The following is a 72089-nucleotide window of genomic DNA, read 5'->3' as shown; positions in this document are numbered from 1 at the left end:
GCAAATGAATATTATACTTTCGGGTCGGATGAATCAAATAATAGACACTTGTTACCATTTTAATCTTCCTTGTCTTTTTAAAAGATAATTCAATACTTTTCGGTGGTGAATATCTGAATGGGATAAAATGTCTTGTGAAACTCTTAATTAGCATTAGAATAAAACTATTACAGTTCAGCCTGGTCAACCAAAATATATCTTATTTATATAGGAATCTTTCAACTGAGAATATCCATAAACTTAAAATGCAGAGAAAGAAAAATTTGACATGTATAAAATGAAAACTTTATTCTTGGTCTACAAGAACTTTTATGAAAGTCTTTCATTTACTTCTTTTCTATGAAAGTTTTATTTTCCATAACATATCCTATTTTTCTTGGCCTAATTATTTTTTTATGATATATTCATACTCTAGTTCTATATTTTATCTTTTCAACAAGTTTTTTTTTTCTTTTTGTTACGAAGATCTTTTCAACAACTTTAATAACGGATATAACGACTTTATTGTTTCAATTGAGGGAAGAACCTATAATTAACTTTTTTGAGAAATTTCCAATTGAAGAATTTCAATGAAACATTTTACGATAATATGTCGACCTTTTAAATGAAATATCCATGAGATTAATTTCCGATAAGTTTTAATTTCCAATTGAAAAATTTCAACGAAATGTCGATAAAATTAATTTTATAATTAACCTACAAAATGTAAACCTTTTAATTTTAAGGTAATGTCATTGAAAAATGTTTACATTATTTTATATGCATTAATAGTACATCAAAATTAAATTCATAATTTTTTTTAAAATTTTCTCATTATTACTAGTGTTATTGTTTTTTTTAAAATAGAGGAAAGGGATCGAAGGAAAATGTGATTGTTCAATAATGAAGTTTCTTTTAGGTGGACGGGCCACATAAACATTGCTGTTTCGGATATGTTTATATTTGGACAAATTAGAAAATTCCTAACACGTAATATGCAATTCTGAGACCGACAGATTAATATATTATACAAAGTGATTTTTTTTATTCGCACAAAATGACTTTAATTAATCTAAAATTAGACTAAAAAATAAGAAAAGTTTGATCAATAATTATTTTTAATAAAAATTAAATTTAAATATTAAAAAAATTTAATTTTAACTTTAATACATTAATCCAATAAAATTAAGCGTGTCAATGAAATGAAAACTTTCGAAAAGTATGAGCTGGAAAACCTAAATCCTATGAAATTAGCAACGAATCATGAAAACCTGTATACTTGTGTAAATAGGCACGGCATTGCCTAGTTGGCATTTTAGCATGGATTGATTAGAGGCAAAATCTTGCGTTGTCGTGATTGAAGGGAGTTGAGATAAATGTGGTGCAATCAGATACGAGATCTGTATAATGTGAGGCCAAAAAACATGGTCTCAAGCTCATAATCTATAAATTGTCAACCTTGATATCATTATCCCACGATACTGACGTTCATATAATAGTGACATCTGGCCAATGGGATAAAAGATTTAGAAAGCTCACCTTTTAAACCAAACTTTTCAACTTAATTTGAATAATTAATGGCCAAGGTAAGAATCAATGCAACTGGATAAGTTTCAACATGAACTGAAGTTGAGTTTTTTTTTTCTTTTTCATTGAAAGCTATTAATTAGTAACAATTTAAGAAAAATATTGAAAATTAATTTTCAATAATTATTCGTCATAATTAGTCTTTCAATAAAAGGAGCAACGCCAGGTGTACTTGACGGAAATTTTTCTTAGAATATGTACTCTTTCTTTAAGACAGCCCCGGCCCTTCTTATATATGATTTTTTTCAAACTATCTTTTCTAAAATAAAAATGAAAATTGAGAAATGAAAACAACTATAAACAAATCGACGGTACAAGAATACTGAAAATTTGCTCGTATACTTAAGAAACATTCAGGTACAAATGAGCTGGTAAGCAAAAGGCACACCGCACACCGCATAACACAACACAACTCATCTCATCTCATTAAGGAACATTGTAGGACACATCAGGCTAAGGGGCCAGGGGCTGCAACTGAAGTAGAGTATGCGTTTGGTGTGAAAAAATAAGAGAAAAAAAAAGAGTAATTTTTAAAATTATGTGCGAGTTTCATACTTTTTTTTTCAAATATTTAATTACAATTGTTTTTTCATTTTCTACTCTCTACTTTAATGTTCGAATGATGTGTACTAAATGTCTATTGATTTTTTTTAAAAAAAAATATTAAAAAATTGATTAGAATATGCTGACATCATTTAGTTATATATTCTCATATACGGTAAGATAATTATTTTATATAATAACGGTTTTCCTATCTCGTTTAATTAACCTTGTACATGTTAAGCTCTATTATTATGCTAATTAAACTAATTAATTTATTATCTTCTTCAAGCATTATATTTACATCATGCATTTGGAGTTCCCTTTTTTTCTTCTTCACATCTTAACTTTAAAAGTGGTTTTCTTCTATGTTGCAAGAAGCCATTGATCATACTCTCTTTTTTAACAAAGCCAGCTTCTGCAATGATATTTACTGGTCCAATCACATGTCCTTCAAAACAGATGATAAGTAAATCTTAAAGTTAGTGGTACGTGGTTAAGTAATTTTTGTTTTACTTTTTCTTGTCCTTTTTTTCTACCTCAAATAATTACTTGCCCAAACCCTATATATATTCATGTACTACTATTTATATAGTCTTATGTAAATGACTGTACAACACGTGTGCAGTTTGGAAAATTTATTTTTTGGTAAATTTCACTACGTAGTTAATTGTAAACATGTTAAGTTGTTAACAAATACTTGTATTGCTAGGATTCGTTTGCATTTGGAAAATCTCTTTATCGGCTCGAGGTTTTGTTCGGTAGAGGAAAAAGAAATAAAAAAGAAGATAATTTTTTTTAATAAAACAAAATATAAAAATATCAATCTCACATCATTTTATTATTATTTATTTTATCCGTTCTTATTTTCTGCAAGGAGCCTATGAAAGTATTCATAATCATATTCACAGGAGTGAAAGAGGAATAACTCACGCGCAGCTTGCAGGTGCATGATTGTGATGATTGGCCATCATGTATTTTGACTGAGACACGTGTGCAATTTGTCTTCCTCTCGTGCACCCAATTTGAATGGCACGTGCATAACTAAAGGTTTGAATTACTCATGAATATGTTTACTCACGTGCCGAGCTGGGTTGCTTAAAGAACTGTGATTAGTTATCCGACCAGACAGAGACCACTTGCCAGCTGCACTCAACACTCAATCATATGCAACGCGGGAAATGAGAATTATTCCCCGTTCTCACAGCTTTTGTTCATTGAACATATATATTCCATTACCTGAACATAAATTTAAATGTAGTATATTAATATGATCAGTGTACGTCACTATTTATTGCTAGCTGTTGAATATATATATATATATATATATATATATATATATATATATATATGTATGGGTGCAGACGACTCAGATTCACTCGATATATAAATATTGAATGTGTTATATCTTTTTATAATATGTTTTAATTCTTTAGAAAAAATATTAAATATGTATAAATAGATATTATATTAGAATAAAATAGTAAAAATATACGTGGAGTATATAATATAGTAGTTTCTATTTATAAATATAATGCTTTAATTATAGAATTAATTTGGATATACACTAAAGTTTAATGGAGGGGTATGTACGTAGCTCTAGCTAGATTATGATGGGTGCATGTTTTATATAGATTATTACATTTATGTGGAGTGTAAAGTAGCTAGTAGTAGTACTTAGGAAATTGAGCTACAGTTCCCAAAAGAGTGGGAAATGGGTTTGAGAGATATGGTTGAGCGAGTGAGTGTTTTCTTGGACATTCTCTACCACTTCAAAAGGACGAAGACAATATTCATGATATCCCCCTCTGGACGTCCCATTCATCCGTTTTTATATAAAAAACCGTATCCTGAAAAGCAGATCAAAGGGCTTCCATTTTCAAGTTTTGGGATTGGAGGAATCTTTTTGCATTCCTCACATCACTTTATTGATGAGCAAAAAGCTTTGAAAGAGAGCGAGCCAAAGAGGCCACCGAAAAGCATGGATACCTTATCATGAAAGCAAGAAAAAAAAGACCCGATTTGACGGGCCAACACACACGCACAAGCGCATACGTCCATCATCCTTCCACACACACCCACCCTTGTCCACACGCGCTCATTTCATCCCTGCCTAAGGAACTATAATTTCTAACTAACAAAAATGATTCTTAAACACCCACATAACCTACTTTGACACCACCTACGAAAAAGAAAAAGAGGAAAACTACATATATATAGATATAATAGGTATCAATATAATGTGATAAAAAAAGAGAGATGAAATATAATTTTTTTAATAGGTTGTTTAGAATGATAGGATGTGCAATTATTATTATATGTTTTGCTTGAATCTGTGGTATCATTTTATAAATTTTAATACAAAATATGTTACAAATAGTATGTTAAAAATTGTTATAATTGTTACTACCTAGCTAGCTATAGTGATATGATAATATAATTGTATGCTAATAATGTTTATTATGCACTTAGTCAGAGATTGGACCCTAAATAAATCTTTGCATCTTGATAAATTAATCACTAATTTTGGACTGGGATACGGTGGGCACCCGAAACAAAGCACTACTTATAGTAATAATTTACTCTCTGTACGGTGCGATTTTGCTTTTCTTTTAAAATCTAGTTGCATTGCCTTTTACTTTAATTTATGGGTGGAAATTCATAAGTCAACTACATCTCATCATTTGGTCTTGGTTGTTGCAGGCAACACCTCATTTCCCACTTTGTCCACTTTAGCATAGCGATCCTCTCATCCTCCTCTATATAATCACTGATCTCCCTATCATCCTCTTCTCTCCACCATGGGCAGCATGAAGGTGCATCAGTTCACACGTGGATTAATCTGGGAGCACGAACCTTTCCTCACACTTGGCTGCAAGAGATTACGCCCTCTTGCTCCCAAGCTTCCCAACACCAAAACTATCACTACCCCTTTCGATCTCAAGAGCTTCATCAGGCCCGAAAGTGGCCCCAGAAAACCCGTTTCCTCTGACGACACTAAGAAGGATCCACCTTCACCCCAAGGCCAGGTCCGTATTATCATTACTATTATTATTGTTGTTTGATATCTTAATTATTCACTTTTTTTCTTTAATTAATTTAATTTTCTCCCTGCCCATCATCCATGCATTAATATAATTCACGTCACTTATTAAGAGAATCTAACTTATTTGGTGGAATTAATAGAGTGTTGAATCATTGGAAACCCTGTTGATAAGAAAATCACGTGCACATACGTACAGCATTTATATACTATATATCCACACATGCATTTGCTTTTAAATTATTTGAGTGACGAACAAAGTGAACGATTTTTCGTTATTAGTTGATTAATTATTGTTGTTGTTATAATACACAGATTGAAACGCACCCAGGAGGGACACGGTGGAATCCTACGCAAGAACAGATAGGCATATTGGAGATGTTGTACAAAGGAGGGATGCGAACTCCGAATGCTCAACAGATAGAGCAGATCACTGTCCAGCTTGGAAAGTACGGCAAGATCGAAGGGAAGAACGTGTTCTATTGGTTTCAGAATCACAAAGCACGCGAGAGACAAAAGCAGAAGCGCAGCAGCCTTGCATCTTCTCATAGTCCTCGAACTCCCACAATTCACAGTGTTGTTACTTTGGAGACAACAAGGGTATGTATATAGTATGTTGTACACTAACCTAGGATGGTGGTAGTAGTATAAGAAGAATAACTATGAGATCTTGTTTGAAAAAAAATAAAAAAGTTAAAGTACTTTAACGGATTATTGCAGGGGGAAGTGGTAGAGAGAGATCACGAGGAAGATAGTCCGTACAAGAAGAAGTGCAGGAGATGGGTATTTGACTGCTTGGAAGAACAAAACATGTCATCACCTTGTGAACAAGAGGAACATAGAACTCTGGAGCTTTTTCCATTGCACCCGGAAGGCAGATGAAGGGGTTTGAGTTTGATTGACCATTTATCTATCATTTTTCACTTTGCTTTAGTTCCGAATCGCAGCTGATTATTGAATGAATGTGGTTTAATTAATTTGCTTTACTTTTCTTTTTTCTTTGTATTGGGAAAGAAGAAAGACAAAGTTGTCTCTGATCTGTACTCTTCCACTTAATGCTATTCCTGACTTTGGAACCAAACCAAAGCGATTTGTCTCCCTTTATTTGTTGATTTCAGCTACATCGGTGTGTGGCTTTGAAAACGATGGATCCTTTTGACTACAGGAACACAAATAAATCAAACGAAGCTTTTAGGTTAAAAGGAGAAACTACGGACGCACAAGTCCACGCACCTACTCCTTCTTAATTCTTCTTCTTCTTCTTAAGCCTATCCTTTTACGCCTTTTACTTTCAAATTGAAAAAGCATAAGTGTCCTCTAGCTGAAATCTTATAAAATAATCATGTTAGATATTCCACTCACCCATCATAAATCAGACTTTCATAAAGTAAGGCACATCAAGTATCAAGGGTGCATTCATATATTTATTTTTTCACCATTGACATGCAAATTTCTTTTTACCGCATAGTGTCTCGTAGGGCAATGAGAATCAGACCTGGGAGGGAAAGGAAGACCAACGATTTGAAAAAAGAAGTCCTGACCAGTTTCATCTCGTTTACTGTGTATGCATAGTGAGAAAAAGAGTAACCTTATTCTCACAATCATTTTTTACAATTTAAGGTAGAGAGATTTAAAAAAAAAGTATAGTAATAAAATGGGTGATACACGGAAACAGGACTGTGTTAAATGAAAGACTAATAATAAGATATTTGTCTTAAATTATTTAAAACTTACAAAAAAGTATTTGTTAAAAACTTATTATTAATTTAAATCACCATATGATAAATTTTATTATCACATGATATATTATTTTTATAGTAGGTAGTTTTAAGATTAGTGTATAAGTGTTGTTGTAAATAATTTAAGTGTATCATGCATATTGTTATTTATTTAAAAAAAACATTAAAAAAATTGCATCTATATACACTCTACCTCTCGCCTAAAAAAAAGAGTTAGTAAAAATGCACTCTAGATTTCAAGAACAATGTATCATAGAGAGCGGTTTGCTAAAAAAACACTCATTTCTTATTATAGAAGAAATAGGTTAATAAATTATAATTACAACTAATTAATCTTTAAAATACATTTAAGTGTAGCTTGTTAACGTACGCATTCTAGAAAATAAATGGCTAAACATTAACAAATGTTTTGTAAAATTTGTTAAGAGACACTCACTTTATTTTTTGGAAAAAGAATGTTAGCAAATTATAACTACAATTGATCTTAAAATGCACTTAGGTGTAGAGTGTTAGTGTATTCCTTCTAAAAAAAAAGAAGTTATTGTATGTTACCAATTTTTATATAGGTTAAAATATGTTTTTAATTTCTATAAATATAGAAAAGTTTAGAATCCGTCTTTGCAAAATTTTGGATACGTTTTTCGTTCTTGCCTTCTCCTTTGCCTGAATGAGTATACATGTTTAGAATACAAATCAGTAAGAAGTAGAACATAGTGTAGCAATTTTTAGCTTTTATTTCGATTTTGGTTGCTTTTTTTTAGACTTTACTCCCACTTGGGTTGGATGTCCCAACTTGAGATGCTTGCGTTGGAATATCAAATTCAAAAGTTGTTGCAAGAGTGTTTTCTATTGGAATTACATATCCAAGTCCTCCCATCATAGATCCAGCATCTCCAACATTGTTTTCTATTGTTGGAATTTTAGATCCAACAGCTTGTGCCTCAGATCCACCAATTTTAGAAGTGTTTCCTACTATTGGAATTTCAGATCCAATAACTAGTGCCTTAGATCCATCAGCTTAACAGTGTTTCCTATTGTCGGAATTTCAAATCCAACAACTTGTGCCTCAAATCCACTAGTTGCCACAGGTCGCTCTTTGCAGGTTCGAGTGTTGTGTCCATATTGAAGGCATCTCGTGCATTTGTTTTTAGTATTTTCTCTTCTCAGTTTAGTTGGTATTGTCTCTTCATCTGACTCTCTTCTTAATTTGTTTGGTCTTCTAGGTCCAACCTTGTAGATTAGAGGCGGAATTAGATCAGCAATATCCTTTTGGTCATCTGTCTTCGCCATTTTATAGGACTCATTTTGTGTCTGTAGCACTTAGCATAAGTCTCTCCATGGTAGTAGGCATGAACTTAGTCTTTTGGTTTCTCTCTGTTTTGTTGTATAACATAAACAACATGCCTACGAATACCTCCAAATAAGATGCTTTTCAAGTAGCCATGTTGTTGATCTCTTTGATATGATTCATTTTCTCTTGTTGTCATAAGCCTTGTTGTTGATCTCTTTGATTTGATTCATTTTCTCTTTATATGCCTCCAAATAAGTTGCTTTTGAAGCAGCTATCACTAAGTCCCTTAGCAGAGCTCCTCCTCCATTTTTTTTTTTAAATTAGTATACATATGCCTTACATGAATCTATGTTCAATTCTATCATCCAGCTCATGAAATGAAATTACAAGTCCCTACACCAAAAAGTATTTTGTTTGTCATGAATTATACAAATTACATAATATAACATTGCATAATAACATATTAAACTTAATTACCTTTTGCCTGTCAGAAATTAAAACCCATTTGTAGGTTTCAGGATCTCCAATGTTAGTCAACAACCCATTTAAGAACCATTTCCAACTCTCTTTGTTCTCAGTCTCAACAACAACAAATGCTAAAGGATAGTATTGGTCATTAGCATCTCTGATCACAACTACAAGACTCTGCCCTCCATATCGTGTCTTAAGGTGACAATCATCTACTCCAATAAAAGGTTTGCAACTATCTACAAAATCACTTTTGCAAGCATCCATACACATGTAAAAAGACCCAAACCGTGGTGGCAAAGTAGGAACATGTCTGTTCACATGGATCTTAAAGGTGTTGTTTGCATTTATGGATATGAGTTCACTATTGTAGCATCTAAGCAATGTGTATTGTTTAATTGCATCACCTTCAATTTTATGCAGTGCTAGCTTCCTAGCAAAAATTGCACAAGATCTGGTAATTCCCACAACATAAGTGGATTTCATCTCCTGCACGATCTGTGGCAATGTGAATCTTTTAGATGTTCTGAACTTGTCAAGTAGCACTTTTGCAACCCACTTTGGGATTGACATTTTTATTGTAAAAAACTTTGGCACATGTGTGATCAATTCTAGTGTTTTCAGTTGAAAGGTAGTGGTCTCACCAACCTTAGATACATATGCTGTGAATGGACGCTTATTTGTCTTACACACAACCTTAACCCTTCAATGGTCATTTTTTGGGAAATACACTTAATAACCATTCAATACAGGACACTCCATCATGCCTTCCTTAAAATCTTGCAAACATGTAAATTGCATTCCTAATGTCCGCTTGAAAGCCTTGGACATAGTTTCTTTCCTAAACATCCAAAATTTTTTTCCAGGCTTCGTAATGTCATCCTCATATTCAACATCACTATACAACTCCTCAGTTTCATAGCCAATCTCCAAATCATGCATCTCTTTAAAATTTGTATAAGGTTCTTCATGGGGTGGGTTAGACATATTGTCATCATCCATCCTATTTGGGTCTTCATCACACTGACCAGGATTTTCAACAAAAGGATCTTCATATCCAGAAGCCTTCTGTTTTCCTTTGTTGCTGACTTTGCTTTTCACTCTAGGCTCATTTTACTTCCTGGATGACTCACCATTGTCATCAAATGCCATAGCACTGTCCTAATCAAACAAATAATTCACACCATCGTCAAACACTACAATTTGTTGGTCATTGAACAACTCCTTACCCCTAGTAAGTTCACCCCTAACTTTATCCTCAGTAACTTCTTCATAATCACTCACCCCAAACGCCACATAAATATCAACTGCACACTTATGACTCAAAGCATACCTTGCAAAATCCATAATGTCTTGATCATAGGACAAATCCGTTAAGGTTTCATAATCAACATCAGACCTTTTTCACCACATTTTAAGCCCACCAGTAACAAAATACTCAAGATCGTGTATCAAGTTGACAACTTCAAGGAATGATCATGTGTCAATATCCAAGTCATGATATGCATTCTCCTTTTTCCCCTCCCATTTCAATGTTGGGTTCATAACCCACGAGCCCATGGAATGAATAGCAATTGAAAACCTCATACCTAATGAAAAATCAAACACAAATCAGTCACTAATGACCAAAATCCCTAATCCAGTTTGAAAATATAATATCCCCAACTACCATAACCCAAATTGCACCCATAAAAAATGTAACCCAATTCGTATTCGCGTCAACACACCCATGAACACAAATCAAACTCACTTCGAACCCAAATGAAATCAAACCACAAATAACGCAATCGAATAACCCAACCCCAAACAGAATGAAAAAGTCAAAGAGTTAAATAAAATTACCTTTCTATTCGAACTACCACTTACTTTGAGTTTCGACCGCCAACACCTTGAAGTACTCCAATAATGAACGATGTGCCCTCTCCTAGTGTCTCTCACAGTGTCTTTCTATGAATAATTACTGAAATTTCGAATGGGGTAACAAACCACTGAACAAATAGTAGGTTCATAGACAAAACCACATCATTGAAGACTATAAGCCACTAAAAATGACACCAACCTTGTCTTTTGTGACACCCTTTACCCCAACATGCATATAAATGAGAAAAACGTATAAAACACAAAATCTAATTAAGTCAATTTTATTCAATAAAATCGTAAGTAAATCAACATGGATAAAAAGTCCACATTCGCTTCACTGTTACCAAATAAAACTTTTCAGAAACATTTTCGGCTCAAAATAAGATCGTTCAAGTTTACGAAAGAACTCAAGTTTAGCAGCAGAATAAAATAAAATAAAATACATGTTTAGAACATCATGCAATTAAAATAGAAACTTATGCCTCAATGTCATATCTTATCAGAGTATTGTGCCCAACATCCTTTAGCACGAGGTTCGTTAAAATAATCTACCTAGCTATTTATTCTCACAAACACAAGATTAATTTGTTCCCACAAAGACAAGATTCGAGATCATCACAAGATCCAAATACAAACAACACATGGGAGTAAGTAGTTATGCTTGGATATAATCTTATAAAATTTGTAACAAACATAAAAATGTAATATTCCTATGTTAATATATAGGATGTATTAATTACAATGATAAAACTTTTTAACGACTCATTAAACCATAAATTATAAATGGTGAAAAATACCAATTTGAAATAGACACCAAATAATTAAATATCAGAAACAAATATCATAATTACAATGCTGAAGACCTTATCTTTCAAAGCTCAACGATCCATTAAAAAACAAAGTTAATTTTTCTTTTTATATAATATAAAAATATAAAATATCACGGATTAAATACATTTTTGGTTATTCCTAAAAAAATACAATTTTTATTTTACTATTTAAATAAGAGAAATTTTATTTTCCTAATTTACAAAATCGACAATTTTAGTTCAATATTCAATTTTGTCTATTATTATTTTTTTGGCTTAATTACACTTTTTAATTATCCTCAATTTTTTTTAATTTTTGATGAATTTTACTCATAGTATATTAATTTGAAGTATTTTATGCTCAATTTTTAAGAAACTTGTGTTATCCTTGGATATTTATCCATTAATAAGCATGGAAATTAGGAGTAAAATTTATAAAAAAATAAAAGTTAAGAATAAAATTGGTCAAAAAATAAAAATATTAAGCACAAAATTTGTCAAAAAATAAAAAAGTTGGGGTACAAAGATGTAATTAAGCCTTATTTCTTATATTTTAAATAATTAAATTATTTATTGATAATATTTTAAATGAATACTTTAGATTTAAAATTTAATTGGACCAAAATGAAAAATAAAATATAGACAAAATCGAAAATTGAATCAAAATTTCTAAAATATGAAAACTAAATATTTCTATTTTAAAATAAATGGACTAAAATTATGGATTAAACAAAATAAGGAGATGAAAATTATATTTAAGTCAAATATTATTTTAATTATTTTAAAATTTTATAATATGAAATGAAATGGAAAACTCTATTTTATTGTTTGCATATTGTATTTAATTTAAGAAAATTACATCCAGAAACCTAATAAATTCCTTTATTATATTCATGAATTTTATTTTTTAAATAAGATATGACATGTAAAAAATAAAATATATCGTATGCATATTTTTTTTTTTGCATTTATAATAACCAGTAAATGACCGAACTAATTTAAATACTCATATAGTGAGTTAATTAAAATTTAAGTTAAGTTTTTTTTGTCGTCTAAAAATTAAATAAATTTGTTTTTAGTCCTTTTGAATTTTTTTCCTTAATTTTAGTCCCTCAAATATTTAAAATAGCCGAATGTAATCCTTCATCATCCCGACTCCTTGTTTCATAAGGAGCAGATGCTCATCTCCATCTTGTTCAAAGCATCTTTCTTTTGAATTTTCACAAATATTCTGAACATCATTGACTACCCTCTTTCTATTGGGTTTTCTTTTCTTCTTATTCACTACAGATTTTATTTCAAGATCAAACCCTTTGTTACCCTCAACTTATGCACATTAATTCAGTGGTATCAAAATCCGTTGTGATATAATTTCAGAACAATTGTCCTTCATGCAACCATTCGAGACAAAAGTAGATTATACAGGATCAGAAATGAACAAAAGTAAAATACAATTTTGTTTTCTTTTTTCTTCTTAACATTCAACTTTAATTTTATGGTATCTGAAAATCAAAATGAAAAGGGAAACCCAAGTAAATGACGCACCATAGTGTCGGGAAAAAAACTATCAAATTTTTATTAAAATTATGATTTTTATTTAAAATTTATATAAATAAAAAATTACTTCATTATATCAAAATTAATTATTATAAAATTTATTATCTAAATTTATATGTGTATTAAATATATATTAAAATTTTTAGTGTTATATATAATAATATTAATTATTTTATAATATAATTGACTTATTAACTTAATTGGTTAGAGTGTTTAATTAATAACATAACACTAAAGTTAGAAATTCGAGTCTTTCATATATCAATAATTTTAAATTAATTGGTAATAAAAATTTCCTTTAAATTTTAAAGTTCAAATAAAAGATATATGTGTTACTATATATTTGATTTAGTTCACCAATCTTTTGTGATTTGGTTTCCTTCGATTTGATAATCCTAACTTTTAACATATTATTATAATTTAAAATTTATCAACTAAACTTTATGTTATATTGTTTTAAAAATAAATTTATTTATTTTATTAAATTTTGTTTAACACATTTGGGTTGAAAATTATAAAATAATATTATCAATTTTTTTAAATATAATAGTAATTTGTGCATTATTTAATATTTAACACTATTAATATATCATTTTTTAAAATATGAAAATAAAATATGTATCTTGATTATAAAATAAAAAAATTAATAAATGATTTAATACTAATTACTAATAACCACGAAAAAAATAATATAATTACACCATGTGTTTTGTTGGATTTGATTTGTTTTTTATAACAAGTTTGAAAATCGAATCAAATCTTAAAAATATGTGATTTTTAAAAATTTTGGTTTTGGCCGTGAGTTTAAGCAGTTTTTGGTTTTTTTAATCATTTAATGGTTTAAAAACCATTTGGTTTGATCTTGAATAACCATAAAAATGTAATTAAGTTAGCATCAAGATTGGAATTTGGTATTTTTAATATTTGAAGGGCTAAAAAAAAGGTTTTTTTTTTCAAATGACTAAAAATAAATTTGATCAAAAATACATATTTAATCCTAAAACTTATTTTCATAACTAATAATTTTTTTTCTATACACAAAAATATTATAAAAAAGTAAAAATATTTTTTAAAGTGCGCATTAAAACTCAATCTCTATTAATTATCCTAGCAATTAATATAATTTATCAAATAAAAAATAATAAAAATGAAATGTTCCTGGTTTCAGATTTTTTTTACCAAAAAAAAAACTAGATTTCGTGTCTTTATTATATAATAATATTAATAATAAATATACAAAGATGGGATAAATAATAAATATTCTTTTCTAAAATAAAAAAATCTGCCAATTTAAGTTCAGGATTCTACTATATAGGTCATACCCTTCAGGAGAGTCCAGTGCGGTGCTACTATCCTTCTTTTTCGTTACTGCACCGATCGCCTCTCTCTCCGGCGTAATTTACCCTAAAAGAAAAGGAAAAAAAAATTATTACGAACCCAAAAAGTTTTCAGTTTCTACAATATCTTTCTCCGAACAGAAATTCCTTATTAAATACTTAGTTAGGGTTTAACACTTCTGATACTTAATCTACGTCAAGTTGTGCTTCAACCTATTACCGCATTCAATTTACCAGAAAAAAAAAAAAAAGAAATGGCTCAAGTTCTTGAGAACCCCACCATTGACGCGGCGGCTTCCGGCGCGAACCCCTCGCTGACGACCATCTCGTTGTACGTCGGGGATCTTCACCACGACGTCAACGATCCGCAGCTGTATGATCTCTTCAACCAGGTTGCCCAAGTCGTTTCCGTTCGAATTTGCAGGGACGTGGCCACCCAACAATCCCTTGGTTACGGCTACGTCAATTTCAGCAACGCTCACGATGGTCTATTTCTTCTTCTGAATCGCATTTGTTCTTGCATTCATAGGATTAATCGCATTTGTGTTTGCATTGTGATAGGATTAATTGCATTTGTTCTTGCATTGGTAGGGTTAATCGCGTTTGTTCTTCCATTGATAGGGTTAATCGCTTTTATTCTTGCATTGTTAGGATTAATTGCATCTGTTCTTGCATTGATAGGGTTAAATGGCTTTTATGCTTGCATTGATATGATTATTACTCGCATCTATTCTTGCATTGATAGGATTAGTAGCTTTTGTTCTTGAATTGATAGGATTAATATCGCGTTTGTTCTTGCATTGATGGGATTAATCGCTTTTGTTCCTGCATTGATAGGATTAAGCACTTTTGTTCCTGCATTGATAGGATTAATCACTTATGTTCTTGCTTAGTACTATTTTAACCTTGATTACAAACTGTAACTATCATGCAGCCGCAAAAGCAATTGATGTGCTGAATTTCACTCCACTGAACGGCAAAATCATTAGGATAATGTACTCTATTCGGGACCCTAGTGCTCGGAAGAGTGGTGCAGCTAATGTTTTCATAAAGGTGACTTTTGCTGATTCTCAAACCCTTTTTCTCTATGATGAATATTAATTTTTTTTCTGGTTGCTTATTAATCTTGTTATTTCTTGATTGATGGTGCAGAATTTGGACAAGGCGATTGATCACAAGGCTTTGTACGATACATTTTCGGCTTTTGGGAATATTCTATCTTGCAAGGTTGCGACAGATGCTTCTGGCCAGTCTAAAGGCCATGGTTTTGTGCAGTTTGAGAGTGAAGAATCTGCACAAAATGCAATTGACAAGTTAAACGGCATGCTGATCAATGATAAGCAGGTCTTTGTGGGTCCTTTCCTGCGGAAGCAGGATAGAGAGAGTGCTCTCAGTGGCACAAAGTTTAATAACGTTTTCGTGAAAAACCTGTTGGATTCAATGACTGAGGCTGACTTGGAGAGAATTTTTGGAGAATATGGAGCTATTACTAGCGCTGTAGTGATGAGAGATGTAGATGGTAAATCAAAAGGTTTTGGTTTTGTCAATTTTGCAAATGTAGACGATGCTGCTAAAGCTGTGGAGGCTCTTAATGGAAAGAATTTTGATGGTAAGGAGTGGTATGTTGGAAAAGCCCAGAAAAAGTCTGAAAGGGAGCTTGAACTGAAAGGGCAACATGAACAGATTACAAAGGAGACTGTTGATAAATATCATGGTACAAACTTGTATATCAAGAACTTGGATGATAGTGTTGGTGATGAAGAACTCATGGAACTGTTCTCTGAGTTTGGTACGATAACCTCATGCAAGGTGTGTGAGTATGGTTCTTCGTTTTGTTCATATCTGCAATTGTCAAATCTACATCTTCGTAAAATGTGTTTCTTTTTATCTTCGTAAAATGTGTTTCCTTTTGCCTAACATGCAGGTTATGCGAGATCCAAATGGAATTAGTAGAGGATCTGGATTTGTTTCATTTTCAATTGCTGAGGGAGCAACTCGGGCTGTAAGTATGAAAAAAATGTTAGGGACTATCCTTAAATAACTGATGAGGAACTTTATTGCTCATATACAAAATCTGTTGATACTTGTAGCTTGGTGAGATGAATGGTAAAATGGTTGCTGGCAAACCTCTCTATGTTGCCCTTGCACAGAGAAAAGAAGATAGAAGAGCAAGGTTACAGGTAATATACAGTGCAACAACAGATCACCAGTTAACTATATGCTTTATAATTACATTATGGTCATCTTTAGGAATAAAAATTCCTGCATTAAGTCCATTGCTACTTGTAGTTATTTTGTGTATTTTCATGCCTGACTCTGCTTTTAGTTAAAATTTTACATAAACTTCTTTTTTGTAGCAATCTTTTCAGTAGCAGAAATCATCCATTGTTTTTAGACTAGCAAAAGATGCTTTTGTCGCATAAGATTTCATTCCTATGGATCACAAATATGAATTGCACTATGTCAATAGTACAAACATGATATATAGAATACATAAGACAATTTCAAAATGATAGAGGAATTGGCTAGGATTTGCTTCCAGAAATGTGGAACGGTTACTGTTTATACATAGATGCATCAATATTTGCAACTACAGGAAGAATTTGGACAAGTAGGTTGAGTTCATAAATTCCAATAATACTTGTGGTGCATACATTGAATTGGAAGCTATGGTATTGTTTCATTGAGAAAAATCACACCAAATGGAAAGATTAGAGGTGAAGTGAAACACAGAGGAGGTCAAGCTGTCTTGTCCTATTAGATGATATGTTGGAAGGAAAAAAAGTTAAAAACAAGTTTCTCTCAGAATCAGGAGAAAGATATAGTTTTTTTTTTTATTTGAAGCAAAGAGAATGATATAGTTTTCTGGTCTAATGATTTCAGATTTTGTAGGTTGTGAATTGTTGAAATTATCGGGATTTACATAGGGGAGGAAAAGAAATATAAAAAAAAGACCGAGTGATATTCTCTTATATTGGTGTTGAAGTGAAGACAAAGCACTACAGTTTTGTACTAATAGACTGTTAATCCTAATTAAATAAGGAAATAAACGAATTATTTTAAGATATGGAAACCACTCCTGAGACATTACCTCAGATACATTGTAAACATTCTATGATACAATCTTGATATTTTGAGATATTTTCTATTTGTACTGATATGAATGGTTAACATAACTGAGAAGGGTCTTAACTTATTCTTGTATTTATACATGCAGCTGTTAATTTTCTGACCTAGCATAATTGCTTTATTTTTTTGGGCATATTATTTCATGCAGGCACAATTTTCACAATCGAGGCCTGCTGCAATAACCCCTAATGTTTCACCTCGAATGCCTCTATACCCTCTAGGGGCTCCTGCGATAGGACAACAATTTTTGTATGGGCAAGCAGCTCCAGCCACGATACCTCAAGTAATTAAAGATTCAGTTGGTTTTAAGTTTTTACTCATGCATAATGTGGCCTACAGCCTACCTACCTTTTAAGTTTTAATGTTTCAGTTGGTTGTGTTGTATTCTGTATTTCTGTTCCTCCTGCATTACTTCTGTGTTGCAATATTCGATGAACATTTGATCTTCATAACAGGCTGCATTTGGTTACCAGCAGCATTTTGTTCCTGGAATGAGGCCAGGTGGTGCTCCAAACTTCTATGTTCCACTGGTTCAGCAGGGTCAACAGGGACAGCGCCCAGGAGGACACCGAGGATCAGGTCCTATGCAACAGCTCCAGCAGCCATTGCCATTGATGCACCAACAGGTCTTATTCTGCACACCTTTGGCGATTTCTGTTCTGTTTTCCTTTTTTAACCCCTTGTATTTGATATTCTCTATGCCTGATGTTGGTATACTTATTGTTGCGGTTTTCAGATGCTTCCAAGGGGACATGTCTATCGATATCCTTCTGGCTCCAATATGCAAAATATTCAACTGGCAGGAGTACCTGGAGGAATGGTCACTTATGGCATTGGTCAACAAATGCCCACGCAGGCCCTGGCCTCGGCCCTTGCCAATGCTACTCCTGAACAGCAGAGGACTGTAAGACCTGTTTCTGGCTTTAATTTCAACACATTTGGGTTTAGCACTCATTGATTCATGCGCACTAGAAAATTGACATACGACTCTATTTTGAATGGTTTTGTAGATGCTTGGTGAAGCTTTATACCCGTTAGTAGATAAGCTGGAGCATGAAGCAGCAGCAAAGGTTACTGGTATGCTCTTAGAGATGGATCAGCCTGAGGTATTACATCTGATTGAGTCACCGGATGCTCTCAAGGCTAAAGTTGTTGAGGCCATGGATGTGTTGAAGAAAGTTACACAGCAGCAATCAAACAGCCCAGCCGATCAACTGGCTTCACTCTCTCTGAATGATAATGTCGAGTCTTAAGATTATGTATGCCAGTTTACAGGAATACACATGTTCTTAAAACAGTCACAGTTGTGTTTCTGGTTTTTTTGTAGGATTAGCAAACACTCCTTGGAGTAACTTATTGATTTGCATTTTGATTTGGTTTCTCTTCACTACTGCTTAGTTTGACATGGCCGTCCTATTTTGGCCCCAGTTTTCTTTAAAAAAATAATGGCTTCCAGCTTTTAACCGTGTTTCGTGCTAACTTTAATTTCCCATGGTTCGTTTGTTTATATGCTATGCTTAACAAAAAAAGAGAGGGGAGGAACAAGGCAAGATTAAAGCCAAAATTTGTTCAGGTAGATCCCTCTTTTTTATTTGAAATTCTTTCTTTAATTTTAAGCAATTCACTCCTTTTGGGAGCTTTTCTGGAATCCTAATGATATTCAAGTTTGCAACCTAAAACAATAACAAAATCAATTGAAAATCTTTTTATGAAAATATGTGAACAAATGAAGTTATTTTCTACACTAATGTGATTCAAATGAAGTAATCTTTTTATAAATCATTTACTAAGTTATACCACATGTATACGAATTGCCTTAATCCATATAGAAGTTCGTTCAAATTGATCTAGTAGACTATTTAAGAAAATAAACTAGTTTCAAAATTGTTCAATTCATCAAACGTTCACATAAATATCATCAAGTCATCATATAAATTGGTTGTAACATCTAACAAAAATTAAGTCCTTCATGTATCGTCAAACTAATAAGTAATAAAAAAATCCCCTTACTGCAGAAGAAAAAGTTGCATCTATCAGATTATTACATATGAATATATCTATTGAAAATCAATATCTAATTTGTTACCTATTTAATTTTATATATTCATCCCATCATAATTCATGATAAGTTTATTGATATTTGTGATATTATCCTAGAAGTTATATTAAAAGTGATTTATGATTGAATGGCAACGTAAAATAACTGTTTTATAAATTATTAGAAAAAATAAAACAAAAAACATTTATTCAATTTAAACAAATTTTAATTAATTAACTCTTAATTAAGATTGGATACCGGAAAATATCATGAATGACATTAATAAACTTTTGATTGTAATATTTATTAGTTACGTATAATAATATATAATATAATGCCTAGATATAGTTTTGGTTCTTAATACTTAAATGGATAAAAGTTTGACCGACTTTTATTATAGAATGTTGAACGTATTAACAAGTTTGTAGATTTTTATTAATAATTTTTTTAATAAAATTTAATTTAAAATATGAAAAGAAAGTATAACTTTTTTAATGAAATATTATTTGAGTGAAAATAGTAAAAATTGATCAAATTCATACTGTAATTTAAATTTGATATTAAATTAAAATCAAATTAAATCACATAATTTTTATTTGATTAAAAGGCCTTTTTAATAATAAAAATCGAATCAAATCAGACTGCCGAAACGGTCTCAGTCTCTCTATTCTTTCTTTGTTTTCTCATCATGATTTTTTTCTCCGTCGTTTTGCTTTTTCTTTTTATTGCATTCAAATAGGGGTGGTTTGGTCGTCATAACTATTTAGTAGATAACTAAAGAAGGTGGTTACGTTTCAATAATCCATTGTCGTCCAGCGGTTAGGATATCTGGCTTTCACCCAGGAGACCCGGGTTCGATTCCCGGCAATGGAACACATTAATTTAAGTATGGTTTTTTAATTAATTTTTGTTAATGGATTTATAATTTATTCGCGAAAGTGCAACTATAATCCAATACGCCCAATAATAAAAGATAGTGCACACCAAACTTGCAAATTAACATAGGTCCACCTATGACTTTAAATGCCCATTACTGTCATGCATGCTAATCGTCCATGAAAAGTCTGAATAATTCTATTTGTACTCCCTTCTATTTTTCTTCCTTTAAGGAATGTAAAAGAAGAATTTTTGTTTTTTTTTTTTTTGTTTTTAGGAAATCAAAAAATATTTTCTTGAATAAATGAAGTATGGAGAGAAAATAAATAAATAGAGAAATAAAAGATTTGAATGATATATATAGGGCCAAAGGATCGTGCTTGATTTCTATAGACAGAATTATAGCCAATTATTGAAATTCAGTATTAATGTCCATTAAATGTTTATATTACTCCATCTGTATTTATATGTAAATAAAAAGAACTATTTTTATACTGTTTAAGAAAGTTAATTAAAATAATTTAATTTTATTAATATAAAACTATTTCTAAAATATCTTTGATTGAAATTTGATATCATCAATAAAATAGAATTTTTGAAAATAAAGTTACAATTAAATATAGAATGTTTTAAAAATAATATTATTAAGTATGAGTAAAATTAGTTAGATTTATTTATATTTTCAAGATACAAAATAATACCTTTTGCATATGAGAGTTAATATTTCGGGACATCTAGTATTTTGGTAACCAAAATATGTCATGGGCATTTATGGCAGCTGAAAACAAGCGAGGATCTAAACCGAATACTATTCTGTTACTCCTATGTGACTATGTACATTTTCGGTTTCCTTGGTTAGTGGATATTTATATCCAAGTGTGGGGTATAAAACTATAAATAGCACTTAACTGTAGGAAAGTTTGGATTTATGTTTCTTTGTAATTCTGTTCTGTATTCCGTTTCTGGGACCTCTGGTACTCATTTAGTACATATATCTTTTGCTTTTCACAATATTTTTTGAGATAAACTTAAATTTAAAAGAAAAATACAATAAACTATCATTAAGAAACAAAGATTGAATTTAGATAATTTGTATTGCATGAGTTCAATAAGTTTAGATCCGTCAAGATTTAATTCGGTTGATGGAACAAAATACATAAATTATTATAAATTTCTTAATAATAATTTCAACTCCCCTATATAAAAAAATATAAGTTTAGATTTCATTTATGGCTATTGTACTAAAAAAAAAGATTAAGTGACAGTATAAAAGGTCCTGTAAAAAAAAAAGTGACAGCATTAAAGGCAATGATAATATCATAGTTATATGACATCAATAAATCCTGTTAGACGAAACTGGAAAGAATAAAAAGGGTTATTGTTAATACAAAATTTTACTAACACATTATGCTTCCTTCATTTAGAAACTAAAACACGACAATAAATAATGAAAAAAATATTAGTATATCGGTTTGCTCATATGTATGTCAATTTAACAAATAATTTGTTGCAATTATATTCTATCATAAAATCTTATAAATTAATACATGTGTTAAAAATGATACAAATAAAATAAAAGTGTAGACAAGAAAGACATTAAAGAAATGTGTCTTATTTCATTTACATAGAGAATATTTATATATATAAATAAAAGATAACACTGATAACCTATATTCTTATAATTATTTATAATATTCTCTCAAAATTTTATGTTTATCAAAGAAAATTAATCACATTATAGCTTTGTCAGGAGTGATCAAATCAAATCAAACAAAGCATTATGTGAAAGAAGAAAACCAAGCTGCGGATAAACTTGCTAGCTATGGTTTGTTTGTCCATGCTTGACCCGTTTAAAGATTTTGATATTGTCCCCGATTTCTATCATATTTCCTCGCGATTTCTAATGTTAGCTTCTAGGGGCTCTTCCCCTCACATTAAAAAAAAAAAAATCTAACTAATGATGGATATCCATGAAATAATTGTATTCATAACACTCCTCATTTAAATGTTACTGACTTTTGTTATTATACTAACAAAAATATGTTTCCTCTACAATTTTTTGGAAAGTCCTTATTTTTGGAAAGTCCTTATCTAACCGGCCGGTAGAGTTTTAAATTAAAAGATAAGGTATATATATGTTGAAAATTGGATTTTTATTATAAAATTTAGGTGACTTAAATATAAAGTAGAATATTTATTTTATAAGATGAAGATTATTTGATTGGATGCATTGAAAGTTATTTTTTTTTCAATTTTTAAGAAAGTTTATTTATTATAATTGGTGGTAATCTTCACTATAAATAGAGAAGAAAATTAGTGAAAAAATAACACATGAGAGAATGTGTGAGAAGAGAGATTGTGAACAAAGTTACTTTTTTAAGATAAAAGTGTTTGTGTATGAGAATGTTATCATTTCTTATAACTATTGAGTGGGGTACTCGGGTTTGGAGAGTGATACACTATTGGTGAGTTACAATTTTGGAATCATTTTTGTGATAGTGAAATAACTTTGAGACGGTTTTGTGAACGTATGCAAGAGGTATCGAATCACGCTAAATTTCTTGTATTTGTTATTATTTTTTTTACAGTATAATCTTTGTTGTGTTCTCACGATCCTTTGTGGGTATAAATAATTTTATTTGTAGTAGCATTGATTATCCCATACAACATACTTTGAGAGTAGGTAATATTGCAGATTTTATGGCTAGAACAGAGCTAAATCTCAGGTTCCTTTTCCGCTGCTGCATAATTGTCCAACTTAGAGCTCGTGTTAATTGCTAGCAGATGTAATTGGTATCCATTCTGTTAGATTGTAGTTTTCTTTCTCAGTTTTTGTAGTTTCTTTCATATGCATAAAAAGCATACTAACAAAAATCTTATGGGACAAGATCTCAGTGAAAGGAGAAAAGTATATCATTCTTTAATTCATTATAAAATAAAAAAATAGACTATACATTAATAATTTAATATAATTTTACATTGTCATTTTACTATAAAACTACCTTCATTATGTCTGATAATTAAGTTTGTTGATTTTTATTATATTTATCTCAAATATTATATCAATGATAATGTCTAATTGATTGAAAGTTTAAAATTACTTTACATTGTGCGTGCATAACAACTATACTCTTATAAAATATTGTATCCATAATAATCTTATTCTCCAAAAATCTTGTTGGATTTCTAGACAAAAATTATAGTGACCAAATGACAAACACACATGAACCTGATCAAAGAAAATTACCAACATCATTGCATAAATGTTGCTTAGATTTCAAGGTACATCATTCAGATTTGTCTGAAATATTTAAGTAATCATTAACATATAATCAACTGAGTTATATCGAAACCGAAGTGAAAGCTGAACACATAGCATCAAAACTGAGATGGCAAAGAATATGGTGCAGCTATAAAGTGAAGTACTGATACTTCTACAATGAATATATCAGAGGGAAAAGATATTATTTATTTACTTGAACAAAAAGTGACAAGAGTACTACACACTTTTTTTTAACACAATCTCTATTACTAGTTGAAATTTGTTAAAAAACTGCAAAATTATGAGTGGACTCATTAAATAAGAAGTAAAATCCACTTAATTTATAGTTTTTAATAAATTTTAACTAATAATAAAAAATGTGTTCAACAAAGTATCATTGTGTTACTAGAATTTCTCAAAGGAACAAAGGGGACCACATCACCGGTCTGGGAAATGTTATCTATAGAAAACTTCCACTTCTGTATGTACCTAAGATTAATGGCAGATATTTGCAAATCCCATATACTCATTATTTTCCATCTTCTCAACCATGTTCTCAATTCCCACTCCACCTGTGATACCCAAAAAGAGAAAATAAGTATGTTTGAATAAACCAATCAACAAAAAAAGAATATATTGATGGAAACTTCCAACTAAAATCATGGAGAGTACCTAAACTGATCGCGCTCAAAAAAATGGTGAATGCTAGTACAAAGATGATGATGGATGCTCGACCGAAGATAGCAATTATCTTTCTCACCACATGCTGGCCAGTTAATGCAGCTATGGTTGCAACCAAAATAAAGTAAGAAGCTGCATATCCAGAGTACATTGGCTTTAATTAGTATAAGTTTCTCTTATCTTTCAAGAAACCTGCTGCACACTCACTACACAGGAGTGATTTTAATTAGTTTTATTTATTGTGTCATACCATAGGGTACTGGGAAGCGTTCTAGAAGGTAATATTGCACCACTGACATGGAGGAAGAGAAAACCATAGCAAAAGTTGATGTAGCACTAGCAACCTGCCACAGAGAACACATGCATCAAGGCTATTTTTTTCTCATGTTTGATTATTTTAGAAAACCTAAAGGCTAGTAAATGCTCAAGAATGGATGAGTCTGTACCTGAGGAGGAATTCCCAACTCTAGAAAGAGTGGTCCCAAAATGAAGCCACCACCTAGACCTAGCAATCCACTAACTATACCAGCTATTATTCCACAGGAACAGTAAAGGCAGATCTTGTGAAGCTTCATCCAATCTGTATTTTCCTTTCCCTTTGATGCAATCACTCTAGTTCCATTGCACAAGCATATGGCTTCATAAAGCGTAACCGAGATTGCAATAGGCACCTTAAAGTGACAAATAGGGAAACCAAATTTCGTTTAGATCATTTGAGGAAATGATGTTATGCAAGTCGCAGCAAAGATGTGCACTTCAGTTCAAAACTAATACATTGACTAGATAACACTTGTGTGTGTGTGTTGATATGTACTTAGAATCTTTACCTGCAAGGAATTAAGAACCCAGTACAGTATGGAGCAAGTTTTAGTGTATGTCTGCATTGAAACAATTAAGAGGTGCGTATTTGTTAGATCTAGGGGCAGCGTATTTCCTTTGCTTCAGATTGTGTACACAAATTTCAAAACCCACAACTTCATGCCTGTGACTGAAGCAGAAAAACTAACCAAATATAATAACTTAACTACCTTAATAATCTGAACAATGAGAAAAGCCACCCAGACATACGCTAGGACTAATAATTCTTTCCAATAGATGTTCTTTAGTAAAGGGACCTGCACACCAGAATTTACCACAACATGTAAGGCTAAAAAAACTTCAATGAAGTTGCTATAAGGAATGCCTTGAATGGCCATTGGAATTACCTCCTCATCTCGTGGATCAGCTGAACCAGCTGGTAGAGACTTATAGTCTTCTTCAGAAACATCTGCATTAAGGGGTAAGTGCAATAGTGTTTTAACAGTAATATTAGAGATTTTCTACTAGATCTTTCAAATGTTCATTAAGACAAAGGTTTGATATTATCTAAAAGTAGCTAGCTCTTATTTGTGTTAATGAATATCAAGTTGACATAAGTGTTCAACCATTTGTTCTACCGGATGATTGTTTGAATAAGTTCTTTTTTCTATTTAACTTCTAATTACTAGTGCACTTGAACATATTCATCAACATGAAACTAAAATTCCTCAATTTGTTGGCATAGTATATATATGAAGTTCTAAATATCATTTTTCTCTTCTCTTTTATAATTCTTTATAGCAGTCATAGCATTTCTTTTCCCATTATTCAGGGTCTACACAACTAAATGCCTGGTGAAGAAAATGCTTTTCTTTTCTCGCCCTTATATTTCCTTAAGTTGTACAGAATCAAAAAACTAAGTTGTAAAGAAACTAAAATGTAGTTCTACATATGATGGCAAAAAAGTTGTGACAATGAATGGGGGAAGTCAATGCTCTCAGTAATTATGCATTAACTCTATCCATTTAAATCCTGCCAGGGTAAAACAAAAAAGAAAATAAACCAAATTTCACACTTATTACAAATTTGAAACTCTGATTCATGCCTAAAGTAGGAGAAAGTGAATATGTTCATAAATTCTTATCTGATAAATCTTATTATTCCTCTATATTTTCAGCAGTATACTTATTTTGTTTCTTGTAGTTTTCAGATTTTGCATTAATCTTTTATGTATTAGCTGAATGTTTCTCTATATTTTATAGGAAGGTTTGCAGGGACTTACAACCAGGAGAAGAATCTGATTCCAACATCTTAGCTGCTTCCTGAAATTTCAGTAGCATAATCCTCTTGATATTCAAGTAGAAAACAATATACAGATTCAACTTTAGATTTTTAAAAATGCACAAAGGTAAGTTTACCTTTTTCATAATTGTTTCCTTTTTCCATGTATCTATGCCTTTGAATAAAGCTTTTGTGGATGTAGCTACAACCGATTAGTTTCATTAAAAGTTAAACAAATTATAATAAGGTATCAGAATAGAACGGCAAATAAATCATGTCATATGTGCTATGTAGCATAAACTGGTCACTAAATATTAAAAAAAAACAGCAAAGTGTAATATGTTGGCTACAGAAGATAGAATAATAATATTTCCTTCTCTAGAAAATTTAATTTAAGATCAATGAAAATATCAAAATCTTAAATGAAGAAAACATATCCTTTCTTCGAAAAACAGACACAAAAGAGAGCACTTTCAGAAGAAAGACTCACCCACACAGACTATGAGACTGCCCCAGGAAAATTTAATTAATTTAAAAGGTTGAGCTTATGCTAAGTAAATAATGATTACCAATAAATAAGATGATAAGCAAAACCGTCACCATCCAATCAGCAAACATGACATTAAATGCAACACCAATGCTTATTCCTAGCATTAGCATAGGCTGGAAGAGCAAAGCCAGATCATAATCTATAACTGGCAAGTCTAGTGTTGGGTGTCTAAACCTCAGGTTGTAGTATACAGTTGATACCGCTGCTCCCATAATCATACCTACAATTATGAAATAACAGTTAAATGTGGAAAGAAAATATAAAAATCACTTACTTTCCCTATTTTTTTTTTCACCTTGTTATCTTTCTTTCTCATCACATCCTTTGTCACATCTGTCTTTTTTTTTCTTTCTCTTCCTTTTATTTATTTTTTTATCTCTCTTCTTTTCCATCCCGTTTTGGTGTTAATGTTTATAACTACTCATAGGGGAAATTAAAAAATTCAAATGAATTTTCCTTAAACCAACCTAATTTATCCCCGTACATATTAAAGAAAACTGAGTTCAGATGTAATGAGAAACTCTCTTTTTTATGGTCAGGACTAGGACTCAGGTGTAATAGGCTAATAGCATTTAAAATTTAACATGTGACACTCTATGCACGTTAATTCTGCATGCAAGCCAGTAAGTAAAGATTTTCATTCTATCTGGAAGTCAAAAAAGATGATAAAGTACAAATATACGTGCACCCTTGGTTTTGTAGATCAACAAGAAATGGTTTAAGACCCCTTATGAATGTCTATGTTTTACTTGCATATCATGAAAGAATAACATAACAGAACAATATACTAACACTTAGAAAGGGCTGTGGAAGACTTGGCATCAAAACCAATGACCAAAGTGAGCATAGGGATGAAAATTCCTCCACCTCCAACCCCGCCTACACTACCCAACGCAGCTCCAAAAAATCCAACAATCGACCCTACTACAATTCTCCAACCAAACTTCATTTCCTGTATTTCAGAGCGACATGCCATTATCATGAAACAAATAAATAATAAGTGACTAAAAAATAACCAAAGTAACACAAAGTGACTCATGACATGCAAACGTGTTTGATAAACTCACAGGCCAAACACGGTCATTGGTAGGCTCTCCATCGTTCCAAAAGAAATCAATTATACTATTCATAACTCCTTGCCTTTCTTTGACAACAAAACTCTCAGGTTTTTGGTCTTTCAAAACTCTTTCTGCTAAACAGACATTGTAGGCCATAATAAGGCTCCACGAGGCCAGCCATATTACTGTTGTGGCTCCTCTTGAAGTCTTCTTTCTCACTTCGGTAGCCATATGTGATGTAAAAGGAGTACAGGACCAATGCTATATATGCTAACTCTCTCTCTGTTTTTTCTTTCTCTGCCGATTATTTTTGTATGCTGGTTAGTTCTACAAGTATGGTTGAGGGAGGAAACTATGAAAGTTAAGGACTAAGGAGGCATTCTTTAGTACCATCATCCTCTCTTATATAACAAAGCCACACTTTCTCTCTCCCTCTTTCAACCCACTGAACGTCACTATTTATTTCCTATATTTCCTATATGAAATCCTTACCTAATGATAAATTTATTGATTTTTATAATAATTATTTAAAAAATTATATATTTTTTATTAGTTAACAAACTTTTTATACCAACATTACATAAAAATTAAATTCAAAGTTTTTATAAACTTTTTAATAATTATTTTAAGATCATATTTAGCATTATTATTGTGTAAAAATCTTTACACATGTATTAAAAATTAAACCCTTTATTTATTTCAAATTCTACGCTTTTGGTTCATTAGAACTTTGAAGACCCCAGATCTTTGACTGTGAACAGGGGAAAGTGACATTGAAATTTGAACATATAACCTTATTTTATTTGTTTAAATTCATGCTATTACCCCAAATTGACGGCTTACACATATATTAGTCACACACTAATTAATTTTTTTTTACCATTAGCTTTTCTTTATAGAATTGTAGTTTCTACGTGTCTATACCAAAATTTTGAAAAACATTGAAGTTAAGCTTTTGGATTGGGGTAGATTATCTCTCATCAACCCAACATCATGCTCTGTTATCACTGCTCTGCTCCTGCTCCTGCTCCAATATTACACTGTTTTCTTTTCATCTCAAGCAAATTCATGAAAAAAAGATATGAAAATGCTATTAAAGGCAATTTCAAAAATGGTGAATTGCCACGCAATGGCAATGATAAGCAAAATGAGTCTCCCATTTCCAGAGTAAGGACAACTTACAAACACCCAATAGTAGAACTAGAGCGAAGAACAAGCCAAGGCGCTCTAGGAAGCTTCATGAAAGAAGGTAGCATTAAACAATTTTAAGCAAACTTAATGTTCAAGCATTAACTCAATCGTAGAGATGACTGTGCGTCCTTGCTAATCCAATATCACAGCAAAACTATGAAGCTTCATGGTAATTTCATTTGTTTAACTTGCGTTGCAAAGCACCAACATAAGCAAATGTACAGTAGGACCCATCGTGCTTTCTCTTTCCTCTGATTGGGTGGGTGAGGAGGATCATTAAAATGGCCTTTTCTTTCTACAGATAAATCCTGCAAACAAGTTGCAAGATGAAATAACCAAAGCCAAGCTCCTTCCAGTAGCACTTTCTTTCAAAATTATTATATATGTTGAGTCCCCACTATCTCCGCAGAACATGCAAACCACTCCACCCCTTCCCATCAAATTTCCATTTTAAGTACGAGAAGGTGATAAATTGATCCAGATAAAAAATTTAAATTTAATATTTGAATGCCTACTAATAATTTAATGATAATTGATTCCTTAAATTTTACAACTTATCATTAGTCTTTAAAAAATATAGATTAATCGAGTATTATTTATTGCCAGATGGAATTACATCAATATATATAAAATAAAATAGTATAAATATCACCCCGTATACCATTTGCCTATAGAAATAGAATGTCAAATACAACAATATAACCAAACTTTTTTTTAGGGTAACAATGGCCAAACTTATTTTTTAAAAAAGCATGTTCATGCATCCGCATCGAGTGGATTAAATTTTTTTATAGAAATTAAAATGAGTTAAAAGAAACATGTGTAAAAATTAAAATAAATAATTTTTATATAAGTGTAGAGATTAAATTGTAAAAATTGAGTAGGTATAGAAAAATGAGTAATTAACCTAAAAAAAATACACAAACAAGATTAATTTTGTTCATTTTCTCCTGTCCGTTCCGTATGTTAACTATATATTCTGGTTTCTCAATCTTTATTTTTGTACGATGCTTGTCAAATAAGGGTGGCTTTAATATGGACAAACTTTGTCTGTAAATATGCATGGTCCATATGTTAAACTTTTTTTTTTGACAGGTCCATATGTCTAACTTGTTATCGTGGGTTATCTGATTATATTAATTTTGAAATTTTGTTATAAGTAAATATATTATTTCGAATCCCAAATTTTTGTAAATATCTTATTTTTATCCCGCATACTTTTTATGAGTATTTTACACGTCAGTTCTTGACCCATACTTTTTGCCTTTTTGTCCTTCATCATCAATATCATCCATGCATGTACCCCATCTCTCTCGAGAGTGCAGACCAAAAGCAAGTTGTTAATTACATGAAATCCATCTCTTGCATGTTTAAAATTATCAGTAGCTGGTAAGATAACAATGAAAGCCAATACTTGCTGAGAATTTGGTTCATTTTCTTCCATGTGACTTCTTGGTATCACTGGTGGAGGAACTGGTTCTACTGTTGTTTCCTATCTGTGTGAGTATCTTGATCACCGTCTATACCCATCTCTGAGTTTTGGTGCGTTTCAATGTGTTTTGCTCTTCTTTAAAATCATCCCCTTAATTTATAAATTATTATGAGAATATTGTAAATAAAACCTTTTTAGTGTTTAAAAATAATTAAATTCAATTGAAATTTAATTCCCTTTTACAATTGTTTCCACTTTCCACGTTGCTGCACCAGGATTTTTATATGAAAAGACAGCTTATATCAAGAAAAAAGAAAAACTAAAAACAAAACCCAAGGCACTGGCACTGGCAGAATAATAGGAAGAGGAGGCGTTTTTTGCGGGATTCACCACGTCTTGAATATTTTTTTCCTATTCTATTGTCAAATCTCAAAATCATCACACTTTTTTCCTCACCCTTTCTCTTCTTTTCTGCATCAAAGATCTGATTCTGAATTCTGTTCCTGATTATTTGAACGATGAGTACCCAAGCCGTTCGCCTCGTTTCAGAATGCTTCGTCAAGCCACATCGTCCAATCCAAGACGAGTCAAATCAAATTTGTTATTTAACACCTTGGGATATTAAACTGTCGTCTTATCACTATATCCAGAAGGGTTTACTCTTCAAAAGCCTCCAACACTTGTTGATCACCATCATCATTTCATAGAGAATCTTGTGAAGAAGCTCAAACACTCTCTTTCTCTCACCCTCTTTCATATCTATTTGGCTTGTCACCTTGTAACCCAAAAAACCCAAGACCCTCTTTCATATAAAACAGTGATGGAGCCATATTCATCTATGCAACTCTAGATATGACCATATCTGACATCCTCTCTCCCGTTGACGTCCCACTCGTTGTTCAGTCATTGTTTGACCACCACAAAGCAGTCAACCATGATGGTCACACCATGCTCCTGTTGTCCATCCAAGTCACTGAACTAGTTGATGGTGTTTTCTTAGGTTGTTCCATGAATCACGCTGTCGGTGATGTCACTTCTTATTGGAATTTCTTCAATACATGGTCTCAGATCTTTCAGTATCATGGCCATGAAACTGATATTCCAATTTTACACCAACCCATTCATCATCGTTGGTTTCCAGAGGGTTGTGGTCCATTAATCAATCTTCCTTTCAAACATCATGACGAGTTTATCAACAGATATGAAGCACGTACCCCTTGCTGAGAGAGAGAGACTTCCACTTTTTCAGCAGAGTCTATTGCCAAACTGAAAGCAGAGGCCAACATGGAGTCCAAAACCACACAAATCTCTTCGTTCCAATCCCTATCAGCACTTATCCATAACTCGCGCGCGCCGGGCGTCACATGATCGGAGAACAAGTTGCAACTTGGTCATAGACAACCGATCAAGAATGGAACCGCCTTTGCCGCAAGAGTACTTTGGAAACTCAGTTCATGCAGTGAGTGGTGAAGCCACGGCAAGGGAGCTGCTTGAGAATGATCTAGGATGGGCAGCATGGAAGCTGCCCCTTGCTGTGCAAACTATAACCACAGAGTGGTGCAACACATGCTCAAAGAGTGGTTACAGTGTCCTTTCATCTTTCAAGTTGGTTAGTTCATTGACCCGTACGTTGTGTTGATGGGTAGTTTCCCTGGTTTAACATGAATGGGAGTGAGTTTGGAATGGGGAAAGCGGTGGCTGTTAGAAGTGGTTATGCCAACAAATTTGATGGGAAAGTGAAATATCATACCCAGGCCGTGGAAGCATTGATTTGTAAGTGTGTCTTTCACCGGATACAATGAGCACATTGGAATTAGATGAGAGTTCATGAATGCAGTTTGCTAATAATTCGCTCCGTAAGTGACAGTGTTAAACACCAACTGAAGCAACATACTGAAAGTTGAAGTGAAATAAGGTAGGCTCCAATTAACTCTAATTATTTGCCAGTATATTTTTTTAATGACTTTTGAAGGAAATTAAAAAAGGGTTTACGGGAAGAATCGGCACCTATTGATGATGGTAAGATTGATGAACTCAACCGCGGGGAAGTCAGCCTTCCAAATTATTACTCTGATTGATGGCTTGTTATTTTGTTTGCTAGAGTAAAAACTGCTCTTCCTAGCTATATGGTATACTGTTACTACAACATGAAATGTTCGGTTAATTATCACTTCGTGCTCTTAATCTTCTGATGAATGTAAAGGGTAACTACAAACTATTAAGATATGATGCAAAATTCTGAGTTACTTGATAAAAACATCCTATAAAAGAATAAACTATACTAAAAAATACCTGTACTATATAGTTAACTTGAAATTGCTGGAAGTGCTTAATAGTTTTAAAAAACAGAAACTGAGATTATACGGAGGTGAATGCTTGTATGTATTTAGGAAAGACGGACTCTTACAACACTAGACACTATATAGAATTATAGATTCAGATATTTTGATATAGTAAGTGTTAAAATATAATACACTGACATCGATCCCTCACTCTCAAAAAAAATTAAAAATTATATAACAGATAACAAAAAGATTTTTATGCCTTTTGCTAATGGTGTAAAATAGTTTTATACCATTATTTAATTATAAATTATTATTGAAATTATTTTAAAATAATTATTTTAAAAATTAATAAATTTATTATATATAATAAGTTGTGACTTATGATTAAATGATTATATAAAACTTTTTACACTAGTATATAATTTTTTTTTTTTGGAAGGAAAATGATTCTTGGATACTTAATAGGTATCTATACCTTCACTTAAGTCATTGATTTGATTAATGATATAATATGATAAAAAAAATATAAATATTAATGAGCTATTTATTATTTGTGGGAATCCTAATATCATTACCTTTTAAGAAATACAGGTAGAGAGAAGATTAGTAATAAGTCAACTTGAAAATGCTAGGAAGTATTGTATAGTAAAAAAGCATAAACTAACATTATGCCATTAGTGACTCGATTCATATTTTACAAAGAGGTGAGTTCAAATTTTTTAGCACCATCTATTAGAAAATATCTTTTATAAGAATGAAATGATTAAATCTGAACCACCTAATTTATATAAAAGGTTAAGATTTAATATCAAAAATCACGTGATATTAAATCTTGATCATCCACGTTTAATTATATCATTTAAATTTAATCATCTTACTTGATTATAAGATATTTTTCTCTCATATATATATATATATATATATATATTGGTGGATTTACAAGTGCATCAATTCGTCTTAAGTAATAAAGTTAAAATGAACGTCAGAGTATCGAATCCACATGGGTATTTAGATAGATGAATATTTTATTAAAAGAGGTTAAATAAAATTGATTTAAAAAGGTAATGAGAAAATAGTAATTTAAATTGGCAAAAAATTAAATCAAACAAAAGGAGAAATTAAACAAGAATTTAAATTAATTAATTAAAAACAGAAAGGAAAAGAAAATCCAATTATTATAGAATAGTTAAATTTAGAACATGAGAATGTTGAGAATTAAGCCTAACAAAGTTACTCCTGATATAATGTTAATGATTTTTCTCTATTTATAATCACTCTAGTTTACACCACTTGCATTTACTATTATACTTTAACTTTGGTACCCGCATGAAAGAGCTTTATTTATCTATTTTTTCTCCCAAATCTCTTTTTGTAGAGCTAAAATAATAAATTGTATTAAGAATAGAGATCTATAACAAACTAAACAAATATCAACTTATCTCTAGTGATGACTTTATTTAAATACCCTTTCTCATTACTATTAGAAAAATAACTCTCCTAACATTATTCCTAAAACTTATAATGCAAATAAGTGATTAAACCACAAACAATAATATTAAACACAAGAAAGATAATGCAAATGTAATATTCATAAATAGATAGGAAGATAAATTACATTAAAAATAATTGACTGTCAAGTTTTTAACAAAGGAGGTTTATCTTTTCATAATATAGGTGGTTTTACAATTACAAGAAAAAAATATTTAGTGAAAGAGAATAAGATAAGAAAAAGGGATAAAAAGAAGAAATGAATCTTTATGATTACTTCTTCTTCTAGCATTTGTCTTCCATAAGAAATTATATTTTTTTAAAATTTTTGTGTTTTTTTCTTTTTCTCTATTTTTTTATAGGTGCATATTGAACTTTAATCCCTTTAATAAGTTACATATTTGAATGTTCACTCATTTCCTTGAAGTGAGGTAAATATAATATCTCTATTATTTTTTGAATCTAAAGACTTTTTCTACTGTGGATTAGAATATTGGAATATCATCATCCCTAAGTTTTTATGTAACAAAAAATACAATTATATTTTTTCCGTATGATCAAAAGATTACAATTGATTGTAACACAAAAGACTCATTAAAAAAATTCTAATACATTACATTTTAAAAGACATAGGTATGTTTTTTTATCCTTTAAAATGTGACATTTTTAAAATTAATTTCTATTTTTTAATTTTTTTTAAGTTAGAAAATCATGTATTTTTATTCTCGATTATATGTATAAGTTAAAATAATAAAAATCAATTAAAACCAAAATAAAAAAACTCACTGGATAAAAAACATATTTAAATTTAAGTAAAATATAATATCAGTCAAAAGTTGTGACTCAAATTATGTTTCATTTATTTATTTCTCTAGTTAAGAAAGATTATATGTTTTATAAAAAATAAAATAAAAAGATTATATGTCTATAAGATAGAAAAAAGTTTAAGTGCTTGTATAGATTGTATAGTTAATAAAGTACATCCTAAATTATAGTTCAGTCAAAAACTTATTATTTATTACTTTTATTCAAATCATGATTTAGAGATTTCCTACTGAAATCTAAACTTGTTAGAAGTAGAAAGAGAGGGAGGGTCACTACTTACTAAAGTGAGATTTTTTATTTTACCGATATGTGTTTCTTTTTAAAGGAAGAGAATAAGAAAAACAGAAATTTTCAGAGAAACTCGTGTATGTGAAATTTTTGTAGTCTATTGAGGCGGTGCAGGACTGACTCTCCAATTGGTGTGCTTTGTGGATTTGGTGGATTATAAGCATTAATTTGTGTATTATTAACGTTTTGTTACAATATATAGCAGTGACATTATGACATAATAGTTAAATTAAATAGAAGAACAGTGTATCTTAAAAAAAAGAAAAGAAAAAAAGATAGAAGAACAGTGATTGTACCCCACCGATATATTCCATGTAATATGATGGAGAAATGCCATAATAAATTTATAACTTTGATGGTCCTTTACTTTGTGATGACAAATCGGAGAATGGTTTTTCTTTATTAAACAAATCGGACAATGTTGACATACGTACCTAATGTATCATTTAATATTTATTACTTTTATTGACATCTTGGGGAGAAGAGTATACCACTCAGTTTTGAGTTTGAATGGTTAAAAAATAAATATTAAAAATTCATAAAAACTTTCAAGAAGTTAATAATATTTAATGTATTCAAAATTCTTGAACAAATAATTTATCTCCCGTTGTATAACAAATTTAAATATTTTTTTAAAAAGGATAAGTTTTTAAACTATTTTTCCCACTTAAACGTGTGTATTTTCATTTTATGAGATTTTTTTAAGTTCTTTTTTTTTTTTGCTGATTTTTTTTTAAGTTCTTACGCAAAAGATATCATTACTAAATTTTCAATAAATAAATAATAGAAAATATTATATTTTCTTTAATTTATCTTCATCAAAACGAAGACCCCTTTTAATTATTTAATTAGCGAAACCCAAACTATAAAGAGGGAAGATGCTAAAAGACGATCGAACACTCGGACGAATTTGCTATTTTCAATTAATTTTTTTCTCATTTTAAATGTTTTAATAATTTAATTAAAATGAATTTATTATATAATTATTCAATCATAGATTAATATATATGGCAGAATTATTAATTTTTTATAATTATTTTAAAAACCATATTTAGAATAGTTTTTAATGTGTACGAAAACTTTTATTTTAATGAATACAAGTCTATAGTTTTGTTATCTAAATGTAAAAAAATTATAATACATAAAATATTATACATATATTTTGTTTTTTCAAATGTGTATTTTAAAAATACATTTCAAGATTAAAACGATACCTTTACTCTACTCCAACTTAATGTTAACGCCACATTTTCCAAGAATTTACTAGTAAATCTCAAAATAATAAACTAAACTCAATAAGAAACATTAGTTCTTCCAAAAAAAAAAAACAATATTAGTAGTATTACGTAATCTGGATAACTTTTTTTAGGGTGTAATTTGGATAACTTTTTTTTTATGCATATGATTGCAAAAGAGTATTTTGGTCGGCCACTAAAATTTTAAAATTCTTTTAAAAAATCTATTGACATTCATAAATAGGCGATATATCTCCTCTTAACAATTATTTTTTTTTATACTTTTATGAGGCCTATAATTGTAACTTTTAATATTATTTAACATAAAGCTGATCAAAACAACCTTATTAAAAAATAACTCCTTAAAAGCTTGCCTTTAAATGTGAAAGCAAAATATTCTAAATTATATTCATTTTTTGGTGTTATTCTAATGGGCAGAGTTCTGTAGCAATGCAAATCTCCAAAACGCATTTGCTTTCTTCTCCTGAAATTATATTTTAAATATGACCTTTAAAATAATAATTATAAAAATATATCATAATTTATGATAACAAATCGGACAATGTTAACATACGTACGTAACGCATCATTTAATATTTGTTACTTCTATTAGCATCTTACCAAGAAGATTAGATCAATCAGTTTTTGAGTTTGAATGGATAAAATACAAATATTCCTAGTCAATGTATCATTTTTTATATGTGACAAAAATTTCATAAAAAATGTCAAGAAGTTAATAACACTGAATGTATTCAAAATTCTTGAACAAATAACTAATCTACCGTTGTGTAACAGATTTAACTATTTTTTTAAGAGATAATTTTTAAAACTATTTTTTTTCGCTTAAACATGTGTATTTTCATTTTATGACGTCTGTTTTTTTTTTTAGTTCTCTTTTTTGCTGAATTTTTTTGAAGTTCTTACAACGAAAGATATCATTACTCAATTCTTAATAAATACTGTAACTAAAACAATTAGTAATAGAAAATATTATATTCTCTTTAATTTATCTTCATTAAAACGAAGACCGCTTTTAATTATTTAATTAGCGAAACCCAAACTATAAAGAAGGAAGATGCTAAAAGACGGGGGTGCGTTTGAACACTCGACGAATTTGCTATTTTCAATTGATTTTTTTCTCATTTAAAAATGTTTTAATAATTTAACTAAAATGAATTTATTGTATAATTATTCAATCATAGATTAATATATATGGTAGAATTATCAATTTTTAATAATTATTTTAAAATCATATTTAGAATAGTTTTTAATGTGTATAAAACTTACACTTTATTTTAATGGATACAAGTTTATAGTTTTGTTATCTAAATGTAAAAAAAAAATATAATACATATGATATTATATATATCTATATATAAATTATAGTTTTTCATATGTGTATTTTAAAAATACATTTCAAGATTAAAAAGATACCTTTACTCTGTTCCACCTTAATGTTAATCAACGTCACATTTTCCAAGAGTTTACTAGTAAATCTCAAAATAATAAACTAAACTCAATGAGAAACATTAGTAGTTCTTCCAAAAAAAAAAACATTAGTAGTTCTTCCAAAAAAAAAACATTAGTAGTATTATATAATCTTGGATAATTTTATGAGGCCTATAATTGTAACTTTTAATAATATTTTAACATAAAAGCACCCTCGATCAATAAAAATAAAACTCCTTAAAAAGCACGACTTTAAATGTGAAAGCAAAAGATTCTAAATTATATTGTAATGGGCAGAGTTTTGTAGCAAACTCAAAAACGCATTTGCTTTCTCCTCCCCCGGTCATTCTCTAAGACCTTTCCGGTTTCCGCTATTTTAATGAGTAGAAGTTTCCAAGTAAATCTCAAAAAGGCGTTTGCTTTTTTCTATTTTCCGCCTCCTTAAGACTTTGCATATGTACATCCATACTATTTATATACAGATAGTAACGATTTCTTGGAAATTGTGTGTGCACCCATTTGCCTCATGACTACTACCCCTGTTGTTCAACGCATTTCAGAATGCTTCGTCAAACCACATGGTTTAACCCAAGTGTCAAACCAAATATGTCATTTAACACAATGGGATATTGTTATGTTGTCTATGCACTATATCCAGAAGGGTCTACTCTTCAAGAAACCCACACCTCTTGTTGATCAACATGATTTCATAGAGAATCTCTTGGAGAAGCTCAAACACTCTCTTTCTCTCACTCTCTCCCATTTCTATCCTTTGGCTGGCCGATTTGTCACCCACAAAACACAAGACCCTCCTTCTTATGCTGTTTCTGTTGATTCCAAAAACAGTGATGGAGCCAGATTCATCTATGCAACTCTGGATATGACCATATCTGACATCCTCTCTCCCGTTGACGTCCCACTCGTTGTTCAGTCATTGTTTGACCACCACAAAGCAGTCAACCATGATGGTCACTCCATGCCCCTGTTGTCCATCCAAGTCACTGAACTAGTTGATGGTGTTTTCTTAGGTTGTTCCATGAACCACGCTGTCGGTGATGGCACCTCTTATTGGAATTTCTTCAATACATGGTCTCAGATCTTTCAATCTCAAGCTAAAGGGCACGAAACTGATGTTCCCATTTCACACCAACCTATTCTCAGCCGCTGGTTTCCGAATGATTGTGCTCCACCAATAAATCTTCCTTTCAAACATCATGACGAGTTTATCAGCAGATTTGAAGCACCCTTGATGAGGGAGAGAGTCTTCCACTTCTCAGCAGAGTCTATTGCAAAACTGAAAGCAAAGGCCAACATGGAATCCGATACCACAAAAATCTCTTCATTCCAGTCACTATCAGCACTTGTTTGGAGATCCATAACTCGTGCATGCTCCCTACCATATGAGCAAAGAACAAGTTGCAGGTTAACCGCAAACAATCGAACAAGAATGGAACCACCTCTGCCTCAGGAATACTTTGGAAACTCAGTGAGTAGGGTGAGTGCAGAAACAACAGTAGGGGAATTACTTGAGAACAATCTAGGATGGGCTGCATGGAAGTTGCACCTGGCTGTTACAAACCATAACGACAGAGTAGTTCTGCAATCACTCAAAGAGTGGTTACAGTCTCCTTTAATCTATCAACTTGGTCAGCCCATGGACCCGTACGTTGTGTTGATAAGTAGCTCGCCCAGGTTCAACATGTATGGGAACGAGTTTGGAATGGGGAAAGCTGTAGCAGTTAGAAGTGGTTATGCCAACAAATTTGATGGGAAAGTGACATCATACCCAGGTCGTGAAGGAGGGGGAAGCATCGATTTGGAAGTGGGCCTTTTACCTCATATAATGAGCGCTCTGGAATCTGATGAGGAGTTTATGAATGTTGTCTCGGTTTCCAATCCCTTATGCTAGTTTGCTATTGTTCCCACTGTTAGTAAAAAAAAAAAATCGTCTATTTTAATATTGTGAGTGTTAGAGAATTTAGAATTAATGGAGTTGTATGGTACAAATATCCAACCATTTGATTCTGTAAAATTAAAGTAATGAAAATGATAGAATAAGGAGTTTGATGTATGGTATATCTTCAAGCATTCTTCAACATGGTGTATCTCTAAGCTTTTATGCTTAAAATAATTCAACAAGTGCGCAACACATATCATGATAGCATAGCCCTAAAATCTTATTGGGGGACTTGGGTCAGATTGGTCCAATTGAGACTTGATATTTTAACTGAATTAGTTTTACTATTGGATCGATCATATAATTAATTTAGAATGACCTGATTAGTTAGATCACTGAATCTCGGTTGGATCAATCTGATCCGTTCGATTTTAAAAAAAATAGATCATCTTTACGACGTCATTTTGATGTCTTATTATTATTATTCATTACTATTTTAAATTTTAGAGTATAGATAAATTTTTCTTACTAAATTACTGTTAATTTTATATTTATGTATAATATATACATATATAATTTTGAATTTTAATATATATCGGATCAAACGGAGTCAATTACTGACTCACCAATTGGACTACTGACTCACTATTTTGATCAAGTCCATGACCAGACCAAATTTCACAATGCATGATAGTCATTGCTATTTACATGAACAATTAATGACAAAGACAAAAAAAAACATTTAAAATTATTTTATAAGGACTAAAACAAATAGTTTCTAGTGTAAAGATTAAAAAATAAAATTTATACAAGGATACAAATCAAATAAGTAATTAAGTCATATTAATTCTAACATAATTTCAATACTTAGAGTGAGAATATATGCTCAAAGGAAATGTTTGCATGGGATATTTATAGAAAAATAGGGATGTCAACATAAGTGGAAGGATGATAAGACTTTGTGTATATCCTAATTGTTTTTTGGAAAATATTTGATAGATATCTCGTATGTTATCTTACCGTTAGAAAAAATATAACTATAATAGAATTTATAATATGATAAAAAGAGAGATAAAAAAATAAAAAGTAATAATAAAATATTTAAAATGAAAAATAATTCATGTATCATTATTATTTTTTTTAAAACAAAAATCTGCTAATTGGTTGTGTTAGAAAGCAAATAATAACTTGCTGCCTTAAAAAAAGAAAAGGCAAATAACTTGCCACATAGAATATGCTATTAGGAATATGTAATCTCTATGATTTGTCATGTAGGTTGGTGATCGATGTGTATTTCATGGGTGTATCTTAGTTGCCAGGGTACCAAAGTGCGGAATTTCGACCTGCCCTTTGTGGACTAGGTTGAAGCTTTGGACTTTTGTTGGACCGAATATAAATCCAAAACAAAGATATTATCTCTTAATATTTCTTTGTATCATCTAGAGTATCATATTTTAATTCACTCTTTCAAATGTAGGAGTGCTGCACAAACTCTATGTTTATCTTGGAATCTCCAAAAATTGAGTGTGACAATGATTTTGTGAGTGCATCTGCATTTGGGTTTTTAGAATCTAGTCTTAAATAAAATGCGATCAATTTTTATATGAGAAATGTTAATTATACTTTCTTTAATATATTTTTTTTAATATATTTTGAACATATTTTTTTATATTTTTGTTATTGGTTAATGTTATTGAAATTTAAAGGTTAAATAAGTGAGAACTACTAACATTTATAATTTTTAATAAATTTTAACAAATAATAAACAACATATTAAAAAAAAGTGTTATTAGTCTTTCTTCTAATATACTGTTACTAACATTGAACACTATATTACATGCCAATAGCACTATATTGTAATTACATAGACATTGGTACAATACTCAACATTTTAATCGGTTTGTTTTACAAAGTTTAATTTTGATATATTGTGAATATAAAAGTTTTTATAGGGTTAACCAATTAAAAATTATTTTATTTATATCTTTTACATAATTATTATAAAAATTAATGATGAATCGTGACTGAATAATAACAGGGAAAAAATTATATTACCAATAAATTTAATTTTTATTTTGTATTTTTAACATATAATTAAATTTCAAAAAATTCTAGTGATATTCTTTTTGGTCCTCTCTTGTCGTCACTTTTTTAAATTTAGTATGATTATTTTTACAAACAACAATGCTATTTCATAGGAGTCTTGCTTGCACAAATCGGTTATATGAGATTATTTTCTTTTCAAAATAAATATTAATTAAGATAATCTTAAAATAAAAAACAAAAATTCGTACTAATCAGTATTTCCCTTTTACAAATTATTGATTTATCAACTTATAATTAATGGGCTCGTTTGGTCTAAATGGGGGGTGATTATATGATTGCAATTTTAAAACCTAAAGGTTCATTTGGGGTGATTATTTATTTTTTAAATTTTTTTTTGATATTTAAAATCAATTTTAAATTTTTTATTTCTCAATTATTCAACTTTAATAATTTGTTTTAAAATCAAACTACACAAAACTGAAAACTCAATTTTTTCGTCGCTCATTTGATTATTACGGTAGTTAAATAGTGATAATGACCACATGGGATGACAATAATAGTAATAACCAGTGGTGCTAATGTTCTATGACGGCATGACTGTAGCTAATTAACGATAGTGTTTATATGTAACATGGCCATTTCAAGAAAAATAAATAAAAGAATTGAATTTTTTTTCTAACATGTAAAAACAAAATGTCCTTTTTCTGAAAAAAAGTTAAAAAACTTAAAGATTAAATTAAAAATTTATTTAACTCTAATTTACTCAAATATATTTTATTTTAAAATTTATCTTTAAAAATCAATTCATATATATTATTTGATTGTGAAAAAAAGTCATTGACGATCCGTCATCCTTTACTTGTCTTATAAGTTATATAAAGATATGAGAAGCTACATGGCAGACACATTTGACCAAAAAGATATTAAATCAATTTGTCATTTTCTTTTCTTTATACGACTAAAAAGACACGCTTTTCACCTTAAATTATCTATTAATATTCAAACACCTTTGTCAAGGATAGAAACAAATTATGTCACTGCTACAAAAAAAAAAAATAATAATTCACTCGTTCATGTTATTTATTTTTTTATCAAAAAGCTCACGTTAAATTTAAGCTAGATAGAATTATTTTATTAAATAAAACGGGTTAATGATTTTCGAAATCTATTTAATTGAGATTAGCAAGTTTTAAATTAATGAATACGGCTTATAAAAATTTGGTCTTACTATATTATTTTTATTATAATATTTTTATAAAAAAAATATCCCAGTGACAGCATGGTACGCGTCACTAGAGTAATGGATTTTTTTTCCAATAATAATATATCCGCACCTTTAATTTTTTAAACTGACCCTATTATTATCTTTGGCATGATAAAGGGAGCACCATCTTTATTTTATTGTTAGAAACTACAGTATATTTCATCAGAGTTAATCCTTATATGAATAAAGTAAAACTACTTGTATTTAAGTAGAGTAAGATCACTAATTATTTCAAACATTTAAGCGTAACTGAATGAACTGTTTGATTCACGCATCCTGTAGTATAATTAAATGAATTATTATTATTTTTTAACTCCCCCCTCCTTCTCTAAGACCTTTAGATTCCGATGGGCCAAAGTTTCCTAGCAAATCTCAAAAACGCGTTTGCCTTATTTTTCCCCCATCGACTTTTCAATCTAAGACCTTTCAGTTACTTATGAACAGAAGTTTCCTAGCAAATAGAAAAGTGCAGGAACGATGACATGCTTCAGTGTTCACAAAATAAATACTACACCTCTGCAGCACAAATCTAATTTGTGTGTGACCAGCATCTGCATTATGAGTACCCCTGTCGTTCGACGCATTTCCGAATGCTTCATCAAGCCACATCGTCCAATCGAAGAGTCTAACCAAATATGTTATTTAGCACCTTGGGATATTATTCTATTGTCTTATCACTATATCCAGAAGGGTCTACTCTTCAAGAAGCCTCCAACACTTGTCGATCAACAGAATTTCATAGAAAATCTGTTGGAGAAGCTCAAACACTCTCTTTCGTTCACCCTCTCCCATTTCTATCCTTTGGCTGGTCGCCTTGTCACCCACACAACCCAAGACCCTCCCTCGTATGCTTTTTTCGTTGATTGCAAAAACAGTGATGGAGCTAGATTCATCTATGCATCTTTGGACATGACCATATCTGACATACTCACCCCTGTTGACGTCCCACCCATTCTTCATTCATTCTTTGACCATCACAAAGCAGTCAACCATGATGGCCACACCATGCCCTTATTGTCCATCCAAGTCACTGAACTAGTGGATGCTGTTTTCATTGGTTGTTCCATGAACCACACTCTTGGTGATGGCACTTCCTACTGGAATTTCTTCAACACATGGTCTCAGATCTTTCAATCTCAAGCTCAAGGCCATGAATACAATGTTCCCATTTCACACCCACCCATTCTCAACCGTTGGTTTCCCAGTGATTGTGATCCGTCTGTTAATCTTCCTTTCAAACATCATGACGAGTTCATTTGCAACTTTGAAGCACCTTTTCTGAGGGAGAGAGTCTTCCACTTTTCTGCAGAGTCCATAGCAAAACTGAAAGCAAAAGCCAACTCAGAGTCCAATACCACAAAAATCTCTTCATTCCAGTCATTATCAGCACTTGTCTGGAGATCCATAACTCTCGCGCGCTCCGTGCCGTACGAGCAAAAAACAAGTTGCAAGATGGCTATAAACAATAGATCAAGAATGGAACCGCCTATGCCAGAAGAATACTTTGGAAACTTAGTTCAAGTAGTGAGTGCAGAAACGACAACAAGGGAATTGCTTGAGAATGATCTAGGATGGGCTGCATGGTTGTTACACGTGGCTGTCACAAACCATAATGACAAAGTGGTGCTGCAATCGCTCCAAGGATGGTTACAGTCTCCTTTTATCCCTCAAATTGGTCGATTGTTTGATCCGTACAGTGTGTTAATGGGAAGCTCGCCCAGGTTCAACAAGTATGGTTGTGAATTTGGAATGGGGAAAGCGGTGGCGATTAGAAGTGGGTATGCTAACAAGTTTGATGGGAAAGTGACATCATACCCAGGTCGTGAAGGAGGTGGAAGCATCGATTTGGAAGTGTGCCTTTTGCCACATATAATGAGAGCTCTGGAATCAGACAAGGAGTTTATGAATGCAGTTTCGGTGTCCAATCCCCTGTTCTAGCTTGCTGATATGCCCAATATTTGACCGTTGAACATGTCAAATACCATATTTTGTGTAGTATACAATGAGTTGTTGGTTGAACTAGTAATGAAATAAAGTAGAGAAATAAGTGGAAAGTGGGGGAAAATAGAAATGAAACAGAAAAGGAATAGAAAAATAGTATATTATTTGGATGAATAGAAAAAAATGAAGAAAAATTTCTTTACTTATTTAGATAAGTGAGGAAAAAAATATATAAAAAACTAGATATATCACTTGAGTTAATTAGTTAGTTAGAGGTTAATTAGTGTGTTAGTTAATTTGTTGCATACTAAATAACTTATGAATATAGAATTTTGGCTAAATAAAGACGAGCGTGGCACACAGATTCACCGAAAAGGCAACTAACCGGCTGCGGACTATGACAGCAATTTGCATTATTTATTTATATAAAGAAAGAGTAATGAACCATGTCTTGGTTCAGAATTCACAAAGGAAATTAATACTAGATCTCTAAGCAGTCTGCAACACAAATCTAACTTGTGTGTGGCCTGCACTTCAGAATGAGTGCCCCTGCCGTTCGACGCATTTCAGAATGTTTTGTTAAGCCCCAGCTCCCCAACCAAGTTTCAAACCAGATCTGCAATTTAACACATTGGGATATTGCTATGTTGTCTACCAACTATATCCAGAAGGGTCTACTCTTCAAGAAGCCTGCAACAACTCTTGTTGATCAACACCATTTCATGGAGAATCTGTTGGAGAAGCTCAAACACTCTCTTTCTCTCACCCTCTTCCATTTCTATCCTTTGGCTGGTCGCCTTGTCACCCACCAAACCCATGACCCTCCCTCTTATTCTGTTTCCGTTGATTGCAAAAACAGTGATGGAGCTAGATTCATTTATGCAACTTCGGACATCACTATATCTGACATACTCGCCCCCATTGACGTCCCACCCATTCTTCACTCCTTCTTTGACCATCACAAAGCAGTCAACCATGATGGCCACACCATGTCCCTTTTGTCCATCCAAGTCACTGAACTTGTGGATGCTGTTTTCATAGGTTGTTCCATGAACCACGTTGTTGGCGATGGCACTTCTTATTGGAATTTCTTCAATACATGGTCTCAGATCTTTCAATCTCAATCTCATGCTCTAGGCCATGAATATGATGTTCCCATTCACAATCGCTGGTTTCCAAAAGATTGCGCTCCACCAATCAATCTTCCTTTCATACATCATGATGAGATTATAAGCAGATATGAAGCACCCAAGCTGAGAGAGAGAATCTTCCACTTTTCAGCAGAGTCTATTGCAAAACTGAAAGCAAAGGCAAACTCGGAGTCCAATACCACCAAAATCTCTTCGTTCCAATCATTATCAGCGCTTGTTTGGAGATCCGTAACACGTGCACGCTCCCCACCGAACGACCAGAGAACAACTTGCAGGTTGGCAGCAAACAATCGATCAAGAATGGAACCGCCTCTGCCTCAGGAATACTTTGGAAACTCAGTTCATGTAGTGAGTGCAGAAACGACGACAGGGGAATTGCTTGAGAATGGTATAGGATGGGCTGCATGGAAGTTGCACATGGCTGTTGCAAACTATAACAATGGAGTGGTGCTGCAATCTCTGAAGGTGTGGTTAGAGTCTCCTTTCGTAATTCAAATGGGTCGTTTCTTTGACCCCTACTGTGTGATGATGGGTAGCTCGCCCAGGTTCAACGTGTATGGAAATGAATTTGGAATGGGAAAAGCGGTGGCGGCAAGAAGTGGTTATGCCAACAAGTTTGAGGGGAAAGTGACATCATACCCAGGCCGTGAAGGAGGTGGAAGCATTGATTTGGAAGTGTGCCTTTCACCAGAAAATATGACCGCGCTGGAATCAGATGAAGAGTTCATGAATGCTGTTTCTAAGTCCAATCCTTTGTACGAGTTGACTAATGTGGCTTGTCCTGGACCGTCTTTCTAAGGAGAAATATCACTTAGTAACGTGTATTAATAAATAAAATACTTTTTCTAGTTTCCTTTGTCTTGAGCTTTTGTATTCAGATTCTCGTTTTCTTTTCTCTTCCTTTTTTGGTGGTGGAAGATTAAAATTCCCATTAATGTCCAATTCTTTTGGTGGCAAGCTTGTCATTTGGCGATTATATTGTGCATAGAGTTATTCTTCCCGTCGACAACATGTGGCATCATCAATTTACAATTTCAGGGGACCCAATGATGCTTCTTCATTAGATCCAACCATCCACATGAAGATATGCAATCAGAATAAGCTGGTGTTCGATAATGTTACCAGTCAAGCATAAGTTCTCATTAAATAGGTATGGTCCCAAGTAGAGTTTATCAAGGAAACCTATGGATTTCAAAGTATCACTCAAACTTCTTCTATTCCTCGCGAGGTGTGTTGAAAGAAGTCGTTTCAAGGGATCAGATTCTCTGGATAATCTGGTCTTGTTGGAAAAAGTTCCTTCTTGTTTGAATTTATATCTCTAAGTAACCGAGTTGGGAGTATCCTTAGGCACTAGTGTTTTCTTGTTTTCTTTCTTAATTATCGTTTGTAAAACAAAGTTATAATTAAAATATGTAGTATTAAAAAATACAAGTTAATGTTAGTTTGATTTTTTAAAAATATTATATTATTTATTTAGTAATAATGATTATGTGGGCAATTTTGGTCTTCTACCATTTAAGGTATATATAATATAATAATCATATATATGTTAAACAAACACATTAGTCTAATCGGTTAAAGTAAGGTTCTAGTGTTGTTGCTAGAATATAGGGGTGGTAGTTCATACCCCCCACTATTTTTCGTTTTGGGGTGGGAAAGAGAGAAATTACAAACTACAATCCGCTAGAAAAAAACGTGAAAGAAACATTCCCTAAAGAAATAACAATGAAATCTGGAACAACATTAAAGATTCTAGAACCTCACACTTGATACTATGCTTCACCAAAGCATCTAAAACATGATTAGCTTCTCTAAAGAAATATGGTAAAGATGCGCGCTGCCACCATTGTGTTTCAAACGTTATACTTTGCATAACAAGATGAAAGTAAGCGTGGACATCCAATTTACTATGAGATTAACAGTTATAGAAGAATCGGATTCAATCATCATATTTTTATAACCTCTCCCACTCCCACAAGCAATGTAAAGACAAGGAAGATAGCCCAGAATTTAGCCTAGTTGATGGAACACTCCCTAACTTAAATGACAAAGCTGCCAAAAAATCTCCCATGTGATATCTTAACACTGCTCCGCATCACAATTTACTTTTCCCCACCCTCCATGGTCGCAATCTCCAATAAATGGGACTAGCCGTAAACTAATTTATTTAGTTTCAAATTATCTATTATATAGATATCTATTTTATTTTTAGTATTGAATCCAATTTTTTTTAGAGGTAAATGAAAATTAACTTGATATTTTATCAATCTATTTTCTACTTTTTTTTAGAATTTGTAAGGTAGAAAAATGGAAATTTAAAAATATTAGAAAAAAAGAAAAAGAAATATGAAAAAATTAGAAAATTATAATAAATATATATAATGAAACGTGTTGTTCACATCTAATCTATTAAACATAAATGGAAGTAGTAGGCATATGAAAAGTCTAAACTGAACATCTTATTTTCCCGACACTTGATATAAACAGGGGTAAAATAGAAAATTTGAAAAATAAATCACACACTCACTCGAAGAACAGAAGAATTATACAACTTCCTTTGTTTTTGACAAAGCCTCCCTTCCTCTCAAACACAAATTGACACCTTCTGATTTTCTTGACATAGGAATCTTCAACGTCTGAAGAAACACCTGAAGTTTCAGTCCTCACTTCAGCAGCAGTACAAGACAAAACATTTTCCAACATTTCACATTCGACAACATCTGCAACAAACGGTTTCGCTAGCCGTTGCCGTAACTAGAGGTAAGCAATTAATTTGAGTTTGTGGTTTGATGTTTTTGTCGATACTACATGGACTACGGAGTATATCTTAATTAATTTGAAATGTTGTCGTTGCCGTTTTTCTTTTATTTTTCCTATTCCAGTGGTCAATTTCTTCTTGATATAATGAGGGGGAAAAGACCTAGGAGAAACCAATTCATTTCACTTTGAAGAAAAAACTTTGGAGAAAACATGGTTCTAAAAAATCTTACAAGCTTGCAAAACAAAAGTTTTGGATGGAGCTTTATATCTTTTAGCTTTTTTTAATTTTTATTTTTTTAAACTGTGTCGTGGTGAGTTTACGGTAATGTTGTGGCTTTAATTTTGTAGGTCTAGCTATGATCTCTCCATGTTCACGGTTATCCTTTTCCTTTTGGTTTAGGTACTCGCATTCTGCAAGCACATGTCATCGTGGCTTATACATGTGATATTCTTTTTTCTTTAAAATTTAACATGAATTACTTATTCTATTGTGATTAATTTCATAGCTTACATGATCGACATCTCGGGTACAGAAAAATTCGTGTTATTCCCCAGTTTGGTTTCTTTTACCATATTAATAAAGAAAGAGAGAATTTTGATACAAAATCTGAAACATTATTGTTCTTAAATCAGGTATGTTGGATTAGGAGAAAAAGATGATGGCAAGTGTTTTACTACTTTGTTAAGTCAAAAAATGATCCTCTTATGCTTTGGCTAACCAATGGTCATGGCTACTCTTCATTTTCAGGTCTTGCCTTTCAAATAGGTAATTTTTTAGATACATACTTTCTATGTTAATTCCTATAATAACAATAACTAGATTTGGATTGTATTTCTATTACACTTCTATTTGACCAACTGATTCCAACATGTGTGAACTCCTGTATAGATTGTATTACTCAATCTAAATTTGAATTACCCTATGATACCTTACTGTATTACTCAAAAAGTTGTTTTGAAAAATAATTTTATCAAAAAGCTCTTAACTGTAGCCTCATAAGAAAAATACTCCCTCCCGAACTAAATTTGGTGGACTAAAATATAATTATAAACAAATTTAATGTTGTTATTTCAAAAATACCCTTAAATTCAAATCCGATTAAGGGTAGTTTAAGAAATGTGGTTCTTTTTTTTGTATGAAATCAAGAAAATTAAATGAGCTTAAGTAGCATTCTTAATTAGTGTAAAATTAGGCATTTTTGCTTATATTTTGAATCTAGAGGGAGTATTACCTCTGTACATTTTTACCTGTCCACTTTCGAAGATAGAACACAAATTAATTTGAGAAATGCAATTTATATCCTGATATGACTTCCAAGTCCACTATCATTTCTCTCTCATTTGTGAAGTGTAAAATATTTAAGAATTAGAATAATGGCATAATTGAAAAGATAGTAATTGGTAATTAATATTTTGTTGAACTTTAAAACCGAAAGATAAGATAGGAACTATTTTATGCAAGTTATAAAATAGGAACTATTTTATAAAATTTATTTCATGTAAATTTTCTCCTCAGTAGTACATGTCAGAAAGACTTAGCCTTCATTTTATTTTCCTTATCCATCTTTTCTTTACTTAGCTTTGGAGTATTTTTGGTGTGCTGAGAGGTTAACTTAGTCTGTCTTTGTCCATTTATTTTTTACATGTGTTTATTGTAACAATTTGTAGTTTTGACCGTCTTAAAGTGACAAAAGAGAGGCAAGAATGAAAAGTCAATTGATGTGCTTTAAAAAGTTATACCATTTTCAGTTGAAATATGAAGTTTGATGTTACACATGAAAAGGTGTGCCTTAGTTTCTTTCAAGATAAAGCATAGGTAGGAAGTCTACATGTTACTTGGAGAGAAACTTTGGTAAGTACATCTAACTCTAAACTTATGGAAGGTATTCATATTTTCTTAATTCTTTTATATTTTTTCTATTATTTATGCTCTACTAACATTAGCATGTTCTCTGCTTATATATTATTTCTCTAATTTCTTATTCTAATTTGTGCTTCCTAATATAATATAAAATTTCATGATATGTGTTGGATTAAAGATGAACTTACTCTTGTTGCAGCCCTATGGAAGAAGCTTGAAGACTCACCATTTCCTTCATTGAAATCCCAATATAATATGAATCTTTTGGCATTCATGGAAAAAGATATGGACCCTATCTTCTACTTCAAGGAAGCAACGATCAACGAGTATACAAATATAACTCTTTTTTATTATGATAATCTGTAATACACTATTGTTCATGTATAATCAAAAGAATCGTATAATGCTGTTAAAAATAAAATCTGACTTCCTGTCATTAAATTAAAAATTAAATTTGTATCCTATAGCTGAAACATAGAGATCTTTAGCTAGTTATCATTCAAAAGAAACCCACCCCGCTAACGGCCACCCAATGCAAAATTTTGGACGGTGGAAGCTTTGTTTTTAAAAATAAAAAAGATTCCAAAGCTCATCCAAAACAAACCAGATTGCACCCTTTCAACATCCGTCACTTTGTCAATTTCTCCCGTCTTGACACGCTATATCAGTGCCACATGTCATGCATTAACATCTTAAGTAAGCCCATATGTCATGCATCAACATCTTAAGTAAGCCCATATGTCATGCATCAACATCTTAAGTAAGCCGTTACATCATCATGAAAGTGTAAATCAATTGTTACTTTGTTAGTATTAAGCTAATAAATCTGTTAAGTTATTAATAAAAAATAATCGACAAATTTAATTATAAATGATAAATAAATTGAGAAACTCAATTCACATAATTAAAAATCACACGATTAGAATACTTAAAAAAAACTGGATTAATTAAGTCTGTCACTACTCGAGTAAAAAGGAGATAAAAGATGTAATATATATATATATATATATATATATATATATATATATATATAATAGATATATAATTTATCATAAAAAATTTCAAGTTTATTAAGAGATTGCCTCAGACGTCACGTCCAACTCCAAGTGGAGAAAATTTAAGTGAATTTGGTTGGTCGGTTGGTCCCCATTACCTAACAATTAACGATGAACTTGTCTCTACGCCTACATTCATATATATTCACACAAACATCCCCTAGACCAGAGTCCAGACATCTCTAAGCTAGCTGCAACACAACTCTGAAATTTTTGTGAGTATTTGGATGATGAATTCTCGTGTCGTTCGAAGTGTTTCAGAATGTTTTATCAAACCGTTGGGCCAAGCTAAAGAGTCAAACCTAATATGTCATTTAACACCATGGGATATTGCTATGATGTCTTTGCACTACATCCAGAAAGGTCTACTCTTCAAGAAGCCTGCAACACTTGTTGATCCACAAGATTTCATGGAGAATCTGTTAGAGAAGCTGAAACACTCTCTTTCTCTCACCCTCTTCCATTTCTATCCTTTGGCAGGCCAACTTGTCACCCAAAAAACCCAAGACCCTCCCTCTTATACTATTTTTGTCGATTGCAACAACACTAGTGGAGCCAGATTCATCTATGCAACTTTGGATATCACTATATCTGACATACTCTCCCCAATTGATGTCCCACCCATTGTTCACTCATTCTTTGACCATCACAAAGCAGTCAACCATGATGGCCACACCATGCCACTGTTGTCCATCCAAGTCACTGAACTATTGGATGGTGTTTTCATAGGCTGTTCCATGAACCATACCATAGGTGATGGCACTTCTTATTGGAATTTCTTTAACACATGGTCTGAGATCTTTTTTCAAACTCAAGCTCAAGGGCTTGAATATGATGCTACTGTTCCCATTTCACGCCACCCTATTCATAATAGGTGGTTTCCAGATGGTTGTGGTCCATTAATCAATCTTCCCTTCAAACATGAGGACGAGTTTATTGACAGATTTGAATCACCAAAGCTGAGAGTGAGAATCTTCCACTTTTCAGCAGAGTCTATTGCAAAGCTGAAAGCAAGGGCTAACTCTGAGTCCAAATCCAAAACCAGCGAAATCTCTTCGTTCCAATCCTTATCAGCGCATGTTTGGAGATCCGTAACACGAGCACGGAAGCTGCCAAATGATGAGATAACAAGTTGCAAATTGGCCATAAGCAATCGATCAAGATTGGAACCGCCTCTTCCACACGAGTACTTTGGAAACGCAGTTGATGTGGTGAGCACTGCAGGGTTCACGGCAGGGGAATTGCTTGAGAAGGATCTAGGATGGGCAGCATGGAAGGTGCACGTGGCTGTTGCGAACCAAAACGACAAAGCGGTGAGACAAAAGCTCAAAGAGTGGTTGAAGCTTCCTGTGGTGTACCAACTTGGTGTGCACTTTGATCCTTGTACTGTGACCATGTCGAGTTCCCCGAGGTTCAACATGTATGGGAATGAATTTGGGATGGGGAAAGCGGTTGCAGTTCTGAGTGGATATGCCAACAAAAATGATGGGAACGTGACAGCATACCAAGGATATGAAGGAGAGGGAAGCATAGATTTGGAAATTTGCCTTTCGCCTGATGCAGTGAGCGCGCTGGAATCAGATGAGGAGTTTATGGAAGCTGCTTCTGTGGCCAATTTCCTACACTAGATAGTGAAAGCTTTTTGAGAGGCTATGAGATTCATTAATTCACAAAGCGCTCTCTGCCACCGTTTCACTCACTCTGCTCTCTTCGACTCTTCTAAAGTGGATTATGGGAAAATCACATTTACTGGTTAGATGAGAGATCTGACAATAGAATTAGTTAGCACGCTGTACATTTTAAGCTTTGTGTGTAAGAGAGACTGGCCCAGCGTGTGTAGGAACATCATATGGTTAAGATCTCTTAGTCTTATGTTGAAATTATGCATCAATCGAGGAGAAAGATTTTAAATGTTGAGTACTGCCAGAAAGAATTGGGAGAAATGTAGAGGAAGGATCACTTGGAGCCATTTGGGAGAAATATTCAGCAGATCTTCAATTCGGTTCGGGCAAGCAGATTTTTCTTCCGTGACTAATGAACGGCACTTGGCTCCCGAGTAATAAAGTTAAAGCATCCGTACTTTGGTTCGTAAAAAGTGAAAATTTCTAATTTGAATGTTTGATTTTAAAACATAAGTTAAATTAGATTATTGATCTTCTCATCTGAATTACATCCGGTGTTAAAAAGTTATATTTTATAGCCGCTTAAAACTAAGTAAACGGCTACCAAAGACACGTTTAACAGTAGACGCAAATTCAATAAAAAAAATTAAATCAAATCAAACTTAAAAATAAATTTAATAACAAAAAAACTAATTTAACTTAAAATATACAGCATAGCACAACTTAAATACTGATAAACAGGATAAAATTCTCATTTGTTACTCGACTAGTCATGGATAACTTTTTATTCCTAGATCAAAACACCCATTTTTCTTCTCTTTTCTCTTTCTCCCATCTCATTATCTCGCTTATGCACTTTTTCTATTTTTTTAATAACTGGCACTTTTTTCATCAAATCAGTTTTTTTTATTGCCTCTTTTTTATTTACTGATATTTACGGCCTCCGGTAAGTATAATATAATACACATATTTTTTATGTTCACCTAATACAATAATATTATATATTAATATATATTAGTATATATATGTAATAAAATATTATATATAGTATATATTATTATGTTTTTATATATATAATTTTTATAAGATATATTAAAATATATAATAATAATAATAATAATATGCATTATATATTATAAAATATTTATATATTTCATAATATATTTTAGTTTACAATAATAATAATATCATCAATCACATTAAGATAATTATAATAAAAATTTATTTTGATGAATTTTACATTTTTTTTCTTGTGTTGTCCATTGTCCACTAAAACAATATACAAGACCAAAAAATTATCCAATAACTCAAGGGTTTGTGATGTGTTGTTCTTCTTGTGTTGTATCTCGATATGCATCAATCAGACCCAAAGATTCATATTGTCATTATTAATTTCATCATGTAATTTTACACTGGCCTAGTGCATGCTTCTTCATGGCTTCATCTTATAATTCCACTACTATTAAGATATTTGTTTTTGAATGACCTAGAATTTGACACATGAAACATCTTTTTGGTTGGCCAAGTTTCCTCGTATCCATTTTAGTGCATATATGGGATGTCTTTTTTTGTTTCTTAGCTTTTCCAGGTTAAGGCACATTGGTGGATAGTGACAGTGTGGTCAATAATTTTTCAAACAATCCATTGCAAACATTTGAGACACTAGTTTTCAACTTGTATACGTACAGGATGTATGTTGATCCTATAATTATAATGAGCATGCTTACAAGTAATGACACAAAATTGTTTAAAGTGGTATCTAAAGTATTTTAAGAATAAAAAATAAAACAAATATAATTTTTAAGGATTAAAAATAAAAAAATACTAAAACGTAACGACTAAAAAGGTATTTAAATCAAATTTATATCTATTTTTATATTTTTTGTTTAATTTTTTCTTTCATTCTCTCTTCTTTGTTTTGTATATCATCAAAGGAAAACTAATCGGCCTCTAATTCCGTTGCAATCCTTTGCTAATATCTCTCTGGCTAATTGGATGACCTCGTGTAGGCACTTATAATATAATTAGCGACATTATACATCCCTTGAAAATCCCTTGCAATTATTCCTTTGCAACTCTGTTGCAAATCTCACAAATATATTTGTTGCAAATCCCTTGATATTTGCTCGTCAATCTTTGCACATCATCCCCCGCACTTCCCTCAAAAATCCCTCTCGCAAATTGTTTCTGGTCATTTCCTTGCCTACTGTCTCGTAAATCCCTCGCTAGCGCTATTCCTTCACAATTTTTTATTATTATTTATGTTTTTAAAATTAGATCCATTTTATTAAACATATATCAATTAAATAGTACAAATTAAACCTGCACATTCAAAATTTAAAAATTAATTAACTTGTATAAAATAAAATGTAATCAAAAGTAACATTCAATTAAATAGTACAAATCAATATCTTGTATCAAAATAACTTATATCGAATAAAAATGTAACAAAAACTAAATTTAAATTAGTTTAAACACTAAAGTGTCAACACATAAATCAAATAACTCTATTGTTGAATCTTACAAAAAGATGAATAAAAAACATGGCTTAATAAAATTAAAGTACAATATAGCAACATCAACAACATTTATGTTCTCAATCCTTCTTAATGTATGTGTCAGTGTCTGTAAGGCAAGCGATATCTCTGTCTAAAAGAACTACATCTACAATTGCATCTGGACAACTTTGACAAAGAAACTAATTATTTTGTTGAAATGTTTTTTGGTTGTTTTCTCTCTATAACTCCAAAAAATGAATAGAGCCTGCAATTGTAAGCAAAGTAGAATTTCTAAGAAAAATAGAAGTTGAAAATAAGAATTTGTTGCACACACCCTTCTAATTATTATAAGGAGAATTTGAGGGAAATTGATAAGCAAAAACATTTTTTGGAACATATTAAGGAGAATTATTCTAACATGTTTTTTTATACTTGAGAAAGATATTTTGGGAAGAACCCTGAATCAATTCATTGAAAAAATTATAACCAAATTAATGATTTATCCAATTTGATTTTGGAAGCCTTTCGTCTTGCTTCTGTTTTTATTACGGGAAGAAAGTTCTTTGTACACATGACACATTAGGGAGGACTTAAACCTAAGTGAGTCATAGACGTACGTTTTTGTCAGTTATTGTTAAATGTTAATAGCAATTAAATCATCAGCCAAGTAGCCAACAATTTGAATATACTAGAAGCTGCATTGTTTTTCTACGTATGGCTTCCACTGCTTTTCCATAGGTGCCCAACAAGAGAATTATTGGCTAGCAAATTGGTGCAATCCTTTTCAAACTGAAACGAAAAAGCTGAAACCGAGCACAATATATAGTTGTACAATTTGTCCAATCGGAACTTCATCTAGAGAATGCTACTTTATTTCAAATGAACTTTAATTTAAGTCCTCACACGTACTGAAAGCATGCAGTTTTCTTATGAAGGAATGTAATACCATTTTCTCGACCTTTTAATCCATGTTGTTGAGAATGTGCGTGTGAGTAGAGGAATGAATTACAAACTCTGAGAAGAATAGAAGGTAAGAGAAAGCGCTTGAAGTAGAGGTAAATGGAAATAGCCAAATCCCAAGTCAATGATGATGATGTAGCACAACATATAAGTTAATTATTATAAGGTATATTAATCGAAACAAATCGAAGGGTGCAACCTATAATGACTGTAGAGACTGCGTCTTTGGCGTGGACTGCATCAAGTCGCCACCATTTTCAACTTGTACCTGCTCCATGACCACCATTTTCAAATTGACAGAAAATCAAAGTGCCTATAAATTCAGAAAATTTAATCATGTAAGGAGGGTGGTTCATTGAAAGATTTTTTAGAGTGAAAGACAGAAAATTGTGAGAAAATCAGGTAATGATAATTAACCTGAGAGCTTGTAGATAAAAAAAAAGCTGCTTCAAATCAGAAAAAGGAAAGTTCGGCAGCTTTCACACGCAGGTATATCAATCTTGCATATTCATTTTATTTTATTTCATTGAAAAGCAACACCTGAAAACAAAAACAAAAGGTTAAGCCTACTATATATACCCTCACGCTCCTACTTAGAACATGTTTCAGAAAGATTATAATTTTCAATTTCAGCTGATTTTTATGATACAAAAGAGAGGCTTCTCCTCTCTTCTCTTTTTTCTTTGCCCATCATTGGAGTAATGAGTAAGTAAACATTGCCTTTGATAATTATAGCTTCTTTTCATCTAGTACGTATTATTAATTATTAACTTTTGTTACTATATGTATTATAATTTTGGCAGTATAGCATCAACGTATTATCCCCCTGCAAAGTCATATTTTGAATCATTTTTCATGTTTTTATTTAATACATTTAATTTTTTATTTTATAGAATTCAAAAGATACTAATAATATAAAAGTTTTTATTATATGTTTTATTGTTATATTCAGTCAGAGACGGTAATAACCATAAAAATATTGATAAAGTTATAGTGAAGTAAAATCAAGTATTAAAAAGTTTTTTAAAAAAAAAAAATTGTCAATCAGAGAGAACTCTGATTAACTATGTAACATTTTTTTTAATATTTAGAATTTTTAGCCACAAGTTATAATAACTTGGCATATAAATATTCAAAACTTTTACTTAATTGTCTTTAATCATTCTTAAAATAACTACTATAATAAATTATTTTGTCTAAAATTCTTTTAGAGATTTATTCATAATAATAAAAATAAAAATCATAACACAATTTTAAATAAAAGTATTCTATAATTATTAAAATCAAGAATTTATAATCTAAAAACTGACAAAATTACAGTGAATTTTTTAAAAAGAAAACGAGATTAATTAAGTATGGCATTGATCTTTGTAACAGTAGGCCAAATACACACTTATGGATCCTTGCAACACATCTTCTTCAATCTTCTTCAATGCCTATCTAGGTCCCATCATCTTCTATAAATTCATTTGGGACTTTCTATGTGTGTTTGATTTTATGTTTGAGAATTGATTTTAAATTTATAATTAATTTTAGATAAATATTTATATGTTTGATTTCATGTCAAAAAAGAATTTAAAATTTATTTTAAATTTGGAATTGATTCTGACTTGACTCTAAATAAAATTAATTTTAAATAATTTTTGTGTAAAATTTAAAATTTTATACTTTAACTTTATTTTATAAACACGCACTTAGTTATAGGTGTCATATATGCATGGATTTGCGACAAGCAAAGGCTCCAAACTAATGTCAAGTTATGGAGCAAAAATTATGCACAAGGAAAACGAGTGCATATATGACACCTATAACTAAATCTTCCGTCATAACAGCTTTAATGATGGGGGTCCATTATGCACAGAAGCACATGCTAATGTGCAACAAAAATTAAAGCTCGCATGCCCATCATGGAAAACGAGCTCAAGGAGTTGCTGAGCGTTATGACGGAAGATTTAAATTTGACGTCAATACGTAAAAATACTTGCAGATTTAAACGACATGCAGTTACGTTTAAACGTTCCATTTCGCTGCTGCCGTTAACCGCGCAGAGCGGTAAGCTGTTAGTGAATGCTAAGCTATCCACGTGTCAAGCTTTGATTGGCTGGAAGGAACCAAAGTGACGAATAGGCCAGCTGTCACCAAACATAGTACACGTTCCATCCAAATATAATTAAATATCTAACAGGACCTACCAGCCATAACACTAGTATTTATCCAAATATATAGCTATAAAGGAAAAGAGAGAGAAGCATAGATACAAATGCTAATACTCATTGATAAGAAAAAAAAGATCAAAATAAATAAGTATTAATAAATTCTATGATTTGTAAAAGTGTTCACGTATCATTATCATTACTCTAAAAACAAAAGATAAAATCTTATTTAAAGAATAAGAGTACAAATTATCTTATTTTACTGAAAAAATATCATGCTATAGTTGTATTTACAATATATGATTTTTTTAAAAACAAAATAATTTGTATAATATTAAATTTCACTTCAAATTGTACAATATATGTGCATACATATTAAAAACTTCCTTTTACTTAATTTTAGTTTTTAAATTTTTTTGAAATTTAATTTTTAGCTCTTAAATAAATTTGAATTCATTATTTTTATTTATTTATTAAGATTTTAAGAAACTGAATTTTTTTAAAATTTAAGAATTAAAATTCTTAGTGAAAAGAAAAACTGATAAACCTTAACCGATTAAACTTCTTTTGTTTGTTGAAGGACTAAAATCAAGTTTTTAAAAAATTGAGGAAGTTTCACTCGTCAAAATAAAGTTTGAAAAAAAAATAGTTACTAAAAACTTAATTAATCATTTTTATAATATTCTTTATTTTATTTTATTTTCCATTTCATTATTTTGTTTACACTTTTCCTCTTTGTCTTTTTATTAATTATAAAAAAATATAAAGAAAAGCATTGTAAAAACGAGATTCCGCAAACAGTTATTTTTACAAGTATATATACAACCATGGCAATAGCATATTGGTCATTGACTTCATCAACTCTTTGCAGGACGATGAGTACTCCTCCAGTTGTTGAGCGCGTTTCAGAATGCTTCATCAAGCCGCAGCACTCCAACCATGAATCAAACCAAATCTGCTACTTAACACCTTGGGATATTGCTATGTTGTCTGCTCACTATATCCAAAAGGGCCTTCTCTTCAAGAAGCCCTCATCACCACTTGTTAGTCACAATAATTTCATAGAGAACCTGTTGCAGAAGCTCAAGCACTCTCTTTCTCTCACCCTCTTCCATTTCTATCCTTTGGCTGGTCGCCTTGTCACCCACCAAACCCATGACCCTCCCTTCTATGCTGTTTTCGTTGATTGCAACAACAGTGATGGAGCCAGATTCATCCATGCAACTTTAGATATGACCATATCTGATATCCTCTCTCCCGTTGACGTTCCACCCATTGTTCAATCATTGTTTGACCACCACAAAGCTGTCAACCATGACGGTCACACAATGCCGTTGTTGTCCGTCCAAGTCACTGAATTTGTGGATGGTGTTTTCATAGGTTGTTCCATGAACCACACTCTTGGTGATGGCACTTCTTATTGGAATTTCTTCAACACATGGTCTCAGATCTTTCAAGTTCAAGGCCATGAACATGATGTTCCCATTTCGCACCCACCCATTCACAATCGCTGGTTTCCAGAGGGTTGCGGTCCATTAATCAACCTTCCCTTCAAACATCACGACGATTTTATAAACAGATATGAAACACCGTTGCTGAGAGAGAGAATCTTCCACTTCTCAGCAGAGTCTATTGCAAAACTGAAAGCAAAGGCTAACTCGGAGTGCAACACAACCAAAATCTCATCGTTCCAATCATTATCGGCACTTGTTTGGAGATGCATAACTCGTGCGCGGCGCTTGCCGTATGATCAAAGAACAAGTTGCAAGTTGTCCGCAAACAACAGAACAAGAATGGAACCACCACTGCCTCAGGAGTACTTTGGAAACTCAATTTATACACTGAATGCAGGAACCGCCACCTCAGGGAAATTGCTTGAGAATGGTATAGGTTGGGCAGCATGGAAGTTGCACAAATCGGTTGTAAACCATAACGACAGAGCGGTGTTGGAAACGCTCAAAGAGTGGTTAGAGAGTCCTCTGATATATGATCTTGGTCGTTATTTTGACCCGTACTGTGTGATGATGGGTAGCTCACCCAGGTTCAACATGTATGGGAATGAGTTTGGAATGGGAAAGGCAGTTGCACTTAGAAGTGGGTATGCCAACAAATTTGATGGAAAAGTAACATCATACCCAGGCCATGAAGGAGGAGGAAGCGTAGATTTGGAAGTGTGTCTTTCGCCAGCTGTAATGAGTGCACTGGAATCGGACGAGGAGTTCATGAATATTGCTCTAGTTTCTGTTTACAATCCTCTCTAGTCATTATTCACTGTTACTTCCATCGCCCCCATAATAATCATTTGTCCTAGAATAATCCGTTATCTTTAATTAGTATTATTTTAAAATATATCATGTTAATGTGTTTTATGTATTGTGAATTCATATATCATATAATAACAACACGTGATTTATTTTGTAAGTATGATAATCAAATAAGTTTAATTTTTCATTTTTTATAATTTAAATAAAAAAATCTTTTTGTAAATTTGATATTTTTATTTTTAAATTTTATTTTAATTTAATGTTAAAAACACACTTTAATCTAATTAATTCTTAATCTTCTTAATTTTAAATCTAGTTTTTCTAGTATTCTATCAAACTTTTCCATCGTCGTCACCTATATGAGAATTTACTCCACGAGGCCAACATTCATAAGAGAGCTCTTATAACCTCCATCTTTTTGGTGCCGCACTTTAAACCAAACGTTTTTTCATACATTACACTAACCATTTGTGTTCTTCATCACTTGCATATTCTTCATTGCTAACACATCAGTTTGAATCTATGTGTTCGATCTACTTCTTCAATTGAAAACATTAAAAATAGTTTTCTATTGTTTTAAAATCTCTCACACTTGGTTAAATATTCCATGTTTTTATTTTTTTCCTTCCATAACTAATGAATCCCTATAATCTCCCAATCATAATCACATATTAGCAAACTACACTAAATTGTTGATTTAGTCGCTCAACTTGGTTAAATGAGAATATATATTCTGCTTGTTGGCCTTGTGGAGCCAATACTCAAATAGGTGATGCCGGTGGAAAAAATTGATAGAATGTAAAGAAGATTAGGTTTAGAACAAGGAAAATTAGGGATTAAAATGTCTTTTTAAAAAATATTAAATTAAAAATAAAATAAAAATATCAAAATTTGCAAAAAGATTCATTAGTTTTAATTGTAAAAATTAAACTTAATCATATGATGTGTCAAAATAAATCATGTGACATTATATGATTAAACAATACATAACACACACCTATATGATTATAAAATAAAGATCTTTAATATAACATTAATTTATTTTTTTCAATTATGTCTCTTATAATATTAATAATATAAAAAAATAAAAAAAATTAATTTTATGAAACTATTATTCTTTTTTATTTATTTATTAATTTTTCATTTATTATTAATGATAAAGAATAATTATAATGGACCGAAGGAGTAATATTTTAACTTATAAGTGATATAAGTCATTTTCATTGTTGAAATCTTTAATTTGTCCCATGCTAGTGTCTTGATAAAAACTTGACACGTTAGCTAAATATTTATTAAAGCATTTAATTATTTAAGTTTTTTCTTTTTTATAGGCAAAGAGAATTAGTATTTTAAGATAATAAAACTGATTGTGTCACGAGAGATGCCCCAACCAGAACAATACAGAATATACCGTTTATGCCATATAACAAAAGCTGGACAGTAGTTCCACATAGTTACTGCATACATTATCAAGTAAAACTAAAAACAGCATAAACCAACTGATAAAAAAACCACAGACACCCTACGCACACACGCAGACCAGCAATTACTACATAAATCTGCAAAGCAAAGGACCATAAAGCTGGGTTATCTAGTATTTATCCATAGTGAGTAGGACAAACCTTTGAATTTAACTTTCTGACTCATCCTTGCCTTCAACCGTATGCTTTCCAGCAAGTCTTCAAAAGCATTTATTTAAGTACTGTAACTTTTATGTAAATGTTGTAGTAATAATAATTTAAATAAAACTTTTTTAATCGATAGAGTCTAACTTAATTAATTGATTGAGCATGATATATGAATTGTGTTTTAAAGAAAATGGTGTAATATTTGTATCTCTGGTGGAGCGGTAGTATAAATGATGTTTTAAGAATAATTTTTTAACGGAATTATAACAGAAAATTCATGAAAAAAATGAAGTGTCATGTATTTAAATCTACTGGGGGAAGGAAGAGTAATTTTTAACTTTAGAGGGAAGAACGGTAAAATATTCATATCTCTCGTAAGAGGAGAATGAAGTGTCATGTATTTAAATCTACTTGGGGAAGGAAGTAAAGAATGAGAATCCAAATAAGACTTTGATACTAACCAATTATTCTCTGTGAATCCTCCTCGCAACAACTATCGTATTGCGGCACGGAAAACTCATCAATAATCTAGCACAAACAGCTCTTTGTACACATTTTTTAGATGTCTTTGTATTATTTTTAGACTTTTCCATGGTGTCTATCTTCTCTAACCTTTCTTCATTTCACTATCATCTTACTATATTATTTTCAAATTTTTTGTCCCTTTTTTTTATTGTAAAAGCATGTACACAAAATATGCTAGCTATTACCTCATTGGAATTCTTTTTAAGTCATGACGTAATTATCATTTCTTTGAACATAAATGCTACTCAATCACGCAAGACGTACACCAAATATTAATGAATTGAATTGATGTATATATATCAAATATTGTAACACTGATTCTATCCAATTTGAAAAAGATATTCGTTCCTAAAAAATTATCGATCATATAATAAATGGAACGATTAATTATATCGGTGGACAACGTCCAACACCACTAGATCAGAAGTTATCTGATAGTATATGGTGCTTTTCGTGTTCAAACAATGATATAACCGGCCATATATGGCTAGAAACTCATTTGGGTTACGGCTATTTGAGAGAGGAAAACAATAAGAAGAGAAGTGATGAAAAGGAGAGGGGAAGAAAAGGAGGTGGGTAGTGTGTGATGTGTAATTAGGAATGAGGTTGTCAATGTGTTAAGTGCACGGCACTGTTGAGTACCGAGTGGCATATATATATTTTGCTAAATCATCGTTGTATATATAGTGGAATACCATTATGATAAGAACTGAAAGCATAACTTTTTAAAAAATTAGAAGAAAACAAAAAGCTCAAATAAAAATACTTGCAACAATTAAAATAAAAAATGATATATTCAGGAAATAAAAATATATTTAAACTAAATTTATAGTGCATGTAATGATTAAGTGATATTCTAAGTAATACATCAATACATCATCATTTAACAAAGTATCAACGAATTAAAAACTATTTAACGCACATTTTAAGAAAAAGTTAGACTAGAATTAATAAAAAAATTACATTATTAACAATAATCTAATATATTTATTAGAATTATTAAAAGCATATTCAAAACTTAAAATGTTAAGAGAAATTTTTATATATAAGAATTCAATTTGTAAAATATTTTTATATAGACATTCAATAAAAATTTACCTCATTTTTACATCATATTATTGGATATATGTATAAAAATGTTTTATACTAATGATCTATATATAGATTAAATTCTATCTTCAATACATTATCATATTTTTAAAGATTAATTTTTTAATGAGAATACTTTGGATTGTCAGTATTAATTACAATCGTTGGGTTTCACCGAAAAAAATTACAATCGTTGGGAAAAATTAAATTAATATTTGAGTATATTGTCAATTATACTAATTTCACATCATTATCGGACTTAAATTTTACTAATTTAGGGTGTTCAGTGATCAATTAATTTCACATCATTATGGGACTTAAATTTTACTAATTTAGTGGGTTCATCGATTGTTCAGTGATCAATTAATTGCTAAAAAATATTATTTGATAAATTTTTATAAAGTTGTAAGAAAATATTTTAAAAAAAAATAAGTTAAGTGAAACACACAATTAGATGAGTGAATAGATCAATAATTGGCCGGTCCAAATGATTACTATCGAGTTGGGTTCTTCTTTAAATAATTTTTTTTAATTTTAATCTTATATATGAAAAAAAAACATATAAAGAAACTTCATATCAGCAAATAGGTTTAGTGACTGAAACTATCAGAATCTAAATTAAATAACTCTTGGATATTTCAGATTTTTTAAAAAAAATAATTAGAGTGGATATCACTATATTGTTTCCCTCGACATCACCGATCTGAGTAGTTGCATACGTCGTTGTTTAACTCGTCTGTCAATCTGTGTCGCGGAACAATATCTACGTAGGGAAAATGCCTTGTTTGGATAAGTTTAGGGGTTTTTCCGAGAGTTTTTCTATAAAAAAAACTCTTAAAAGTCCAAAAGTGAGCTTTTAAAAAAACTTTTGGCTTGTATCCAAATAGGACTTAAGGATAATAGAAGCTCACATAATCATGTTTTGTAAATCTCAGAATATTAAATGTCTGACTATTTTTAAATTTGGGAAGCATGTAAACACCTTGTACTTCTACCTTTTTTTAGACCCATAATTATCATTTATATCTAATTATATCATTATTTTAATGAGCCCTTAGCTTCCGTTAAACTTGCTGTTAATAATTAAAAGAATAAATCTGCATAATCTATGATCATGAGATTGGAAAAACTTACCGTTAGCAACTTAGCATACTTTATATTTATACCTGTGTGGACTGACTGATGATACATGCAAATTATGAATACTTGCTTATATGGCCATAATTAACTCGGCTTATTGCTATTTTCACTTCTTTTTATGCTAAGTATATTTTCTTTCTTTTTTAAATCTAATTACTTAAATAATATTCTTTTTAGATCTTCTTTTCTCTTTCATCACAGTCACTTGTCTCTTTCACTCCCTCCATCTCCCTGGATCTCTTGCTCCGATCTCCCTTTATTCATCTCTTACCTGATCTTTTGCCCTAATGTTAGGTTTTCTTATCCTCCAAACTTCAATATATTATTTTTATGTTTTCAACTTGTTTTATGTTTGTTCACTCACATGATACTGTTAATGTCTCTCATTTTATATATACAGCAACGTATGGGGTTAGATCTTAAATTTATTCAAATTGTTGCAACAAAACACCTCTTAGAGTCTCGCAAATAGTATTTTAATGTTTTTTAACATTCTAAAAAACATTTTCTAAAACATAGATAATATTTTTAAAACTACGTTCATAGTTTAATTTTTTAACCGTCTGAAAAATACTTTCTAGAACATAGAAAAAGTGTTCTAGAAAATATATTTTGAAAAAATAAAATTGTAATGGAGAATATGTTTCAAAATGTCAAAAACAATATTATTTTGAAAAATACATTCCACAGTAATGGTTATGTATCAACGTATGAATACAAGGGATACATAGGATAACAAAAGAAAAGAAAAGAAAAAGGGGAGTGGATATAACAATGGGCTTGGTTCAATGCTGCATATACGGAAAATTTTGGCCTGATTTCCATGTGCTTCTCTGAAGAGCGAGCTGGAATTTGTTTAAAGGCATCCCCCTACGATCCTCTTTAATTTACAAGCTCCATCAATGAATGTGATTGCGGGTATGAATCAAGGCACTGCATTGCAGTATTGGGATTCCATATTTGCTGAATACTGCACATACATTTCAAAATAAAGAATTGCTGAAGGCAGAAATATCATTTTGGCTTAAAGTTAACAAGCAGACAGCCAAATTTTTTTTCTTTCTCAAATCAAGCGATAATATCATTTTTCCAAGTAAATAGAAAAATGCAATTCAGGAGGAGACGATACAGTTGGACTTTGTCATATCAGAATATTCAGTGGAGTATAAACTCATTATACTGGTTAGAATTAGTATCGCCTAATTACTGGAATAAATTTTAGATCATTGATATTAATTATGAAAATAAGATTTATGTTATTTTAATTTATATAAATATATATATATATATATATATATATATATATATATATATATATATATATATATATATATATATAAATTCTAGTTATTTGGACTTATAACATGATTTAGTCTATGCTGAATTGAGACTTTACTTGGTGTCTAAATGAGAGATCCCTATATTATTTGGTAAACCTTAGCCACACATAGAGGAGCTGTTTTTCACTCCGTTGTTCATGATTCTATTTGATGTAACAAGCATGTATTCCATATGCTCTTCAGGTACATGCTTTGTTATTAAAATGCATTAGAAACCTCTTCTTCCAGTTCACAATATATCAATGTTGTTTTCCATCATAAATGGACTTTGTTTTCACTGATATCAATGTAAAATGTAAATATAATCAGCAATATATATATATATAGAAATTTATTATTTTCATTTCATAAAATAGAAATAATTTAACATTATTTGCTTTTATATAATATAATTATAATTATATTGTTACAATATAAAATATACAAATGAAATTATTTTTATGATAGTATAAAATATATCAATATTTGAATATATTATTATAATATTATTTTTTTATACGTAAAAGTTTAAACGAAAGATAGACATGTCCCTTTGCACGGTCAGAGAACCATCCATCTTAGAGAATTAATATTTACAATAAAATTTAAATATTGTCGAACTTAAATCACAATGCAGTGGAAGATTTGATTAGTGTGTTAACCCTTGTTTATAGTGTAATTTTAGTTTACTAATTTATTTATATGGTATATAATAATAATAATAATAATAATATACAATACATTAATATACAATGTGATAATTTTGAGAAAAATTATTGTTTGGTCAACAAACTCAATTATAGTAGATAATGATGCAATCCTACCCCGCAAGGGCATTGGGTAGAAGACTCCAAGTGGATTGGGTTAGAGATCCAAGGGAAGGCCCTAGGGTTCTCATGAGCCTTAGGGTAGATTTCGAGCTCATGGGCTAAGTATGAGCCCGCTTATCTTTGTAAATATTTGAATAGGTATTTCCTTCGTCTGGGCCTTGTATTTTGGTCATTCTAGTAGTATAGGGTTTTAGCCTTGTATTTCGGGGCATTTTAAGTAGTCTTTGTAGTAAGGACTTTTTTTTTTGTATTTTCATGTTTTTTTGTCATGGGGTGAGCTTAGCTATTATAAGGGGTGTGTAGCTAAGCTCTAGCTTCTCATCTCAAGGAGGTGAGCTTAGCTATTAGAGAGGTATGTGTAGCTAAGCTCAAGCTTCTTTAGGAATCTTCTTAAGGAAGCTTCTCAAGGAGGTGAGCTTAGTTATGAGAGGGGTGTGTGTAGCTAAGCTCTAGCTTCTCAAGGAAGTTTTCTCAAAGAAGCTTCTCAAGGAAGTTTTCTCAAGAAAGCTTCTCAAGGAAGCTACCTAGTCTATAAATAGAAGCATGTGTAACACTTATTGTAACTTTGATGAATGAGAGTCTTATGAGACATACTTCAAAGTTGCACTTCTCTCCCTCTTTTATTCCTTCAATTTCGTGCTCCCCCCTCTCTCTTTCTCTCCCTCTTTCTTTTCCTCCATTGAAGCATCCTCTCCAAGCTTCTTATCCAAGGCTCATCTTGGTGGTGAAGCTCCTTCTTCCATGGCTTATTCCTTAATGGATGGCGCCTCCTCTCACCTCCTTTCCTTTGTCTTCCGCTGCATCTCCATGGTGGAAAATCACCATTAAAGGACCCATTGAAGCTCAAAGATCCAGCCTCCATAGAAGCTCCACAAGCAAGCTTCCATCAGATATAAAATAGATGTGTTAAGTTGTTGTTTTTTTAAAGTAAGTAATTAACTTTCTTAATCAAGAATAATTTAACGAAAAAATTCATTAATATTACAAAAACATATATAAATCAATAAAGTTAATGTCCCAAATTTTGCTCTCTCTTTACTTGCTCAACGTCATTTTATTTATTTATTACTATCTATAAATGTATATCAAATAATTACTAAATGCAATCTTAATTTTTTTTTTCTTTAAAATAAATTCATTTAATCTTCAAAATTATAAAAGTCAACTAGTTAACTTATTGAACTTATAAAATATTCTTTATTTTAATTTTAAGATAACAATAAAAAAAATATATATTATAGAACTAGATGTTAATGTAATGATTTTATAAAATTTAAAAATTAGAATGAGTAAGTGTGTTCTGATTTTATTTTTGATAAATACTCATTTTAATCGTTCAACAATTGAGCGCTAACAGTTAGATTCTTGGAAGATGGACAATTAAAATTTTGTCTCCAACTTTACGAAAAGTGTGAAAAATTAGTCTTATGATCAGTTTTTTAGTTTTTTCTCCATTACTCAAACAACTATGTCCACGTGGCATTCTCGGGATATGACATCTAGCCGTTCTGATATATCATCTACATGACTATCTCATGTCAAAAAGTTAACTTTTTGATTTCGTCTTTAAATTTAATAACTTGTTATCATTTAATATCTGAATTTAATTATTTAGTGACATTTTGATCCCTATACTTAATTACTTATTATCATTTTGATCCTTGAAAACACTTTTAAATTTTAGTTAAATGTCACACTACATATAAATTGTTAACATAGTGATAATAAATGACATTTGTTTATAGTGATACCAATTATTTATGGTTATGAAAATTAAATAAAAAATAATTTTTAAGTATAGAAATAAGAAATATTATATTTTATATTTGAAATCACTATTATCAACTTAAAATTCTAACAAATAATATTATAATAGTGACAAACAACAATATAATTGAATTGAAAATAAATAAACATATGAAAATTAAATTAATTTTCATTCATAAGAATCAAATTAAAAATATGTACCGTGTAAATATATAGATACTAACAAATAATTTATTTTAAAATTCAATATACTTATTTAATTAAGGAGGAAAATTTAAAAATAAAGAGATACAAAATGAATCCTTTTATTAGATCAAAATTTAAGACGAAATTAAATATTTTTATTTTTCACCTTATTTTATTGTATTTTCTTTTTTTTGTATGATCCCACATGACTAATATAATAAATTAACTATATTTTATATTCAATTTTATAGGTTGTATATATTATATTCTCTTAAATGATAGGCGACAACCATCTTGTCCATTGATAATACAATGGGTGAAATATATTTTATGCTTAATTTTGTAGATAGTATATTTTTAACTTATAATGGATCATGTTTTTTTATATGGGATCGTTGGACAACAATGTAAAAATTACAAAATAATATATGAAAAAATGATTCTAACACTTTTATTTTTCTTGTCCTCATACGCAATCATTATAATGAGTCAAGTTTTTTTTAGGGATGATAAAACGGGTCGAGACGAGGTGGAGAACCCAACCTAACAACCCGATGTGACTCACCCCGCCTAATCCGTTGGCCCTACGGGCCAACGACAAGATGGGACGGCTTGGCTCGCCGGCCTGCCATACATATATTTTTTAAAGAAAAAATGTAAATATTAATAGATGTTTAGGGTTTGAGTTGTCACTTTGTATTTTTTTTTACTGTGCGGTGTTGTTCAAAAATAAAAATACATATTGTTATTGTTTTTATATTATTTTATAAATTCAATTTCTCTAATAATTATAGGAAAATTTATATTAAAATCAAATTTAAAATAAACAATTGATATACTCTACTTTTTTAATTAAATTTATCTCTCTTTAAAAAAACTAAATTTTATTCATTTGGATTAATTTTATGAAATGATTTTTTTTTTCATTTTTGGATGGCTGACCCACCAACCCACCCCTAAGCGGGCGAGCCAGAATATTTAGCCCACCATTATAAGGCGAGCCAGCTCGTTCGACTTGCTTTTGGTGGGCTAGTGGTAGAGTTGACCCACTTTGTCATCCCTAATTTTTTTAAGTGTCTTTTCATTATTAACATTCTATACATATTAATACATTTAAGACAATAACTTAATTTTATCTAATTTGAAACCTTAAATAATATTGTTAATAATATCCTAAATTTAACACTTATTATCATGGTGTAATCCCTCATAAATTAATTTCATATTCATAGTATAATTTAAACTATGACAGAATTGCTGAAAGAATAGAAATGAGAGAATATGATAATGTCTATGTTAATAATTTCATATAACATTAAACATAATTGAAAATTTAGAAGTGTTTTCAAGAACTAAAATGATAGTCCATGCTAAGTCCAGAGACTAAACTATTGGTTAAATTCGGAGATTAAGATGACAACAAATTATTAAGTTCAAAGACTAAATTAAAAGTCAACTCTTTGACACGTGACAATTGTTAGTTGTCACGTCATCATAAAAGTGTAATGTAAGCACAACCGTTTGAGTTAACTGGAAAAACTAACAGTAAGATTAATTTATCGCATTTTTGTAAATTCATGGACAACTTTTTTTTCCATCGTTTAGAGACCTAACTATCAGCATCTAACAAATTCAAAGAGCAAAATATGTATTTACCCTTTTATTTTTCTTTCATTTCACACCCACCGTACTATCCTAACACAGGAAACAAGAGCGAAAGAAATGAGCGAGTCATTGGTAGAGATGGGTAAGCAGGTTATCTCGTCTTGCGTTAAGGTCCACCTGCGTAAGTCTACATTGACAACGGACCAAGCCAACCTGTTTTGCACTTTTGCACGAATTTAATATACATTGGTCCGCCCCTACCTCGCAGGTCAAACGGGCTGCTCCGTTGGCCTAGTTTTTTTTTTTTTGGAAAAACTATAATTTCAAATAAATATATTTCTTTTTTTTAAAAAAATAGTCAATTACATTCAATTATATATATATATATATTTAACAAATACTCAATTATAAAAATTTTAAAACGACCAAATAAATTTTCAACATAAATACAA

The 72089-nt window shown here is 31.0% G+C and overlaps 8 protein-coding genes, 1 non-coding gene and 1 pseudogene across 11 annotated transcripts; 9 read left to right on the top strand and 1 right to left on the bottom strand.

Annotated features, from left to right (window-relative positions):
- The first annotated feature begins 4898 nt into the window (after window positions 1-4898).
- Window positions 4899-6161, top strand: LOC100499894 (uncharacterized). Its single transcript, NM_001250631.2, is given in 3 exon segments — window positions 4899-5135; window positions 5465-5749; window positions 5870-6161. Coding segments are annotated over 3 exon segments (675 nt in total). The 5' UTR covers window positions 4899-4907; the 3' UTR covers window positions 6032-6161.
- Window positions 6162-14195: 8034 nt separating this feature from the next.
- Window positions 14196-18802, top strand: LOC100799386 (polyadenylate-binding protein 8). Of its 3 annotated transcripts, none has more exons than XM_006577971.4 (9): window positions 14196-14696; window positions 15145-15263; window positions 15363-16019; window positions 16135-16212; window positions 16301-16390; window positions 17488-17622; window positions 17816-17965; window positions 18076-18243; window positions 18350-18802. In XM_006577971.4, the coding sequence occupies exons 1-9, from the start codon at window positions 14465-14467 to the stop codon at window positions 18590-18592; spliced, it is 1872 nt and encodes a 623-aa protein (XP_006578034.1). In that variant the 5' UTR covers window positions 14196-14464; the 3' UTR covers window positions 18593-18802. The 3 variants fall into 3 exon arrangements, with proteins under 3 accessions (XP_006578034.1, XP_006578033.1, XP_003523956.1); XM_006577970.4 differs by having other exon boundaries at window positions 17813-17965; XM_003523908.4 differs by having other exon boundaries at window positions 14197-14696; window positions 17795-17965.
- Window positions 18803-20178: 1376 nt separating this feature from the next.
- TRNAE-UUC (transfer RNA glutamic acid (anticodon UUC)) lies at window positions 20179-20250 on the top strand. Its single transcript has one exon. It is a non-coding gene; the product is annotated as a tRNA-Glu (tRNA).
- A 3451-nt stretch (window positions 20251-23701) lies between these two features.
- LOC100816633 (sulfite exporter TauE/SafE family protein 3) lies at window positions 23702-28285 on the bottom strand. Its single transcript, XM_003523557.5, has 12 exons — window positions 27893-28285; window positions 27618-27777; window positions 26845-27045; window positions 26413-26477; window positions 26277-26316; window positions 25402-25463; window positions 25225-25311; window positions 25024-25074; window positions 24643-24867; window positions 24447-24540; window positions 24188-24328; window positions 23702-24087 (listed from the first exon to the last, which is right to left on the bottom strand). The coding sequence occupies exons 1-12, from the start codon at window positions 28112-28114 to the stop codon at window positions 24011-24013; spliced, it is 1425 nt and encodes a 474-aa protein (XP_003523605.1). The 5' UTR covers window positions 28115-28285; the 3' UTR covers window positions 23702-24010.
- A 2098-nt stretch (window positions 28286-30383) lies between these two features.
- LOC100816110 (uncharacterized acetyltransferase At3g50280-like) lies at window positions 30384-32899 on the top strand (annotated as a pseudogene).
- Window positions 32900-38362: 5463 nt separating this feature from the next.
- On the top strand, window positions 38363-40147 carry LOC100795679 (uncharacterized acetyltransferase At3g50280). Its single transcript, XM_003523906.5, has one exon. The coding sequence runs from the start codon at window positions 38603-38605 to the stop codon at window positions 39983-39985; it is 1383 nt and encodes a 460-aa protein (XP_003523954.1). The 5' UTR covers window positions 38363-38602; the 3' UTR covers window positions 39986-40147.
- A 3667-nt stretch (window positions 40148-43814) lies between these two features.
- Window positions 43815-45485, top strand: LOC100792511 (transferase family protein). Its single transcript, NM_001317633.2, has one exon. The coding sequence runs from the start codon at window positions 43842-43844 to the stop codon at window positions 45219-45221; it is 1380 nt and encodes a 459-aa protein (NP_001304562.2). The 5' UTR covers window positions 43815-43841; the 3' UTR covers window positions 45222-45485.
- Window positions 45486-45763: 278 nt separating this feature from the next.
- On the top strand, window positions 45764-47223 carry LOC100789881 (uncharacterized acetyltransferase At3g50280). The gene has a single exon (XM_003523903.5). It carries the CDS (start codon window positions 45764-45766, stop codon window positions 47171-47173), a length of 1410 nt encoding a protein of 469 aa, XP_003523951.1. The 3' UTR covers window positions 47174-47223.
- A 4884-nt stretch (window positions 47224-52107) lies between these two features.
- Window positions 52108-54218, top strand: LOC100788297 (uncharacterized acetyltransferase At3g50280). The gene has a single exon (XM_041014796.1). It carries the CDS (start codon window positions 52279-52281, stop codon window positions 53677-53679), a length of 1401 nt encoding a protein of 466 aa, XP_040870730.1. The 5' UTR covers window positions 52108-52278; the 3' UTR covers window positions 53680-54218.
- A 5913-nt stretch (window positions 54219-60131) lies between these two features.
- On the top strand, window positions 60132-61706 carry LOC100787228 (HXXXD-type acyl-transferase family protein). The gene has a single exon (NM_001317452.2). The coding sequence runs from the start codon at window positions 60160-60162 to the stop codon at window positions 61543-61545; it is 1386 nt and encodes a 461-aa protein (NP_001304381.2). The 5' UTR covers window positions 60132-60159; the 3' UTR covers window positions 61546-61706.
- The last annotated feature ends 10383 nt before the right edge of the window (window positions 61707-72089 follow it).

Source organism: Glycine max, chromosome 4, assembly GCF_000004515.6.
Source record: "Glycine max cultivar Williams 82 chromosome 4, Glycine_max_v4.0, whole genome shotgun sequence".
Classification (NCBI taxonomy): domain Eukaryota; kingdom Viridiplantae; phylum Streptophyta; class Magnoliopsida; order Fabales; family Fabaceae; genus Glycine; species Glycine max.
The sequence above is the reverse complement of the archived record's forward strand: the minus strand, read 5'-3'. Positions and strand labels throughout refer to the sequence as shown.

What these genes read in the sequence shown, in the direction of transcription:
- LOC100799386 (XM_003523908.4), top strand. Translation starts at nt 14,465, where the DNA reads ATGGCTCAAGTTCTTGAGAACCCCACCATTGACGCGGCGGCTTCCGGC. An exon ending in TTTCAGCAACGCTCACGATG is followed by an intron (nt 14,697 to 15,144) that starts GTCTATTTCTTC and finishes ACTATCATGCAG; the next exon opens with CCGCAAAAGCAATTGATGTG. An exon ending in ATAGAAGAGCAAGGTTACAG is followed by an intron (nt 16,391 to 17,487) that starts GTAATATACAGT and finishes TATTTCATGCAG; the next exon opens with GCACAATTTTCACAATCGAG.
- LOC100816633 (XM_003523557.5), bottom strand. Translation starts at nt 28,114, where the DNA reads ATGGCTACCGAAGTGAGAAAGAAGACTTCAAGAGGAGCCACAACAGTA. An exon ending in CTGATCCACGAGATGAGGAG is followed by an intron (nt 25,312 to 25,401) that starts GTAATTCCAATG and finishes TCTGGTGTGCAG; the next exon opens with GTCCCTTTACTAAAGAACAT. An exon ending in AGTTGGGAATTCCTCCTCAG is followed by an intron (nt 24,541 to 24,642) that starts GTACAGACTCAT and finishes TCTCTGTGGCAG; the next exon opens with GTTGCTAGTGCTACATCAAC.
- LOC100795679 (XM_003523906.5), top strand. Translation starts at nt 38,603, where the DNA reads ATGACTACTACCCCTGTTGTTCAACGCATTTCAGAATGCTTCGTCAAA.
- LOC100792511 (NM_001317633.2), top strand. Translation starts at nt 43,842, where the DNA reads ATGAGTACCCCTGTCGTTCGACGCATTTCCGAATGCTTCATCAAGCCA.
- LOC100789881 (XM_003523903.5), top strand. Translation starts at nt 45,764, where the DNA reads ATGAGTGCCCCTGCCGTTCGACGCATTTCAGAATGTTTTGTTAAGCCC.
- LOC100788297 (XM_041014796.1), top strand. Translation starts at nt 52,279, where the DNA reads ATGATGAATTCTCGTGTCGTTCGAAGTGTTTCAGAATGTTTTATCAAA.
- LOC100787228 (NM_001317452.2), top strand. Translation starts at nt 60,160, where the DNA reads ATGAGTACTCCTCCAGTTGTTGAGCGCGTTTCAGAATGCTTCATCAAG.